Source organism: Aplidium turbinatum, chromosome 7 (assembly GCF_918807975.1).
Source record: "Aplidium turbinatum chromosome 7, kaAplTurb1.1, whole genome shotgun sequence".
Lineage (NCBI taxonomy): Eukaryota > Metazoa > Chordata > Ascidiacea > Aplousobranchia > Polyclinidae > Aplidium > Aplidium turbinatum.
The window spans coordinates 10,351,304-10,423,392 of record NC_137478.1 but is presented as its reverse complement, the minus strand read 5'-3'; the positions used below and the strand labels follow the sequence as shown (position 1 = coordinate 10,423,392).

General features: G+C 37.8%; 2 protein-coding genes across 3 annotated transcripts in view; one reads left to right on the top strand and one right to left on the bottom strand.

Annotated features, from left to right (window-relative positions):
• Positions 1-29,626: 29,626 nt before the first annotated feature.
• On the top strand, positions 29,627-62,092 carry LOC145774184 (hepatocyte growth factor receptor-like). Its single transcript, XM_082585355.1, has 10 exons — positions 29,627-29,954; positions 38,038-38,263; positions 44,251-44,457; positions 48,347-48,543; positions 55,081-55,190; positions 56,589-56,748; positions 57,386-57,522; positions 58,126-58,353; positions 58,528-58,650; positions 59,678-62,092. Exons 1-10 carry the CDS (start codon positions 29,766-29,768, stop codon positions 59,775-59,777), a joined length of 1,677 nt encoding a protein of 558 aa, XP_082441481.1. The 5' UTR covers positions 29,627-29,765; the 3' UTR covers positions 59,778-62,092.
• A 3,376-nt stretch (positions 62,093-65,468) lies between these two features.
• The window catches only part of LOC145774190 (tensin-3-like), a 10,711-nt gene continuing 4,090 nt past the window's right edge, over positions 65,469-72,089 (bottom strand). For both annotated transcript variants that reach the window (XM_082585362.1, XM_082585361.1), the window contains 5 exons: positions 72,044-72,089; positions 71,639-71,781; positions 71,090-71,205; positions 69,720-69,842; positions 65,469-68,390 (listed from right to left, as the gene is read on the bottom strand). The exon at positions 72,044-72,089 is cut by the window's right edge and continues 119 nt beyond it. In XM_082585362.1, coding sequence (XP_082441488.1) covers positions 68,255-68,390; positions 69,720-69,842; positions 71,090-71,205; positions 71,639-71,781; positions 72,044-72,089 — 564 coding nt within the window. In that variant the 3' untranslated portion in view covers positions 65,469-68,254. The remainder of the gene's footprint in view (positions 68,391-69,719; positions 69,843-71,089; positions 71,206-71,638; positions 71,782-72,043) is intronic.

Below are 72,089 nucleotides of genomic sequence, written 5' to 3'. Positions count from 1 at the left end.
CGTTTTCCATGTTTGGTACAATTTCTTTCGTAATAAACGTTCACAGCAATTGCCGAGGCAATTTCAACTTTTGCCGTTTGGTTTCAGCAACGTTTTTGTAGGGGTTTGCACTTTGCAGTTACGAGTTATCGAACAATATTGAAATAAATATCGATATTGAAAAGATATCGTATCGTAAATTCGATATATCGCCCAACACTAGGCTGTATGTATGTTTAACTGAACAATGCCTGTTACTACTATGTCGGCTGCGTAGCCGAGTGGTGAGAACGTCTGCGCGACGTTCGAAAGGGCGTGGGTTTGACACCGCTCCAGAGGACGCGGCTGACCGGCTGTGTCTGCATCAGATATAAGATGATGCATAAAGATGATGCAACTGAAACAATATCTGATGCATTATTTTGAAGTAATGCAAAAGTGGTTATAAATCAAGTTTGGTCTTAAAATTTTGGCCACAACTATATGTACCTTGTGACGTCACAGCAAACAGCATCACAGCTTGATGCGCGCGAGACCTCCCAAACGGGTATCAAACAAAAGCGGCCTTAGCGAGACAAGGGCAACAAAATTTGGATTTTTTTTATTGCTAAAACGCATGTTGCACACAATGACATCACGCTGAAACAAAAAACTCGCAAAAAGTTAATTTGGGTTTCCCCGCCCTTTAAGTGATCCAGGTTTTCATGAAAATGCAGTGGACATCAGTGCAGTTTGTTTTTATTTCTGACCATCACAACGAAACACAATACATGTCAAACATAGCAGGGGTCTAGAAAAGGGTCGAAGCGACAAAACATGGACGCTATAAAGTGCATGATGCCAAAGCAGGACAATCAGTTATGGCATGGTCGCAACACCTTAATAAAGTTTTTACAAATGTAGAAAGATGAAAAAAAAAGGCTAGTGAATTTTTTTAAACAATTTATATGAGTAAAAAACACAAGACAAAAAGATAGTTTCTACGTTGATCGATCTTGGTGGGTTATCAAAACTGTTGATGGTCTTGAGGGGAACACTCTTGATTCGTTAGCTCATCACGAAAAGCAATTAAACCAATTTTTGTGGTTAAGTACCGGTACTTGTTTGTAGTTATTGTAACAAACAGTTGAGTGAATGCATGCTGCCAATCTGTCTAAAAGATGTGAAGAACTGGAAAAACACTTATAATTTGGGACTGATGATCAAGCGCTCCGGAAGAATTTTGTATAATAGCCGATCGCTTTGCTTGGGCTTCATTTTAGAACCCCCAAAAAATGGGCTACTTTTTGCATAAGCTTGGGCTCTTTTTATATTAACCTCTGGCAACCCTATTGATCAATGCTAATTTAGAAATGCAAATGTTAGTTAACATTCTATCAGGAGTCACAGTTTTGCCATGACTGACTGTGATTACAAATGAAAAAATGATGAGATAATGAAAAATAATGATATACTAAAATGTCAAATAAAATCTTTGTTAGGGGTGAACATTAACAACCGTTTTGAGGGCACCAAAAGAGTCATTGAAAACAAAAAGGTTGAGGACCGCTGCTCAATCATCTTTTTTGTTGATGTCAAACTTGGTGTAAAGGGTCTAAGACTCTAAGTGAATCCAATAGTGGCACAAACAAAGCAAAAATATGAGAAGCACAAGACGTGGCAATTCAATCAAAAACTGTTAACATATATCTTTCTTTCAACCCAGGACTCAACAGGCAAATATTTGCTGGCGGAGCCTCCTATCATTTAACAGTTTTTGATTAAATTAGCCTGTTAGCTCAGTCGTTACGTGCCCGGCTCACAATCAAGTGGCGCTGGTTCGACTTTCGGGACTGCTCTCCATTCAGTGGCACCTAGTGAATGGAATAATTCCCCAGCAACAACACTTCAACAACTGGAAAACTTCACTTGGCTAATCTCGGTAATCGGCCCTGCGTCAAGAGCCTCTACAAGTATGCAAAACTACCAGGAATAACCTATCAAGGCTTTGTCAGGTCCAAGAATAAAGATTCAAAACCAGCCAACCATCTTGTGCTTCTCGTATTTTTGCTTTGACTATGCCACTATCTCGTGTTGTACTTCTGTCCATCTTGCAGAATCGGCTTGAGTCCTTGTCTGAACAATTAATTAATTTTACCTCTCAAATACTTGACCTGTTATGATGCGTAATTGTTCAGTTATCATTTTGTGTGAGCTACCGTATTTTACGGACCATAAGGCGCACCCGACTATAAGGCGCACTGTCAATAAATTGCTTTGATCAGTTTTTTGTTCATACATAAGGCGCACCGGACTATAAGGCGCACCGGACCATAAGGCGCACCGGACTATATATAATAGTATATTGGTACTGGTTTTGAGTGTAGGCAATAAAGCACTACCGCACTTGATCCATACATAAGGCGCATCGGACCATAAGGCGCACGATCAATTTATGAGGAAAAAAAAGAATTTAAAGTGCGCCTTATGGTCCGTAAAATACGGTAGTTAAACAGTTTCTCAAATGTTTAGATTTGACCATATTTTTGCTGTGATACTGTATGATTCCTTAGTATTTCTTTGTAAGACTATGAATAGTCGAAAACATTCGCTTATTGTCTTTATAAGGTTAAATAAAGTGATGTTGCTGAGTTACGTCTGTTTAATAATAGCATCTTTTTCCTATCTTGGACATTTAATAACTAAAGATGGGAGGTGAGAGCATTAAATTCTAACACGGATAGAAATTGCAAGAACTAGCCTACATTTGGATTTATGTTTTTATCAATCAAAGTCTAAATTTATCAATTCGTAAAAGGATAATAAAATGCTCTACCTGGTCAACCTTTTTATACAATTCTGAAACTTGGACAGTGTCACAAAAAAAGGAGAAATGGATCAATGCCTTTGAGCTCTGGACATACAGGCAAATGTTTAAAATTTCATGGAGACAAAAGATCACTAACGATGAAGTATTACCCAAATTCAATTCAAGCAAAATTCTCTTACAAAATCGTCAAAAGAAGAAAATTGAAGTATTTCGAACACACAATAAGGCAAAACTCGTTACAAAGATCATTAATAGAAGGGAAGATAAACGTTGAAAGAAACAAAGGCAGACCAAGAATGATTTGGACATTAAACATCACTAAATGGACAAAATTACCTTATGAAAGTGCAGTACGAACAACTCATGGCGAGAACAATAATGCATTGTATACAACCCTCAATACGAGGAAGAAACATAATGATGATGAATGGAAAATTATACACATTTTTTCTCAATAGAGTAATGATAGTTAGTTTGTTACAAGCTAGTTTAGACTAATAAGCCTTTGGCACAGAGAGTAGAGTGGCCAGTTTTTTCCCCTGGCCATCTACGCTTATGAGAAATGAAGTATGAGAAACTGCTAGGATTAAGCTCTCAAAGAAGCTTTCTCAGTACGAGGATAAAGATTCAATTAGGGATGGGCAATTCAGAATACTGAATCCACAAGGATTTAGATCTTAAACTATCCAAAATGGCAATAAAGCCAGGTAATAAGATGTGGTTTTAAAGATATGCATAAGTCTTGCAACTTTGCAAGCTGTCAGCTTGAGACAGTAAACTGAAAAAAAGTGTGGTTTACTCACTTTTTTCTTTGCACCAACACATCGGCAGTTTCAAAAACATTTTGCACGCGTTGTGCATGCATCCCTACGTCACTCGCTCGCATGAACAATCGAAGAAACTAAGCGCACAATTTTCTTCATGCTTTGTACACATGCACAATGCTTTTATTCAATCTACGTGTGAATGCGACTATGCGATAGTTTGACTGGTGGCGTAACAACATTGAGCAGATGCCCCTGCTAAAGGAGTTGGCTCTGATATATCTCGGCATATCTGCCACATCAGCATCTTCCGAATGATGCTTTTACAGTGCAGGCTTGACGGCAACTAAGCTGCGCTCCCGTTTGACTGGCAGTCATTTGGAATGGCTTAATATGTTGCACTGCAACAAACATCTACAGGCCTCGAAATTTGTACTTTTTTCCGGCGGTCAAGCATGTCCTACCGGACTGGCCCTTTCAGCGGACATTTAATATCTCAACCGGACATATTTTTGCATGTAGATTTTGCACAAAATCACACTAAAGTATTGTGTAGTCGTGTTTGTAGAAGATTTTCTACAACAGAATGACTCTGCAATGGTTGATGGCTTAATTAACTGACCCTGAAGTATACTGGAGCAGATTGCTTGCAAATAAATCAGTGCGTTAATGACAGTCGTGTAATGACGCAATAAACACAATTGAAAACAACAATCCAAATTTCCTTATTACAAAAGCAACTACGATCACTTATTCCGTGGCTTTCGCGTTATAGGATCGTTGTGCCAAGCGATTACTGCCGGCGCGGGGTCGTAAATCTCCAGCTCAGGACCGTCCAGACAAATGCGCATTAGTGACTCAATAGTGTTAGTCTAATACCCTCCCCTCCCTTCTGTGCAGAAATTCTATTTCTATCAGTATCAGCGTGAATAAGGTCGCCACATTCGCCCGGGCACGTGCGGAACCCAGCTGAGACTTGCTTCTCTGTGACGTTTCTTTTTAACAAACGATCAATGTAACGCAATAATCCTCGTTGTTAAAATTAGAATACATATCCTGCGGAAAAGTTCAGACAACTTTATTTCAAGGCAACATTGCAAGGCGTTGAAATGATGTAAAAATGGCTACTTTTGCCATCAGCTCGTTCACCACGCCACTCTAATGTGATCTTTAAAGCAATTGCCTGTACTATTTGTTTCAGCTCCGTATTTGTTCGCATTAAACAAACAATTGTAACAATTCAAATTTAAAATGTATTTTTGCTGCATTAGCTCTATTTTTGTCAAGAATTTTGCGGCGGTCATTTATGACCGACCAGTGAATCGGCTTTGGCAGACCTTCGAGGTCATGTCCGCCATGACCGCCGGAATTTCGAGGCCTGCATCTACTTTGATTATGTTGTTTTTGTGTCTAAAATTTCAAATAAACATTGGGCGAAATGTTTAACTTTTTGCGTTGCTGGAGCCTGGAAGTTAATATGATTCGGTATTCGATTTAATAGGATTCCAGAATAATTCTGGAATAGTGAATTATTCTGATTTGCCCATCCCTAGATTCATCGGACGCTGCTTGTTTGCGTAGCCTACCCAGTATCACCAAGCCTAAATAGGAGCAACTTTGTGTTGCTTAACGTTGGAACAGAGTTTATGGTCGCATACAATCAATCAATCATTTTATTCTTCGTCAATAACGCGTCTGGGACGAAAAAGATACTAACTACAAAAATCGATATAGACCTACTAGCACGTTCATGAATGGGAAAAGGTGGCAAAACCTTGAACGGTTTAAAACGTGCCTGAATGGAAAATCATGTAGTAGGCTATATATCACTATCAGGGACGTGCAGTCAGGGGAGGCAGGTGAGGCAGTGCCTCACCTGCCAACATCTGGCAAAGCAAAATTTATATCAAAGATATGGTTATCACAGAATAAATATTATTTGTTAAAAAGTAGTAAATATTGCACGTTTTTAAGTGCTTTTATTTGTGTGAATTGCTGTAGTCGTGCCCCCTTTCCCTTAAATTTTACGTTTCTGCACCCAAACTGTGCTTTAATTTTTTCTGTTTCTGTGGCGATATTCATATCGAGCGTTCACGTGGTCGAAATCGTTGAAATACGCGAGGAGAGGCAACGCCAAGCCTTGCCTCACTTCAGATCAGAAAACTTCCATACACTGCATTATGCGTGCCTTTTTCTTTCGCAATGTCGCTCAGCAATCATCATGAACGATTTAGCTACGATTTGAGGCTTGCCTCAAGTGTGACGTCACAGCTATGAAACTATTTTCGTCAAGCTGGAATGCCCGCATAGTACGTGGTATGTGACTTCTTGCTGTGTAAACTGTAAAGGATTGTTTCTTATAAAATTTAACTAAAAAATGGAGAAACATTTAGTATCAAATCTGAGAGATTTAAAAAAAATAAACTTTCAATCCAAAGTTGAAGTCTGAAGTTGAAGTAAAGGAAGACCGGTTCTAAATTTATAAGGTTTGCATCAGACGACTGAACAAAAAAAAAATAACTTGCAACTGTCAAAGAGATTGCTGCTCAAAAAAGAAGTGGCTGTGTGGCTATGCTTTAAAAATTGCCTTTTCTGCTTTCCCTGTTTCTTGTTTTCAATATCTAGTGATACTGTTACTGTTAGGACTAAAGAAGGGTCTAGCCTATACAACAAAGTCACAAACGTTTAAGTTCAAAAGGATAGGCGCATGGATTTTATTTTTAATAAATGTGAAAGCATGCTGCTAATTTTTTTGATTAGTAAGTTATGATACCATTTTTGTTGTTAAAAATTTTTATTGTAAAAGTGACTTGAAAAAATTAGTGCCTCACCATCTAGGAACCTCACCGCACGTCACTGATCACTATCAGTATTCAGTAGCAAGCACGGCCACAAAACCCAAAAAACAAATAGAAAAAAAAACAGCTTGTATTGCTTGAGTGATTTCCCTAAAGCTTCTATTATCTATAAGAAATAGTTTGGTTTCAATAAATCATCGTTATGGATTTATGGTACTGCTTTCTCAGCGAAAAGTATGTCTGTTTACAAGCAGTTTTGAGAAAAGTTTGTTCAAACAGACTGTTGGATGAGTCTTTTCACATTGATTCAAGGCCTGGACACGTTGATACCATGTAAAAGAAGCTGATTACGCAAGGCAGGCTGAATTACCGAACTGAATTCGTTTCACATGCCTTGAAGGAGTTTTACAACTAGTCTTTCAAAAAATTGTTTTACATTGATTGAAGGCCTGAATATGTTGAATCTATGAAAAGAGGCTGATTTACTGTTTGAAGTACAAGATCTGCTTAACTTTGGAGCTTAAAATTGCCGTATTTTTTTCTGTTTGATGATGAATACTTCTCATATATCATTCAACATTCACTGTTCTGCAATGCTCAAGTCAGTGTCCCTAGCCCTAGATGACACAACAGTGATTTTCCGCTTGACTAATTTATTTTCACAACTACTGTGTTGCCATTACAAAAATATACTTTTTTTTATTCAAAACATTCTTCAAGTCAATTCAATTTATTTTTTGCTGTTGGCGCAAACATGTACAAAACGGCAAAGTAAACATACGAATTTGACACCAACAAAAGGGAAAGATGGCAAAACCCAAAAGTTTAAAATATACATCGATAAAACAGTGTTACCACTATCTTAAAGTTGCACAACCACCAAACCTAAAAGCGAAATAGAAAAAAAAAAACTTTATTTTTCGGGAAAATAGTCCTACAATTACAATTAGCCTACCACTTACAAGTGCAAGGGCGATTAAACTTTAAACAGAAAGTTTGTTTTTTGCTGAAAAAAACATCAATGTAGACAAGAGTACAACAGACAAGCACACAAGCAATTACAGTAGAATTCGTCTATAACGGCTTCGTTTATAACGTCAATTCGCCTATTACGTCACATTTCGCTCGGTCCCGCAGAATTCCTATCTTTTACGTTGGCCTTACATTGTAGTTCGGCTACAACAGCATCGCTTATAACGTCAATTCGCATGTAACAGCACCCTTTATTGGTCCCCAGACGTGTTTTGTTCGTTTATAACGTCACTTTAAGCCACCACCTTCACCACGAACGGTCTTTTAATCCAGTTAGCGCTGCTGCTTGTAAAATGTCTTCCCTTTATTTTGCTACGTCGTTTGCAGCAGGGACTTTAAATAACTGAATTAACTTTTTTCCCGCGTGAAAAACTATCACGTGTAAAAAGCAGATAAAAACCGAAACAGCTAAAGATCAATGCCTTTTTTGCTAATAAACAATGAACTTCTCTGCTACTGTATGTAACGAGCTGTATTGCGCAAATTTCTTGTACCTTTTTGCTGTAGGTTATTTTTTTAAAACAATTTCTTTGTTTACTGTATTTTCTGCGTGACTTTTGTCAGTTTGGTGGTCCACAGTAAACCTGACTGGATTATACTGTACACCTCTTTCTTTAATCAAAAGACAGTTTTGGAATAGTTTGCGGTAGTTCGTCTATAACGTCAGTTTTTGCAGTCCCCTAGAGGTGCCGTTATAGGCAAATTCTACTGTATGATTATGAAAGAACTGACGCTATAGTTGCAACATTGACTCTTTTGCTAAAAGTAAGGACAGTTTTTAAAAATAAGGACAGTAATATTTTCTAAGACGTTCTTCAAATTTAAAACAAATCTTAAAAATAAAGACGGTATGGTAGGCTACTAAGCCCTAATTGATTATGCAGAAACCCAGAGATAATGCAGCATCTGCAATGACAATGCATCACCACCTCAATAATACCACAACTTTTCAAGCTGTTCGCGGCACTGTTGACAGCAGGCTAATCCGGCCATAGCGGTTAGTGCAGCAACATCCCGAGCACGATTGTGGCGGGGATGACCTGAGGACAATTTCTATCTTCTAGTCTTTCGTTAGTTAAACGAAACATTTTTGTCTACAGGGTGCAAACGTCTGACTTGATTACTCGCTTGGCGTTCCAATCAATTCAGCGCCTTTGTAGCCTACTCTTTACTTCAATTATATTCTTTCGTTCTTTTCTCAGTAAAAACTGCGTGGCGTTTAACGTCACTTTAGGTGAGTCTACTAGCCTACTGTAGAGCAATCGACTACAATATTTCACTTCGACATATCCCAAGTAGCAAAGATTGGCGTCTAGCCAGCTCCACGCTAGCGAAGTTTTTGGCGACGCGCCAGCGACATTCGCCATCCAGCCGCCACCGATCTGCTCATCGTATACCCGGCGTAACGCTGGCGAAATTCGACAATAAAGTCGGCTGTGCGTCAGCGCCTCGATCGCGAAAGTCGCTCAAGTTAGTTAACGGCGCGCTGTCTGTACGCCAACGAATTTCGCTAAACTTATGGCACGTTTTCGCGGCTGCGCGCGCTGTCGCTGGACTGACGAATGTCGCCCTGCTGAAGTCCTTTTTTTTTCGGCCACCAGCAGCAGGTGTTGTTTTGCGAAATTATCAAAACAAAACACTAAAACTTTTTGAAGCATTTTGTGTATTAATTGTCTTTTTGTGGTTAAAGCGAGACGCAATTCAAGAATGTAAAACAACGAAAACAATGAAGATTTTTAATACACTGTCTTACCACAGCTCCATTTTCGTAACACAATGCTAAAAAATGTTTCAGTAATTAATGAATGGCGGTTTTTCTGATCATTTGTAATACAAATAACAAAACAACTTACAAGTCCAAGCCATGTGAGAGCAAAGCTAAAGACTATAAACATGAGATTATTTGTAAAAGCCCAGCAGCTGTTAAGTGAATTTTGACAGTTTTCGCGAAACAATAATTTTTAAGCACAAAATTCTATTAAAAAAAACTTTCTTGATTTTCGAAACTATAATGAGTTTGATTAAAATTTTTGCTTGCAAGATTTACCCTAGGGTATAGAGGAAGGTAAAATTTACTCCCGGTTAGAAACCAATTGTGTACTACAGTATCACAACTATAAGCATATATGGTAGTTTGGTTAAAACCATAGTTTGGTTAAAACCATCCTAAACGACTAAATTCAAGCGTAAAAGTTGTTATTCTTTAGTGCTGGGGGGCCCGTAATGTAACAGAAGGGCCCGGAAAAGTAATTGAATGCATTGCGCGCAAATTAGGGGCCCAAAGTAGTGATTTAATGCTTTACGTGCAAAAATGTTCTGTTAAAAGCACTCTAAATTAAATCATAAAAGTTGGTTATTCTCCTGTCCGGGTGGGGGGAGGAGGCATAGTGTAGCAAAAGCAGGGTTGAGAAAAACCCGGGATTTTTTTAAAAAGCCCAACCCGCTAGGTTTTTTTTAAGCCCGGGTGTTTTTGGGATTTTTGTGTTTTTTAAAAACTATTTGAAAAACATAGTTTCACGCTTATTTCACTTCAAAATGAATTTCAGAATTGGAGCAGGAGTCAAGACTTTCGAAGCAGGAGTGGAGCCGGAATAAAAAAAAAGTGACTTCGTTTGATCACCTCTGCAGAAGAAAGGTTATTGGTCAGATGATTAATTTGATTATGTTTTAACAAGATGTTATGTTTGAGACTTGTTAGAGAACTTGACTTGTACCAGATGCATAATTACTGTATAAACACTCAGTAACGTTAATGGATTTAACATTTTTTGCAAAACACACAAAAAAAACTACTAAATGTAACGTTTCGATGCCACATATTGTCCTCATCAGGAATAATTATATGCTACATCTAAAAGAAATAAATCAATGAATTTAAAAATTTTACATTAAAGCTGCACAAGCGACACCTTTCAAGAGCACCATCAACAACTGACACACGAATTCAATGCAGGATACACAAATTGGCGAGGGACAGATCACATGATATGCATAACATATCATAGTTTTATTGCAGCCTGATACTATTATTGCGCACAGATGTCCAATTCTGCAGTAAAATGTTGTATGGTGTGCAATTTGCCTAAGCAAACATCACGCGTTTTGTTCAAGACAAAGGGGGCCCGGAGGGAAAGGAATGACTCTTCGTACCCTTAGTGAAAGTTTCTCTCAGAGGCCCTGAATAGGGATTAGAACTAGCGGCAAAACACCCCTCCGAAAACACGTTTGAATAACAACATTAAACATATTAATTAAATGATTATAATAACATTCGTAACATTAAACTCGACTTCACTACAAGAATTAGTATTAGTGAATAGACTGCACAACAGTGTTTTGCAATAGCTTGTCGAGATAAAATTGTCCCCAAATACAACTACTGTAGGCTACGAAGGAAGCAAACCGAATTAAGAGGCACGCAAAAATAATAATTCCCAGCAAAGATGTTAAAAGAGAACACTAAAAGGTCAACAAACAATCAAAAAACAGACAGCGTTCATGTATCGTCCGAATTTTTATCTGCGCCGGAAGTTTTGTTTGCCCGGTTTTTTTTTTTCATTTGTGTCACCAGCTGCCTTCAAATACCGCTTCACTGCAGATTCGATAACTTTGTCCGTCGCCTTGGCTTGCCTTCGAATCACATCTGTATGTAATAATACAATATGAGCTCTCTGTGAAAACAATTTCGCTCACAACAACAACAACTTAATTACACTACTAACTCATTATAAGGGATCGAACCGATGGCAAGTATCCTTAACCTGCATGAGGACATGAGCGGGGTTCATTACAATTAAATGTACTGTATAAACCCCCTATGACGTAGCAAGACGGGTAGTAATAAAAAAAAATTGTAATTAGGTAACGTTCAAATATTACGTAACACCTTCGACGGGGGACGAGGTAACGTTCGGCAAACACGGTCACATCCTCTTATGACGAACGGAAAATTATCCAGAGAAATTCTTAAACTCAAGAAAATTAAAAAACTCTAACTTTACTACTCTTATTTGAAAAGACATAAAAAATTGGGCTGTAGGCTACTCAAATTAAAAATTGACCACAAAAATGCAGAAGCCTAACCATAGCCGTACGAGACCAAACCATTTTGGGGGGGCAGAACGTAAATTTGCCCAAATATGCACGCTTTTATAGAAATTGCCCAAATAAGCCTATAGCCTAATAACGTATGCGGTGCATGATAACAGTGAAAAACTAACATAAGAAGATCACCAGCAGTGGCGTAGCCAGTAATTTTGAAAGGGGGGGGGGTTTGGACGGCGTGTTTCGCCTATGGCGACACCCAGCAGCGGGGGGTCTGGGGGGCCTCCCCCAGAAAACTTTGAAAATTTACTTTGAATTTGGTGCATTCTGAGAGCATTTTCAACAAAAATGTGGTTATGAATATTCCTGTAAAATGGTGCTGTGGCATAGCATAGCAAAAGGATAAGGTCATGTTTTCTTCAGCATTTTTCGGAAATAAAGCTACAATTCTCAATGTTTTCTTGCTGCTAATTCCTCGTTGAGATATTTGAATGTTTGGTACTGGCAAAACTCGCTCTTTGCAATTCCCAACCCCCACCCCCCCCTTGGCTACGCCACTGAACACCAGCTAGCTAGAATTTCTTACCAAAGTAATCAAGATAGAGCAACTGAATTCATCTTTGGAGATACTGTACCTTGCTTGTGCATTGCTCGATGCTTCTGCACTTTGGCATGGTAAGTAGGAGTAACAAATATTGTTTTACACCCCACAAATAATAAACAACGCCCTTTAAATATTCAGTTGTGATATCATAAAAAACTCAGAAAAATAAACATTGCAGGAAACCGGCTCAGGGTGACCATGCGGATTCAGAAAAAAGTTCATAACAATAGAGAAAGAAATGATAATTAAATATAATAAAACACAGACATTACTACTTCTGTTAAAATAAACTTTGTTCAATCAATTAAAGTAGTTTTAATGATACGAATTTTAGTACAAAAAATAACAAGGTCTGGCAGCACTACTTCTAAACATGTAGTTAGGCTAGGTAATTTGATGACAAAAATAACTAATATATTCTAAGTCAGTGTTGTCAGATTGGGCGATTTATCTGCAATTGGGCTACTTTTAGTTGGGCTTGGCGCCAAAAAATGTTGGTTTGCGACTTGCGCTTTTTTGGGCTACTTTCAGTCTCTGATTTGGCGCGAGACGGCGCTTAAATTTGGCAGAATTTTAAGTTGTTTGACAGTGAATTTTGAGTTGGCAGAACTGAATAATTGGTAGAATCCGACCAGCCTTTGAAAATGTTGGTAAAGTTTCGGTTTATTACAGAAAAAATGACGTTATTTTTTTGATTTGGCATGAGGATTAATTTTACTGCTGACCATTAGCAGCTTTGACTGTTGTTACAGCAATGCTGTATTCATTTTCATCCGGGAGAATGGAAGGGCTGACTGGCGAGTGGCGAAAGCGAAATTGCACTTGTATCGAATATCGGAAATTATAGGGTAGTTATGATTTTGGTTTAGTACCGTACCATAATTTTTGAAGCTTTTATTGGTGTCTAAGTTATAAATTAAAGTGGGAAAAATTGAATGTCAGTGGAGAAACTTACTGAATGTAAACTGGTCTTCCTTGTATGATTAAAAAGGGAAATGGTAGATTCTTGTATTTTTTGCACCAAGGTGTACGAGTTTAGAAATGCTGCAGGGGAGTATAAATTTAGAGAAGTTGCTCAATTGGCACTAACAATGTAGCCTATAGGGTCATTCCATTATATTTCAGGTCAAAATTAGAGGAAATGCCACCCATACTCTCCGATTTGGTTGATTTTGACATATGTGAGAGATGGCAACCCACTGAGCTCAACAAAAAAAAAATTTTCGAAATTGGTCGAGGGGTTTTAAAGTTACACCATTTTCAATTTTAACCGCACGGTGGCAGTATTTCAGCTCCAAAAAGTAAAAATGCCCCAATATCTGTTATACTGAAGCTAGGAAGTTGATGAAAATATGTAGAATACCGTTTTGGGGGATGAGGAATCCAAATTTGCAAACAGAATATAAGAAAAACATGTAGTTTTGGAGTAATTTGATTGTAAATATTTTTTGAGGTGTATATTTTGGGGAAAAATTTGCCCATGTAGCCGAAGAAAAAAAAAACATTTTTTTTGGGGGGGATGTTAAGTTGGGCTTATATTTTGATAAACACACTCCAATTTTGTTGTTCCATATTGTTCCTTGCCTGGACTGGCAGTCAAAATTCTTTCTAAAATTTTGCCAATTTTAAATGCTTTTTTAACATTGTACAGTGGGGCATTCCATTTATAATCATCAGATTTTTTCAAATTTTGTAACCACTAGTCACAGATTTTGCTTATTTTGACATATTTTGTACATACTAAAAAATGATGAAAGGAGCAAAAAAATTTTTTGAAGTATCTTCATTGGGGGCCGAGATAGAGCACTTTAAATTTTCGGCCACTAGTAGGATTTTGGAAGCTGAGCACAGCTATTTTTTCATTTTGCACCTTCATTTTTTGACAATAACTCTTTACCTTGAACGATTTTCGCACTGAAAACATGCATTTTACCAATTTAAGATCCAAGGAATTCATTTAAATCAGTGGCGGATTCAGAACGTAATTTATGGATAGGCCTAAGAAATATCTTGGTGGGCCTTCACCAATAATGCCACGGCGGCCCAGCACACAAAAACTTAGTGTTACCGAATATCTCTTACAAATGCTGTGAAATAGTGATGCCGCAGACAATTCAGTGCCACTTGGTTGTTCTAGTATTAAACATTAATATGTTTTTTTTCATAAATCTGATTTTGGGTGGACCCACTGTCAATCTGGGTGGGCCTGTACCAATCAGGCCCACCCGGTAGATCCGCCCCTAATTTAAATTGCAATTAAAAATATGCTAAGATGAACATTTCAAATGGTAATTTAGGTTTAAAGTTTTTCTTAATTTATTTTTGATACGCTACGTTTGGGGGAATATTTCGAAGCGCTGAGAAAAAGATCCCAAAAAAAAATTTTTTTTCAAACAAAGCAATTGAAGAATAATATTTTCACGAAATTTGATTGTCGTAAGTTTTGCATAAACCAAAATATTCAACTTAGAAAATATCAACCCATACATATCAAAAAAATGAAAATAATTGAAACATAACTGATGCTTTGTCACAATATTTGCAGGGTTCAGCCATATTGTGGTCTATTTCTCTAAGAATTGTTTTATGTGTCAAACTACCAATGTTTTATTATTCAGCTGATATCAAATAGCTAGTCTGATCAAGATTTTACTACCATTTCTTATCAAACCAGCACCTGCCTGCACCCTTATCATTTCTGAACTAACTTTTCATTGAAGTAGAAAACTGCCTGGCTATGATGTTTTTATTATTCAGCAGGAAAGGAGTTAAACAGTTTGGTTTGGAAAAGACAATATATGCTGGATGCCACCCACTTCTGCACTTTTGAAACTAACTCCACCTTCTACATCCAATGGTAGAAGTTACACTTTTAGCTCGCAAGAACTCAACAAACTTGAAAAACTTTTTAACTAGACTGATGTGCAATTTGGTGTATTTTTTATTACTTGATGCTCACTCAATAATTTCTAAGCTGTACCTATGGGAGTTAATTATACTTTTAACTTTTTTGATCATATGGATTGAAACAAATCACTATCAGATGACAGACATTACAATTTGCTGTTTCAAAAATGCCAAAACTTCATGTCAAAGAAATTGGAATTTTGCCAAACTGAGTATCAGTTTTAAACTGCAGTCCCTCTCAAAAAACACATGGAACAACTAAAATAACCTATCATGAAGACATAACATAAACAGGTAAATAATTTCAGAAAAAAATTTTTTGAATTTGGTCATGGCTACATGGCCAAAGCACCCTCCAAAGTTATCCCCCCCAAAATTTTTGAAACGTTGTTTTCATCTATAAATGATATCTTTTCACCAATTTTGACTGGAAATTCAGATTCTTTGCCCCCAAAAATGGTATTCTACATATTTTGGTTGTTTTTTTAGCTATAAATTACGAGATATTAGCAAAATTTGAATTTTGGGGGGGCACGATGCCCCGGTCAGGTGGTGAATTTCAAACCCCCACAACTTCTAAACCACTTGGTCAATTTCAAAAAAAAAATTTTTGGTGTGCTCAGTTAATGATTGTGAACTTACTGCCAAAGTATGAAACATTTCCAAGAGTATTGGTTTTTTCATGACCTGAAATATAATGGAATGACCCTATACCAATCAGCAATGCATTACGGTAGTTGAGCGAGCCTTTTCGAGAGTTTCTGCAATCAAAACCAAACTACGAAATCGTATCGGACTTCAACTTTTGTCAGCGATTGTGAGGATCAGAACTTTGCTGCAACAATTGGAAAAATGCTGTTTGATCCCCGGTCATCAATGCGGAAGCATGACAGCTCTATATATGAAAATGAAGCTTCAGCAGTTGATGATAGAATTTTGTTGGGTGTTGGTTCTTGGTAGTTCATCTGAGTTGACGGGCTTATGCTATGCATTAGCATCTACTATGAAACCATTTGTATCTTGAATTTGAAAATAGGAATTTGTATGAAGTCTGTATAGCATTGGCTCGTCTAAGTTTTTTTCTATTGAACAATGCTTGATTCAATATTGAACATTGTACTTATTGTATGTTGTATTAATGTATGTATTTTGTATCTACACAATCAGCATGATGGACAAAGATGTTGCTTTGTCCATGACTCTTGGGGGCATGCCCAAAAACCCCCCTAGAAAGCCTGTGCCTTCGTTGCTCAACCGTCGACGTCGCGACGGCAAATTGGGCTACTTTTAAGTTGCTTTGGCGCATTTTTGGGCTCTTTTTTTAAAAAAAATCTGGCAACACTGTTCTAAGTTTGCATACAGACGGTGACGTAGAATTCAAAGAATCCAATTAGCCTAACAGTATGTATTTACATTGATTCAATGTCTGAATATTGAATAATATTTAATCATCGGATTTGCAGAAGGCGTCATTGGATTTTCAAAAAATCGCCGAATAAGGAACTCGCCGAAAAGGCTCTAGCCGAATAGTAGCAGAACCTTTTATCAAAGTAACCAAACAAAGTTAAGCAACACCTTAACATTACCGTACTTTTAACAGGTAGGCTATAATATGCTTTTGTTAAATGTTGTGATGTTGCTTAGCTATGTCTGTTTATGGTTGAAAAAGTAACCCAAATTGTTTTATAAAAGTAGGCTATTCACCAGATTTATATAAATTCATATTTTGTAGTTGCCCAAATCAAGATGATGCATTTATGGATACTATGAAAAAAATTAAAGACTTTGTAAATTTTGATGCGAGGCAACTGCATCATGCTAATTTGGGCAGTTTTATAAATAGACTATGATCAGATAATTTCATATTTTTTTGTTGCCCAAATCTAAACGATACAGTTATGTAAATGGGAAAAATTAATGAATTTGTTCATTTTGGAGAAACCGCCTCACGCTAATTTGGGCAGTTGCATTCTGGGTTTTTTTTTCGGTTGTTTATTGGTCATTGACCGATTTTTTAGCAAAATGTCCGAAAAAAATATAGTCAATTCGGTCAAAATGTTCGAAAAAATATATAGTCAATTGACCAAATATGACCAAAAATGACTAAAAATGACCGAAATAAATAAAAACGGACCGAATTTTTTCAAGTCATTTCGGACAAATGACCGAAAAGTCTCAGCAAAAAAAAAACTCAGGTTGCATAAACAGACTAATCAGTTTCATCAAATAATTTCATGTTTTCAGCTTCCCAAATCAACACCATGCATTTGTGAAAATTAATAAAATTAGTTATTATAGCAAATTTTGCATTTTGATTTGGGCAGTTTCACAAAAGTATTAGAGACATATTTTGGTGGCTGCCCAAATTGGCATGATGCAGTTGGTTAAATGCATTTCGTACTAGTTTGATCACCATGCAATACAATACATCAGTACGGGTGTGCCAAATGAAAATTTTGCGGTACATTTCTTGTGCAAATAAGAGGCTATACTTAGTTTGATAGATAAAAGATATTAATTTATAGTTTTTCTTAATTCATGCAACTTTGTAACTTTTTATATAGCAATTTTTGCCCTAATAATTTCAAGATTTTGCCCGAATTCGCGACGTTTTGAAACAACTGGGGGGGCGGCTGCCCCCTTGGCTCGTACGGCTATGAGCCTAACGATTGAGTCACTTCAGGTCAAAATTTAGTTAAATAAGTTACTAAAAAAAAAGCTTCCGCGTAGTATCGAACTCATTCCCTCTGGAACACCAGCCGGATACATGTCCTACGCGCCACAGAATCAGTTGAACATAGCTGTTGAATTTAGAACTTATATAGGCACTTTCAGATTCAAAGACCGGCGCCGGTCAAATAGCCATTGCCTTTTTATTTTCAGATTAAGAAAGGCAGTTTTTTTCGTTTTTTCCACTCCAATTAAACTGAGCGGCCATATCGTCATTCATTAAAAGTCGCATAACTCTCCACACAGTTTCCGTACAATCATTTCCTCCAACCGTTGTTATTTTCCATCGCTGTTAAATGAACATCCACACGTTACTCAATAGTCAGTTTAAAACTGAACAAGGTAGCAAGCGAAGTCTAGATCGTGAACTCAAACCAAACAACTACATGTTCTATATATTGATTAATTGTTAGGATTCTTTAAAAATCATCATAAATTGGTTTAATAAACATGATTCTATTTTACAAACTAAATTATTTCTGCACACAAAATGTATGTGGAAGCGTTTAGAGCAGTGGTTCCCAACCTGGGGTCCGCGGACCCCTTGAGGGTCCGTGAGAAAGCATTTAAGGGTCCGTGATTACCTTGATGAATTTCGTATAAAAAAAACTAAAAGCGATCTTTTTACTTTCATTTCTCTCATTAAATTTGATTGATTGAATCTTTATCCTTGGACTGGAAAAGCTTCTTGCAGAGCTGAATCCTGGCAGTTTTGCATACTTGTATGTAGAGGCTTTGAATCACTGACGCAGGCCTGGTCACCGACATTGGCAGAGTGAAGTTTCCGATTGTTGAAGTCTTGTTTCCGGGGAATTATTCTATCCATTAGATGCCGCTGAATCAGTCGGAGGAATTATTCTATCCATTAGATGCCGCGGAGAGCAGTCCTTATTAACGTGCGTTGCTCAAGCGCACATCCTAAGAGTCGAACCAGCGCCGCTTGATCTTGAAGCTTCTTCGTTCCAGAAGTGACGCGCTAACCAATTGCGCTATCCGGGCGGACGCTTACGTTGAAAAAGTTTCGGCATGGCACTTTGGGTCACCTTAATATTCAAATACTGCTGACATTTCTTGAGCAATTTGTTCATTTTCTTATTTGAGCAACTGTAACTACCTCATATTTGCCGCAGGAGTCATAGCGGCAATGCAATATGACACAGTACAGTAGTTGAGTAGCATAATTATTACAGTTGTCAATTCAATAGTATGTTAATTGAGTTTCAGGCAAAATTTAGGTAGGGGTCCGCAGAATTAATAATTTGTCTAAAGGGGTCCGTGACAACAAAAAGGTTGGGGACCACTGTCTACTTGCCTAACTATATTTTTAGAAGTAGTGCTGCCAGACCTTTTTATTTTTGTACTAAAATTTGTATCATCAAAACTACTTTAATTGATTGAACAAAGTTTATTTGAACAGATGTAATGTCTGTCTGTGTTTTATTACAGTTAATGATAATTTCTCTATTGTTATGTACTTTTTTCTGAATCCGCATGGTCACCACTCACCCTGAGCCGGTTTCCTGCAATGCTTATTTTTCTGAGTCTTTTATGACATCACAACTAAATATTCAAGCGGCGTTATTTATTATTTCAATCAATCAATCATTTTATTTTTCGTCTTTAACGCGTCCGGGACGAAAAAGATACTAACTACAAAAATCGATATAAACCTACCAGCACGTTAACGAACGGGAACAGGGCTGTGTCCTGGCACCTACCTTATTTAGCATGATGTTTTCAGCAATGCTAACAGATGCTTTCAGAGATAAAGACTACAATGGTATTCCAATTCGCTATCGTTGTGACGGAAAACTTTTTAACCTGAGACGCTTCAAAGCACTCACCAAAGTTACCGAAACTGTCATCAAAGAACTTCTGTACGCGGATGACTGTGCCCTGAACGCCTGCTCCAAAAGCGAAATCCAACAACAAATGAATAAGTTCTCCTCTGCTTGCGATAATTTTGGACTAACAATCAGCACTAAGAAAACAGAGGCAATGTATCAACCAGCCCCTGGAAAATCCTATAGCAAACCACTCATCACTGTAAACGACCAGATAATACATGCATGTCAAAGTTTCAAGTATCTCGGTAGTACTCTTTCTAACACAGCCACCATTGACCTGGAAATCAACAACAGAATCGCCAAAGCATCTATCGCCTTCGGTAGATTGAGGTCTAACGTATGGGAGAGGCGGGGAATCAAGCTGCCCACAAAGCTAAAAGTTTACAAAGCAGTTATTCTGACGACCCTTCTGTATGCATGTGAGGCCTCGACTCTTTATAGGAGACACGAAAGGCAGGTGAACCACTTCCACCTCTCCTGCCTCCAAAAGCTCCTCAAGATTCGATGGCAGGACAAAGTCCCAGACACCGAAGTTCTCAGTAAAGCAAACATGCCCAGCACTCTTACCCTCGTAAAAAAGGCACAAATAAGATGGGCTGGCCATGTCCACCGGATGCCGAACCACCGCATTCCTAAACAACTGCTCTACGGAGAACTGACTAACGGCAAACGTCATGTAGGTGGTCAAAGAAAACGCTTTAAGGACACTTTAAAAGCTTCCATGAAAGAATTCGCCATCGACGTAGATTCGTGGGAAGATTTAGCCGCAGAACGACCAACATGGCGCAGTCTTATTTATGGTACCCGGTCATTTGGTCGACAGGACGTTTGGTCGACAGACATTTGGTCGACAGGACGTTTGGTCGACAAGACGTTAGGTCGACAGAACGATTTATTTTAGGGTTAGGGTTAGTTAACTAACCATAACCCTAATCTAACCCTGACTCTAACCCTAACCCTAACCCTAAAATAAATCGTTCTGTCGACCTAACGTCCTGTCGACCAAACGTCCTGTCGACCAAACGTCCTGTCGACCAAATGTCTGTCGACCAAACGACCGTGCACCCTTATTTATAAAGGCGCAGAATCAGCTGAGAAACACCGTACGCTATCTGCTGTCAGAAAACGAGAACATCGCAAGGCCCGAGCCTCAAACAACCCTGGCCCTAGCCAACCATCCTTCCAATGTCCATCCTGCAGCAGAAGTTTCACCGCACAGATAGGCCTCATCAGCCATCTCCGCACTCATGTAGCCTACACTGACCAAAGTCAACACTAAAAAAAGAAACTTGATCTCAGTCTCATTGGCCATCTTCGGAAACGAAGGGCGAACATCATCATCAAAACGTGCCTGAATGAAAAATTATGTAGTAGGCTATATATCAGTAGTTAGCACGGCCACAAAACCCAAAATACAAATAGCAAAAAAATAAAACAAAAACAGAGAGAAGCACACATGTAGTAATGAATGACAGCCTAATGAAAATTGTTGTGGATTAAATTTGCCAGTTCCAATATTGATGTGGATGAGCAGTCATAATAATAATAGGATGGAGAAAGAAAACTGGACATAAAAGAAACCCATCCTCAGGCAAAAGCCCGTTTCGATGAGGCCCAGGAGAGCAGGTGTTGAGCTCTTTCTATGGTTAGACTGCACATCACACAGTAGCCTAAGACGATTGAGATTTGATATCCAGTTTAAGTTATTGTTTCTTGTCCTGGTGGGTGATGGAATGGATGAGCTGGTAGATGATGATGTCCTGATGGTGTTGATGAAGCTCTCATCCCCTTTTGCGACGAGTCGTGTTAATTATGAAGTGTTGCGTTTGCTGTTACCGTAATATCTATAAACATAAAAGTACAGCACAAGCAATCGACATTATTGTTAGGTAAGCCTAATCTTTTGTAGATAATTTCGGATTTCCACTAAAATCTTCACAAGAATGCAAGAAAGCCTTTCTACGTTGTATTTCTATTGCGTGTCCGTTTTGCTTAAATGTTGTTTTAGTTTGTGAATAAAAAGTGACTTTGTATCAGCCTTTCTAATTGAAGAAGGAATTTGTGGTGTGTAAAACAATTTTGTTAATCCTAGTAGGCTACTTACCATGCCAAAGTGCAGAAGCATCGAGCAATGCATTATGCACAAGCAAGGTATCTTCAAAGATGAATTCAGTTGTTCTATCTTGATTAGCCTACTTTAGTAAAAAATTCTAGCTAGCTGGTGATCAGTGGCGTAGCCAGGGGTGGTAGGAATTGCAAAGAGCGAGTTTTGCCCTTACCAAACGTTCAAATATCTCAGCCAGGAATTAGCAACAAGAAAACATAGAGACTTGTAGCTTTATGTCCGAAAAATGCCGAAGAAAACATGATCTTATCCTTCTGCTATGCCACCGGACAGCACCATTTTACAGGAATATTCATAACCACATTTTTGTTGAAAATGCTCTCAGAATGCACCAAATTCAAAGTAATTTTCAAAATTTTCTGGGGGAGGCCCCCCAGACCCCCACTGCTGGGTGTCACCATAAGTGAAACAGCCGTGGTAAAATGACTGTTGGATACTTGCTATGAAAGTTTTTTACATGTAGAAACACAGGGATACCTAAACTATTCAGGAATGCGAAACTACAAATGCGAGGCGCCAACTGAAGGTACGACGTTGTCGCGATAAAAGCCATTGCTTTTCTAAGCTATTTTCAAAGCTTTACAAAGCCTGCAGTTACCATATAAGCACAATGATGATTAACGTTTTGCAATATACAAGTGACTGACATCTTCTCTGTTTTTATTTCCAACGTTTTGCATGTGTAAACAACTTGCATCTTCAGTTACGTTGTTAAAAAAACAATTGCAAAATCAAGAAATATGTAAAGTTCTACGATAAAATAACGCCAGCACGCACATTAAATACAACGCATATCGACCAAATAAATTAGTTATTTCTAAGGTTATGCAAATGCAAACGACTTGCATCTTCACTGCTACTATTTCCAACGTTGTGCAAATGTAAACGACTTCTATCTTTTCAATTACTTTGTCAAAATTAATTGCAAACAACAAGGAATAAGTAGGAGCTTTGTAATGTTACACAGACTTCGACAACTACAACATGACTCCGACACTAAGTCGATTGAACTTATAATTGTAATAACGTAAAAAGTGTCAGAATGTAATAAGAATGGCGCAACACTGTCAAGGAAGCCTATTTAAAGGCGACCAATTATGACGTCATGAAAAGCGCGTAAAGCAAAGTGCGAGACACTGGCAAGGGCGAATTCCCACACAAAATTAAGAGTGCAACGGTGCGGTTCCAATACATTACAACTAGAACCGGAGCACAACGATATTATTTCATCACAAATCAATCATTTTATTTTTCGTCTTTAACGCGTCCAGGACAAAAAGATACTAACTACAAAAATCAATATAAACCTACCAGCACGTTAACGAACGGGAAAAGGTGGCAAAACCTTGAAAGGTTTAAAACGTGCCTGAATGAAAAATTATGTAGTAGGCTATATGATGATGATGATGTTCGCCCTTCGTTTCCGAAGATGGCCAATGAGACTGAGATCAAGCTTCTTTTTTTAGTGTTGACTTTGGTCGGTGTAGGCTACATGAGTGCGGAGATGGCTGATGAGGCCTATCTGTGCGGTGAAACCTCTGCTGCCGGATGGACATTGGAAGGATGGTTGGCTAGGGCCAGGGTTGTTTGAGGCTCGGGCCTTGCGATGTTCTCGTTTTCTGACAACAGATAGCGTATGGTGTTTCTCAGCTGATTCTGCGCCTTTATAAATAAGACTGTGCCATGTTGGTCGTTTTGCGGCTAAGTCTTCCCACGAATCTACGTCGATGGCGAATTCTTTCATGGAAGCTTTTAAAGTGTCCTTAAAGTGTTTTCTTTGACCACTTACATGACATTTGCCGTTAGTCAGTTCTCCGTAGAGCAGTTGTTTAGGAATGCGATGGTTCAGCATCCGGTGGACATGGCCTGCCCATCTTATTTGTGCTTTTTTTACGAGGGTAAGAGTGCTAGGCATGTTTGCTTTACTGAAAACTTCGGTGTCAGGGACTTTGTCCTGCCATCGAATCTTGAGGAGCTTTCGGAGGCAGAAGAGGTGGAAGTGGTTCACCTGCCTTTCGAGTCTCCTATAAATAGTCGAAGCCTCACATGCATACAGAAGGGTCGTCAGAATAACTGCTTTGTAAACTTTTAGCTTTGTGGGCAGCTTGATTTCCTGCCTCTCCCATACGTTAGACCTCAATCCACCGAAGGCGATAGATGCTTTGGCGATTCTGTTGTTGGTTTCCAGGTCAATGGTGGCTGTGTTAGAAAGAGTACTACCGAGATACTTGAAGCTTTGACATGCATGTAGTTTCTGGTCGTTTACAGTGATGAGTGGTTTGCTATAGGATTTTCCAGGGGCTGGTTGATACATTGCCTTTGTTTTTTTCGTGCTGATTGTTAGTCCAAAATTATCGCAAGCAGAGGAGAACTTATTCATTTGTTGTTGGATTTTGCTTTTGGAACAGGCGTTCAGGGCACAGTCATCCGCGTACAGAAGTTCTTTAATGACAGTTTCGGTAACTTTGGTGACTGCTTTGAAGGTCTAAAATTATCGCTTTATCAACGCAACTTTTATCAAAGCACGCTTGATATCTTTAAGACATAACTTCCCTGGGTATAATTGAATTTCCGCAAGATGATGATGTTGTTTTTTGCTAGTTTGTTTTTTTGTCATTGTTTCATGTCGTCAAGTTATAGCCTATCTATTTTGTGAGTCGTGCAAGGCCTGGTGCGTTGCGCTTGAAATGGCTTTGCCCGTGGTAGGATTTCTTTGTGGGGTTTTCTTTGCCTGCCTTGCTCTTTGCTATGAGCTAAACGCATCAAGACGTGTTCCCCTTACGACCATCAGCACTTTTGATAACGCACCATGGCCGATCTTCATAGCAACTGTCCATACAAATCTTCAATATATCAGCTAAAGTTATGTAGGCTAATAAAGTTATAGCCTATATAATATATGTTTATTTGTTTTGTAACATTTTTTATTTTTTTTATTTTCCCCTTATATCTTAAATTTTTCTGAAGGTGTTGCGACCGTGCCAAATTTTTTTCAACTCAATAACTTACTTCGATCACAAGCACGTTTTAACGTTCGCGTTTTGTCGCTTCTACCTTTTTCTTGACCTTTGCTATGTTGATGTGTATTGTTTTGATATGATGGTCAGAAATAAAAAAACAACTGAACTGAAGCGTCTCAGGTTAAAAAGTTTTCCGTCACAACGATAGCGAATTGGAATACCATTGCAGTCTTCATCTTTGAAAGCATCTGTTAGCATTGCTGAAAACATCATGCTAAATAAGGTAGATGCCAGGACACAGCCCTGTTTAACGCAGTTTGTAACTGGGAAGGCTTCAGAGAATTCATTGTCATCAGCAACGTAGGCCATCATTCCATCATGAAATTGTCTTACAATAGAGATGTATGTGTTTGGGCATCCGTATTTGTGCATGATCTTCCACAACCCTTCCCTGCTCACTGTATCAAAAGCTTTTGTCAAATCGACAAAGACAGTGTAAAGGTCTTGGTGTTGCTCCATGCACTTTTCTTGAAGCTGTCTGGCCGCAAAGATCATCACAGTTCCTCGGCCCTGGCAGGGGCGGATCCAGGGGGGGCGATTGGGGCGATCGCCCCCCGTAAAACCTAAGAAAGTAGCTTTATTCTTCATTTATATGTACACGATTTGGAAAATAACATATCGAAAGCAATGCTGAATAAGTCTTTCGCCATGTTCAAAGATTAGGTTAGGCTATAAGGTACGTTATAATAATAACATAGTAGCCTATAAGGCTATTACTTCCTCACAGAGTCTAATTACCGAACGAAATTACTAAAATTTAAAAAGTTTCTAAACTTTTTGCTGGCACTGTTCATCATTACACTCTTTTGTCATATATCTGTGTTTATGTTGTGTCTACCACTTAGCAGTTGTTTCAGAAGAAGAGTCTGGATTTATCTGCAGCTACAACACTTGTCAGAGATTTAGAAAGCATTCTCAAAGCCCGGCGTGAAAATTGTGATGATGAATACTGTAGTTTATTTCAAAAAGCATCCCAAGTTTTGTCAAATTTGGACATTACCGTTACCTTCCCTCGAATTAATCAACGACAAGTTCACAGAACAAATGTTCCATCTTCGTTACCAGAGCAATACTACAAAAGGTCGATCTATATTCCAATGTTGGAATCCTTCATACTTGACTTGGAAACAAAATTTCCAGCTGAGACTTTAGTATCTTGTCACCTAACATCATTGCTACCACGAAATTGCTCAAGTATCGACCCGATAGCATTGACAAAAGTCATTTACAATGCCTACAACGGCTTGATACATCATAGTGTGGAATCTGCTCTGTGTTCAGAGATCCAACTATGGAAGGAGAAGTGGCAAACCTAACTGTTTCGGCGACTGCTGCAGTCTTACCGATGACTGTGGAAGAAGCTTTACAGCAGTGTGATGAAGATGTGTACACAATTGTAGCCTACACTCTCAGTCTCTTCTAAAAATGCTATTAACCTTGCCAGTCAGCGTAGCATCAGCCGAAAGAAGCTTTTCATCTCTTCGGTCGTTGAAAACCTGGCTGAGGAACAACATCGGCGAGGAAAGACTGAATGGATTGGTCTTACTATACCAGCATCGGGACATTTTAATTGACACAGACTCTAACAATAGAAACCGCAAACTTGACTTTGTGTTGTAGGCCTAGTCAAAGTTACGACACCTGTTAGTAATAATATTACTCGTAGCCTACCGGCAAAGCAGCCTTTTTATTTTCGTTTTATTTGTGAAGTCCACAGAAATAGTTGTGTCTGTTATTGTTAGTTTCTTTCTTTGTTTGGAGCAGCGACCGTGCATGACACGTTAGGAAGATTATATCCCTTGGTTGTCATTTCACTATGTTTAAATGCCATTCTATAGTTGTGTTTGGAAAAACTTCACTTGTTTTGTACAAATTGTAGTGTTTCGCTGGTCCAAAATAAAAATTTACAATTGATACATAGCCTATAGTGGCGATTCTATGGGGGTGGAGCATGACCCAGTGTTTTGACCTGGCCCCTCTTTTGTTGCTCATTATGTTGAATGCATGCATAACCTTTCCTCATTGCTTTTTATAACAATTTAAAACTTGTCAGAGGAATAAAACCTCGAAGTTATGCAGTAGGTCTATAACAACCTCAATGTCTGTATCAATAATATACTGTGACATTGCGAAGACGGAATTAGGCTACCTGTTACTATCTTTCCGCGGTCAATTTTTAAATTGCTGTGAAACAATCAAGAGTGAAACCTTCAGTCTCAACTATAAATGCGGCTAGGTTGTTCAGGCTTCAACTTGACATGGCAAGAGCACATCAGCTTTTCATCCCTCCCTTTTGTAAACAACAGCATTGTTAAGGGTTTTTTAAGTTATAGAATTTCTCATATTTTGTGTTCGAAATGCTCTCAGAAAAGAACGCACCAAATTCAACCTAAATTTTCTAGGGGAGACCCCGTCGTTGTTTGTGCCTGGCTGATCGCTTTCCTGAATGTCAATGACATCGCCCCCCCTAACGTTAATACCTGGATCCGCCCCTGGGCCCTGGCGAAATCCACACTGGCTTTCAGGGAGGAGGAGGCTATATACTATCAGTAGTTAGCATGGCCACAAAACCCAAGTTAGACTTAGAGTTTTTAATTTTCTGGAATTTGAGAATTTTTCTGAGTAATTTTCCGTTCGTCATAAGAGGATGTGATCGTGTTTGCCAAACGACGCATTACATTTTTGCGTTGTTCAGCAAACACGGTCACATTCTCTTATGACAAACGGAAACCTATCCAGAGAAATTCTCAAATTAAAGAAAATTAAACAACTCTGACTTTATTACTCATAGTTGAAAAGACATAAAAAATCGGGCTGTAGGCTTCTGAAATTAAAATTTGACCACAAAATGCAGCAGCCTAACGATTGAGTCGGGTCAAAATTTAGTTAAAAATTAAAAAAAACGCTTCTGCGTAGTATCGAACTCATTCCCTCTGGAACACCAACCAGACACGTATCCTACACGCCACCTAATCAGTTGAACATAATTGTCGAATTCAGACCTTATATAGGCACTCTTCTGGTCTTTTGCTTTGAAAGAGAAAAAGAAAGAAGTGCCTATGATAGTGACGTCATGACCGGTCAAATAGTGTTTCAGATTCAAAGACCGGCGCCGGTCAAATAGCCACTGCCATAAAAGAACACAATAAAGCCTACTTATTACGCAAGTTTTTTACATCCAGAAAATAGCCTAGTTTCCGACCAAATGTTCAGAATTCGCGACCAAACGCTTATAATCTGACTCTTGTGACGTCATACCTCTATTTGACAAACAAGCGCAGAATTTTTGGTCGTTCGACAAGAAAGAAAAAATCGCAGCCCTGGCTATATTATTGCTTTTTCTTACATGTGTACTTTTGTTTAGGCACAGTTGATTATTATTTTTGGGCAAGAATTCTTTCGCACCCCCAAAAAATATGCTTCCCTTACACCTATTTACTTGCACTTAGCTATTACTGTTTTGTGATTGAATTTATGGTAGAAACTATACATTCTTTTAAGTGTGAATGGATGGTATTCTTTAATAAGTATGTATACCAGACGACCTTACAACTACATGTCTGGTACCCAAAAACGCAAAGAAAAAAGCTGAATCATTGCCCCAGTTCAAAGGATCAATTGACAAATTTTTATCCCATGCATCTGAGGCAAGCTCTAACACTATACCGGTACAAGGAAGTGTAGTAGTTTGCGGTAGTATCGCAGTAGTTCCAGAGGCCATTCCATGACTTCTTGGTGGCCATTATTGTGATGGCTGCCGGGAGCTTAGCGGCCTGCTGTGTGCACGCGATTGCAAAATGACATTGGTATGGATTCTAAATCACATTGACATGCATTTAGAATTAATTTTTTCAAAGGATTAAGGACTGTGTAATAGGGTTGGTTGCCAGGAAGCAGATATTTACAAAATTATTGAAAATTGGCAGGATCACAAAAGGATCTTTCAAATTTCCAAGACCGGATCAGGACAGGATCAAGATTGGACCAGCATCTTGTAAAAGGTAGATCTGAACATCGCTGGCAGAAGCACAGAGTGTCTGCTGCTAGAGGAAGATGACAAGTGCCTGCTTGATACCGTATGTGCAAACTGTTTCACAACTTCAATTTTACAAGGAATGAAGAGTTGCATTTAATGAAGCGACATTTTAAATCGGCAGTGGGAAAGCTCAGCAGCTTGTTTCTGTCTGATAAAAGGCCTCCACAGTAAACAATTGACTTGTCTTTCCGTATCAACATTGAGTGTGATGGCACGAATACACCAAAAATTTATTTTCAGAATCAGGACTGGTGTTAGACTAGGTATGGGCAATTTAGAGTAGTGGGTTCAAATCGATTCCAATCTTAATGATGAATTATTCCATCCACTAGCTGCTGCTGAAGAGATAACAATCCTGAAATGCGTTGTTCTTGTTCTTAGAATTGTTCTTAGAATGGAGCATGGCGAACCATTTGTCAACTAAATCCACACTTGTTTAATTTAATTCCAAATCTACTTATTACTTTTTGCTATTTCTATTGGAAATGACTATTTTTAAACATTTGTTGCCGTGGTTACAATCAGGTGTTGCAGAGTTAGGATTAAAGTTAGGAAGGGTTAAGGTTAGGGTTTTGAACTTTGCCCAGGACTAAAAAAAATTTCCAAAATACAAGGTTTTTGTTCTCAACAGCTGTAAACGTTTCTGAAATTAGGGCAGAATTCCTTATCTGCCAACACTATTGAGGCTATAGTTACACTATATAGTGTAAATATAGCCATTTCTATTTGTCTCACAATTTCATGATCACACCTTTTGCCATCAGTTATTAAAATTGAAGTTGAACTGGGAAAAGCAGACTTCTTATGTAATCTTATGCAAAAAATTAGCATATTCTATGAAGTCAATTTATTAGCCCATTTTGCTGTAAGCAAGTTAAGATATATACATATATACAGTTTTTATGTTGTAGCACATGTATAATATATGACCTGGATTACTTGATACTAATGAATTTGCATCAAACTGCTGGAATAATCATAATTTGTTGAGAAAGTTTAGTGAAAATGCTAACCTCAAAGCTTATACTGTAATTTTCATTGGATAGCCTACATCTACCAAAATATAAAATATGCCGTACATTGATGGCATCTCTGTGACTAAAGATGAAGCAAATGTTTTTTTGTCTCGAAAATTGTTAAAGAATTCTTGGCATCACTTTGAAGAAACCCAGCAGGGAAATCTTGACCGAGAATGTATACAAGAGATATGCGTTTGGGAAGAAGCAAGAGAAGTATTTGAAACTGATGTTGATAGTTTGGTGAGTATGCCTAGTCTTTTGCACATTTTAGTGTAATCTCTATAATTGCATATGCCTACCGAATAGTTTCATGTTATCGCATTAAGATTGTAAATACCAAACTACAACCAATCATGCACAGCATTAACAAGCCTCGAAACAAATTTTCCGGCGGCCAAACGTGTCTGACCGAAGCAAGCTGTTCAGCGGCCAATCACAAGCACATGGTGGCAATCGGAACTTCGACAAGCATCAATAAAGTGTATTGTGATGTCACTTGCATCCTGCTTATCGTCAGACATCATCTGCTTGGTCAATCAATAATATTAACAATTCAATCATAGACAGTGTGTATTGTGATTCATCAGGTGCTTTGACTACTTTTTAATCCTTTGTGATTATACGGAATGGCCCGTTTCGGTGAGTCAGATTCGGAGAGTTCCTTATTCGGAGACAGCCTTTTTCGGAGAGTTCCCTATTCGGAGATTTTTTGAATTTTTTTTGAAAATTATCTGGTACCGTAGCCTAATTATCATTGCCGCTTTTACATCGTTTCAACATCGCTAAACGTTCAAATCGTGCTGAAAAAAAATAGAAATAAAATGTTTGAACAATTAAATGAAAATTTGTCGGTACCGTAGCCTAATTATCATTGCCGCTTTTACATCGTTTCAACGTCGCTAAACGTTCAAATCGTGCATAAAAAATAGATATAAAATGTTTGAACAATTAAATGAAAATTCGTCGGTACCGTAGTCTAATTATCATTTCCGCTTTTACATCGTTTCAACGTCGCTAAACGTTCAAATCGTGCAGAAAAAAATAGAAATAAAATGTTTGAACAATTAAATGAAAATTCGTCGGTACCATAGCCTAATTATCATTGCCGCTTTTACATCGTTTCAACGTCGCTAAACGTTTAAATTGTGCAGAAAAAAAATAGAAATAAAATATTTGAACAATTAAATGAAAATTCGTGGGTACCATAGCCTAATTATCATTGCCGCTTTTACATCGTTTTAACGTCGCTAAATGTTGAAATCGTGCAGAAAAAAATAGTCGAAGCTTTAGATGAGTGGGGTTTAGACCTAACCATTGAGATCTTAAGACTAAAAAGCGAATTAAATTTATTTTTGAACTATTACGGTAATGTTTGCTCAGATAAAATTGACATGTATCCTGCGTCGCCTTCTGCATGCAAACTTAGAATATATTAGAATCCTCAACTATTACAAAATTCTAAATCCAACGACGCCTTCTGTTTATTTACAGTAGAGAATTTTGTATTTTATTCCACAATATCGTTTCTTTTATAGTTGAAATTCTTGAAGCTTTAGATGAGTGGGGATTAGACCTAACCACTGAGATCTTAAATCATATTTATGACACCGGAAAGACCCTAGTGATATGGTACGTTCCATATTCATAACTTTACCAAAGAAAACCGGAGCAACAAAATGCTCACTTCATAATATCTTAAATGTCTTTGCTATTTAAGTTATTTTGGCAGCCGATTGTAGCATCGAATAGACAGCGATAGACACGTGTTTCGCCCATGAGGCTGGGCTCATCAGTATCGCACCGTATTCTTGCCACTTGAGTAATCGACCGCCGCTTTACCAGTCAGTTTAACTCTTATCTTTGTGGGAAGAAAGAGCCAACAAAACCAGCATGTGCCTGGGGTGGGTCAATGTGAAGAAAGGCGTTCTTCCCGGCTATCAGCACAAGGCTGATTACTCACTAGCACAGCGAGCAGCAGTAACGCTTCGCTAACCAGAACGGTGTAGCTTCCACGCTAGCCATTAAGACCTCCAATTAAACGTTTAAGTTATTTTGGCAGCCGATTGTAGCTTCGAATAGACAGCGATAGACACGTGTTTCGCCCATGAGGCTGGGCTCATCAGTATCGCACCGTATTCTTGCCACTTGAGTAATCGACCGCCGCTTTACCAGTCAGTTTAACTCTTATCTTTGTGGGAAGAAAGAGCCAACAAAACCAGCATGTGCATGGGGTGGGTCAATGTGAAGAAAGGCGTTCTTCCCGGCTATCAGCACAATGCTGATTACTCACTAGCACAGCGAGCAGCAGTAACGCTTCGCTAACCAGAACGGTGTAGCTTTCACGCTAGCCATTAAGACCTCCAATTAAACGTTTAAGTTATTTATCAAGGGGCAAGAATACGGTGCGATACTGATGAGCCCAGCCTCATGAGCGAAACACGTGTCTATCGCTGTCTATTCGATGCTACAATCGGCTGCCAAAATAACTTAAACGTTTAATTGGAGGTCTTAAGGGGGTAATGTGCCTTAATTTTGACATATTTCAATGGCATAATTTTGAGACTATAACAAAATGGACATTCGTTTGCTATGCATATTATTATAACACAAGGTAAGTACATTTGAAAAATATCGTTCATAATCATTTGGTTGCCATGGTAACCAACGGGGGGGCCATAGTAACAAAAAACAATAACAAGCATAACTCAAAAAACAATTAAGCAAAATGCATCAAACTTGCAGAATATGTTCTGTTGTAGATTACAACTAACCATTCGTATTTTGCCTCGTGCCTAATCATTTCTATTGCTTCTCCTTGCGGTACTATGACGTAGGTAATTGCCCGTTTAAACAATCAAATACCTGCCACGACATTTTACTTGTGTTCAGTGTTCTAGAAGCGTAGCTTGCTTCATACAGCAGATTGTTTAGTAGTGAAGACATTTCAGTTGCATGTAATCTTTAGTTTGTAAGCTGTAGTGTATAATCTCTTTATTTAAGTTAATACCTGCTACCTTATTATGTTGATGTTAACCGCTATGTTTATGTTCAGCTATATCGTGTGTTTTGTTTATTAAACCTTAATTTGAGGATTTGTGATGAATGAGTATGGATTCATAACAATTTAATAAACAAAACACACGATATAGCTTGATTGCAAATAGAATGAATATATGAGCAAAGGCCGAACAAAGAAAACAATTGCGATAAACATGAAATAACAGTTCCGGCATTCATATTTGCACAAGGAAACGCAAATGGAAACCTCGAATACTCGTCGATTACAGTTAATATATATTTGTTTCTTGTGGCTGAAGGCAATGGGCCTTTGAAATCAATATTTAGGCGTTCCATAGCTTGAGTAGCTTTTATTAGCGGAGTTTGAATCGGCTTGTGGAAACGAGGTTTAATTTCAGCACAAACATTACAATCTGAGATCATTTTACGTATCTCGCCGAGCGAATAAGGTAGATTCTTTGTTTTGATATAATGGTGCATTCTTGTTACCCCAGGGTGGCAAAGACTCGCATGAATCTCGTACAAATAATTGCTAGACAAACTTGCACAATACGCTCTTGATAAGGTATCAGGTGCCACGTTAAGTTTTCCTGGTCGATAAACTATGTCATACTGATATTGTGAAAGTTCAACACGCCATCTCAAAATTTTACTGTTTTTCAACTTACTATGACTTTTGCAATCATACATAAACGCGATTGATCGCTGATCAGTTACAAGTTTGAAACGCCGCGCGGCCAGCAAATGGCTCCATTTCCGCACTGCTTCAACAATAGCAGCGGCCTCTTTTTCTATCGAAGAGTGATGCTTTTCGGTTTTTGTCAACGATCAGGAAAAAAATGCAACTGGTCTATCTCGTTGATTTAAGGTTGCTGACAAGGCAACATCTGAAGCATCAGTTTCGACTACAAACATGGCTTCTTCATCGATTACTCCAAGTGTCACAGTGGCCAATTCTGATTTAAGCTCTTCAAACGCTTTTAAACTATCACCATTTAAAGGAAAGTCGCTGTTTTCTATTAACGGTTTAATTTTGTCAGAATAATGAGACACCCATTTGGCATAATATGCGAAAAGTCCGATAACACGCTGCTGCTCTTTGTTATTTGTTGGAGAAGGGAGCTCTAAAAGAGTTTTCACTCGGTCAGGATCTGGTTTTAAACAACCTTTAGAAATTTGATAACCTAACAACTGTATGCAGTCAGTCGAATATTCACATTTCGACTCATTAAATGTCAAATTACACTCTTTAGCTACTTGCAAAAACTTCGACAAATTTTCATCATGTTCTTGCTGCGTTTTACCACCGATTGTAATATCATCAAGATAAGCGAACGTACCTTTGCAATCATTAGACTTGATAATATCGTCCACAATTCGCTGGAAACATGGCACTGCATTTGTCAGCCCAAATGGTATTCTTTTCCACTGCCAAAGTGAACCGTCAGCTTGAAACGCAGTAAATATCCTGTCGCATTTGGGTAGTTCTACTTGATGGTATGCACTTGTCATATCGATTGTCGAATACACATTAAACTTTTCAACATTTTGCACCACGTCCTGCATCCGTGGCAGCGGATAAGCATCAATTCTAGTGAATTTATTTATAGTCTGGCTATAGTCAATGACCATTCGCTTTTTATGGTTATCTTGGGTAACCACAAGAGGCTGCGCACGCCATGGAGAATTACTTGGCTCGATGAGTCCTTCCTTCAGCAGTCGTTTTACTTCTGATCCTATGAACTCTTTATCTTGCATTGAATAACGCCGTTCTTTGGTTGCCACTGGATGGAAATCCTCCGTTAGATGCTGGAATAGATTGACAGGAGTTGACGTCTTTACAGCTTGCAACAATCCGAGGTGTAACGTGGGCTTCGAACCTCCGAAGTAAATGCTGACTCTTTTATGCTGTTCCATAAAGTCTTGACCGAGTATGACATCAGTTAGCAAATTTTCCAGCACCATTACATCCACTTTTTGGTATAGTTGACCACCAAGGTTCACGTCAACTTTACATATGCCTACACCTTTAGAGCTGCATCCTTTTACTGCTAAACCAATCCGCTGATCAGTCTCTTTAAGGTTTAGTTGCAATTGTTGACTAAACAACTTGCTTATGTGCGATAACGACGATCCTGTGTCCATTAAAGCATTGGCCGAAATACCGTTAATCGTGACAGGAATGATAACTTTCGTATCAATAGGTTTTGAAGTCTTTTGAGGGGTTATGTGCATCAAAGAGGTTGAAGAACAATGACTTTTATTCATAGAAGGTTTAGGTGATCGACACATTTTGGAGAAATGTCCTTTCTTAGCACAACGATAGCACTCAACTTCCTTAGCTGGGCAAAATTGTCGAGAATGCCGTTTATTTCCACAATATGGACATCTTACTGAAACGGTAGCTGCAACAGTATCTTGCTTTCTTTCAAGATCATCTTTAGGTTCGGATATAACAGCAACTTGATGCGAATGCAGTGCTGAGGGTTCTGCAACTATTCGTCCAGCGTTTTTTTGAGCATCTTCCAACGACCGAGCTTTCTCGAAAGCAGCTTGTAAAACAAGGTTTGGTTCTTCCAATAAACGTTGCTTAATTTCTTGTGATGTCAATCCGCCGATAAAGGCATCGAGAATAGATTCCTCTCTGTGCTGAACGGCGGACACAGCTTCGAAATTGCAGTCAGTACTCAAGCGCTTGAGCTTTTGATAATATTCATCAAGTGTCTGGTTGACCTCTTGCTTGCAAGATTTAAGCAAATAACGCGCATAAATTCGATGAGGAGCTTTGTCATATGCACTTTGAAGTTGAGTAATTGCAGCTTCATATGTGCCAGCTTCTGAAATGACCTCATAAGCTGCACTATCAAGATGATTGACAAGAAGACCGAGTTTATCTGCATCCGAAATACCTTCGTACTTCTGAATATAATAGGTAAATGACCTATACCAGTGCGACCAAAGCTTCCTGGCTTCGCTACTGTGAGGATCGGCAGTAAACAGTTTTGGTCTTAAGTCTTTAAGATCCATTCTGTGTCTGTTTATTAAATTTTGTCATTCTGACAGATTTTATTAAATTTTGTCATTCTGACAGAGGGCCTGCATTTATGTCAAACGAATTTATATCATTTGCGCACAGCAAAGGAATAGCTCTCAGCAAAACTTCAATATACAACCCTCGATGTAATGGTCAATGTGAAAAATATAATAATATTATTTGGACCGCAGTGCAACTTGCATTAAGAACACGCAATTTGCCCATTTCAAAATGGGAAAGTGTTTTGCCTGACGTATTACATTCCGTACGTTCACTGCTCTGTACTGCGATCAATGTATCTCCCCACGAACGCTTTATGAAGTTTAGTCGGCGTTCCAAGTTGGGATCATCAAGTCCCACTTGGCTCAGTACTCCTGGTCCTGTTCTATTGAAGCGCCACGTTCGCACGAGCAAATATGAACCTGCTGTAGATGAAGTAGAATTAATTCATGCTACTCCAACGTATGCTTTTGTGAGATTACCGAATGGTCGCCAGACTACTGTATCATTGCGTGATGTTGCTCCTGTGGGAGAAAGAAATGCTTTCGAAAATAGCGCAACTGATTCTGACACTTCTGTTTTCATTAATGATCAATCGTACAATGATGAAACCGTTGCAAGCGATTCACCCGTTGATAAAATGCATCACAGCAACGTGAAAGGTGCTGAACCAAACACCGAAGTTGATCATCATTCTGAAGTCAATGAAGAGCCTAACACAAGAGAAGATCCAATGCTGAGGCGTTCTTCCCGCATAAGGCGCCCTCCTGATCGCTTGATGTATGAATGATACAAATACCCATTTGAACTCGATTTCTTGGCAGGGGAGAATGTTGTAGATTACAACTAACCATTCGTATTTTGCCTCGTGCCTAATCATTTCTATTGCTTCTCCTTGCGGTACTATGACGTAGGTAATTGCCCGTTTAAACAATCAAATACCTGCCACGACATTTTACTTGTGTTCAGTGTTCTAGAAGCGTAGCTTGCTTCATACAGCAGATTGTTTAGTAGTGAAGACATTTCAGTTGCATGTAATCTTTAGTTTGTAAGCTGTAGTGTATAATCTCTTTATTTAAGTTAATACCTGCTACCTTATTATGTTGATGTTAACCGCTATGTTTATGTTCAGCTATATCGTGTGTTTTGTTTATTAAACCTTAATTTGAGGATTTGTGATGAATGAGTATGGATTCATAACATGTTCTAATGTTAATTGGGCACAAAACTATGTTTTTGTATTTAATTTTAATTGCCATGGCAACTTAGCAACAGCCAATCAAATTATTTTTATCAATATCTCCATTTTGCATAAATAATATAAAAAACGCTCTCATGATTTTGTAGATATAGTTGTTCTTAATATATATTCCCAATTTCACACCAATGTGATGTTTGGTCATGAAGTTATGCTTGTTCCCGTGGGGCCACATGCACCAAAACACTAATTGGAGATATTGGCCTCCAAAGTTTACAATTCAAAATAGCCAAAAGGTTAACACTTTTGAGAAACTATGTGAAGTATATACGACTGGAAATACATAACAAGTGAACATGCACAGTCAGCTTTTCTGTATAAACACATTCAGTGCATTATGGGAAATTTTATTAAACTTTATTCTTTTTGAAAGGGGACAAATAACGATAAAACAACATGCAAAGTTAGCAACAAAATGCTAACCAAACACAATAATTCGGTTGTCAAAGTAAGAGTGGCCTTTGTAAAAATTGAATTTCAATGTCTTATAGGCCACATATTCCAAGTTTTATGGGTTCATTTTATAGAAGAAGACTTAACCTATCCAAAACCAACAAAAACAGAAAATTGAAAAAAAAATATTTTTTTAAAAATATTTGAGCACATTACCCCCTTAATGGCTAGCGTGGAAGCTACACCGTTCTGGTTAGCGAAGCGTTATTGCTGCTCGCTGTGCTAGTGAGTAATCAGCCTTGTGCTGATAGCCGGGAAGAACGCCTTTCTTCACAATGTCTTTGCTATGTTGACGTGTATTGTTTTTGATATGATGGTCACAAATAAAAACAATTCAACTGAACTGACATGACGAATTTTCATTTAATTGTTCAAACATTTCAAGGTTTGTTTACAAAAACAAATCCCTTGTAGTTTGCAAAATATTTTAAATCAATTAGGTTGTATACAATGAAAACCTTTTAACGGTAAAAACTAAAACTTTTAGAATAACTTCGACAATTTCTATGTAATAAATCCTAATGAAAATCTGTTGTTGTTTTATTGTGTCTATTTTCTAGAATGCATTTTGGGCTCAATATACTGGACAAACAAGTGCTTCAAGTCAGGACAATGCTGTTGGATTAATTCTTGGAATTTTATTTGGGGTTGTTGGTTTAATAATTATCATTATTTTAATATATGTTCTGTGGAAAAGGACCAAAGGTGACTTGGATAAAAAAATGATGCAAAACGCCCAACCTTATACTCCCTATCCTTTCCTAAGTTTTTACGCAAGTAAGAAAGGTATGTGCAAATTCAGAATGCCAAATTTGAATACTATAACTATATATATACCATGAACAATTAAATCCAATTGAACCAGTTAGTGTTACTTGCTTTATATCTTTTATGCACATTGTATACTGTATAGGCTATATATACTTTAACTTAATTATTTTGTAGTCTTGTCCACTTGTTGAGAAACTTCTTATTATTTGCAAAGCTGGGGTGCTTCAGGCTGGTATTGATATTATCATAGGCGTCGAATTTTTTCTTAGAAGAGAGGAATTCTGGGTGGGCGAGAGTTTTCAAACAGATTTCATTTAATGTGTATGTTTGCAAATTCGCAATGGTTCAGTCTTCGAAATGAGCATATTTTTACTTCGGCAAAAACGTTGCCGAGGCCAAACGGCAAAAGTTGAAATTGCCTCGGCAATTACTGTGAATATTTATTAGGAAAAGATTGTATAATACTAAAACATGTAAAACGAGAAGCGAAAAATATACTAGAGTAGTCTATTTCGAACGCATTGTTTGATTTGTTGTGATGTAATAATACCAAAAGTAGTGATAAAGCGAGCAACGCGATACGCACGCTGTTACGGTAATTCACGTTAAAAAACTCACCGGGAGGGGAAAGTAAGTTAATTTTGGGTTGATTCAACGTTCGAGTCAGCACAAATCGATTTAATTTTTCCGCTCGGTTATATTGCGTAACAACAATGCTCAATAAGAAAGTTACGTTTGTTTTACATTAATTCGACATCTAGCAACGTTGAATTATCATAAAATAACGTCAATTGCTCAACCAGGTACAGGTAACAAATTAATAGCTCCGTGCGAGAAGATTGCCTCGATTTACGTATACACTAACATAATTTCGGCACAATTGGGATACTGCGAACAACACAAAGTCTGTTTGATAAAGAACTAGCTGTCAGAATCGGAATCATCAGATGCTGTATCGGAGCACGAGGTTGTCGCGTCATCACTGGAATCAGACACATCAAGAGGCTCATCGCTTGGCTGTAAATCTATACCATCTTTGCCGTTCGCAATGAAGCGTCCACGTTTTGCGGCTTTCGGGCTTTGTTACCACTCCACAGGCCTCTTTCTTTTTCATAAAGATCCATCAGGGTGTTGACTAGGAAACAAATCTATGCTGTGCCATAACGACTGGGAGGAATGTTTAACCCTAACGTTACAAGCGCTCGTGTGGCCTCGGCATTTTTATTGCCGACGCTAATGCGCCATTTGCCGACGCTAATTTCGAAGACTGAATTTATCGCATTAATAAGGTGTATTGTGGTGTCACTTGCATCCAGCTTATCGTGAGACATCAGCTGCTTGATCACTCAATAAGGTTAACAATTCAAGCATATACAGGGTGTATTGTGATTTATCGAGTGCTTTAACTCTTTTCTAGTCCTTTGTGATTATAAGTGGCAAAGTACTACTACTTTAATTTACAAGGCCGCTTGTGTAAAATTTTCTCGGAACTTCATGGCGGACAAATGCGGCCGACGGAAGGGCGAGACCCAGCGGACAAAATGTCGGTTTTTGTAGGTTAATCGCAGCGATGGCCGCCTTCAGTTTCGAGGCCTGAATTATAGGGTGATATTTTTATAAAAGATTCTCCCAGCTGGGCACATGTCTAAGTGCCGGCGAAGTAGGAAGTAACCCAAATAAAACATCCAGCAATAGTAAGATTGAATCAACATTCTAGTCTGGTGTAGTCTAAGAAAACTAGTTTTTTCTTGTAATCTTGTTGTCCTTACAATCACCTCGGCAATTGCCGACGCTAATTTCGAAAAGTGTGGTTAGTCTTTCTCGCAAAGACTGCGTTTAGCGTCGCTGCAGCAATTAAGCTTTAATAGGTTGGATGTTTTCTTTCTTGCATCTTGCGATCTTATGAGCGCTGCTAAACTAAACAAACTTCTTTTTCCTTTGCGACCTAAAAAGCGCGTGACTCGGGACCTGTTATCTTTAAAGTGGCGTCTTCGGATTTGCCGCATTTGTAAAAGCGATTGTTTTTAGTACGTCTTTAGTTTGTGTCGGTTATTTTATTGTCATGTTCATTATGATGTCATATTCACATTCCCTTACGCTGACCGGGAACTGAAGTTTGATTGTGACGTAACGAAAGTGAGACCATTCGGAGAAAAGATCAAATTGCCGACGCAAATTTGGAGAAAAGATCAAACGTGGCTTTCTCTCACCAGGAATTGCCAACTGTGGCAGTTGCCGTAGCAACAACAATGCAGTGCGTACCGCCGTTTTTCCACGCAGCGTTGTTACGGAATTGCTTTGTTCTGTCGGATACTTAGCGAGAGACATAGCGAAAAACAAGAAGTTGCGCTGCAGTTGGTTGGATAGTCCAGCGTTTAAGAAAAACGAAAATAGTTGTAACGAATACTTCATAAGTGGCATGAAAACAGGGTGGGCGAAACATATTTTGCCCACCCTCGTTTCACGGCAGGGTGGGCGACGCCCACCCTGCCCACCCTATTTCGACGCCTATGGATATTATATTAATATCAGCAAAATAAAACAATATATATAGATTTCTGCCCAACATTTTGTGCGAAAAGCATTGCTCTACCTGCCAAGCTGATGTAATCTGCAGTATTACCATCAAACATCTAATGAAATGGAGTTTACTGGAAATAGCACCAAAATGACCGGGCGCCACAGTGCGTCGCACCTAAATATTCTGAACCCACAGTGTGCGCGGTGCCTATTTAACCAGGAACTAATTGTCTGCACTTAAAAGACATGCTCCCCAAAATATTATTCAGAATCTTCAGATACTCCGTTATGTTAATTCTAAGTCCAGCTTTGATGAAATGAGGAGGCATCACTTGTCACGGCTGCAAAAACCATCACAAAAGGAGTATTATATGGTACAGTATTATTGCTTTGCATCAGATGAGAAACTTCTGAATCATCACGGCCAATAACTCGTGTGTTCTAACGATTTACAACCTCGTCCACAATGAACTTTTTCTCATCGACAAAAATACGAACATGTCCTCCTTTGTTCTGATTGAGAAGCTTTGGACATCTTTCCCTTGATTGATCTTGAGCGGGCAATAAGGAGGTTGCAACGTGTTTTCACATAAGACTTCATCCCAAGGTTTTCATTGCCTGCTGTACTGATGGTTCAGTGACTGACATGTCGTCTTTTGGCTAGTTTTGTCATGAACTGTGTTGGTTCTGCCTTTATTAACCTTATCAGCCTTGCCAGAAAAGTTTTTGTTTGCTTTCGATTAGAGATGTACCGATATATCGGTATCGGTGATATCGGCCATTTTTTGAGTATCGGTATCGGCAAAATTTGGCCGATATTGTGGCTGATACTGAGCATGCAAAAAAAGGCGTTTGCTGCGGATTTTCTGAAGAAGCAAAGATATAGATTTTTTAAAGTAGTAACTAACGTTACATTGATGTAGAAAAATAACAACCTGTTCACATTTTTGATACCTTACACTCCCATGACTTCATGCGCGCACCTTTTGGCATTGTTTGCTTGCATAGATTCTTTCACTCAAACAAAACGTTTTGTTTCAGCAGTGTTGCGTTGTTCGATTCTTAAGTTGTGAAGGAGACTCAATTTCTCCAATATTTATCACTTGTGTTTCTTTTTTACTCTCAGCAGAGGATAAACCCAGGCCAAGACTAACCAGGTAGCAAAAATGTATAATTTTGCATCGTTTTTACGTTGCTAAACGTTTAAAAAACCCATGTAACTTGGTTGTTCTTAGTAAGCTGGTTCTATCAGTTTGTGATTTAATTTCCATCTTTCGTTGTAATAAACTCACCAAGCTTAAACAATGTCATGGCAGAATAAGTAGGCTCAAAATGAAAGCAATGGGACTACGAATCCTCACTAAACTAATCAATAAATGGTCTTGTTGCGCCTAAGATGACAACCTCATTGTGAAGAAAGGAGCGTTCTTCCGGGCTATCAGCACAAAGCTGAGCACTCACTAGTACAGCGAGCTGTTGCGATTCGCTAACCACAACGGTGTAGCTTCCACGCTAACCATTTAGACCATCCAATCAACTATGTTTCTCGGCAGCCGTTTTGTAGCAAGAATTGACATCGACAAGAATTGAAATGGCTGGTGTGTAAGCTACACCGTTGTGGTTAGCGAATCGCAACAGCTCGCTGTACTAGTGAGTGCTTAACCTTGTGCTGATAACCCGGAAGAACGCTCCTTTCTTCACAATGAGGTTGTCATCTTAGGCGCAACAAGACCATTTTGATTAGTGTAGTGAGGATTTGTAGTCCCATTGCTTTCATTTTGAGCCTACTTATTCTGCCATGACATTGTTTAAGCTTGGTGAGTTTATTACAATGAAAGGTGGAAATTAAATCACAAACTGATAGAACCAGCTTACTAAAAACAATCGAGTTACATGGGTTTTTTAAACGTTTAGCAACGTAAAAACAATGCAAAATTATACATTTTTGCTACCTGTGTAGTCTTGGCCTGGCAAAAGCTTTTCAACCAAACGACAAGCGCCCTTAGGTTGCACATTACTTGTCGAATAGTTTTTGTACGACCACACAAATCACTTGGTTTACATTTTACATCTTATTATCAATTATGATAGCTTATTTGGAGAGTTTGTGCGAACACTTTATTAATTTTTCAGAAACACCAATTATGATGTAATGTTTCTTCCCTTATACCCCAGTCCTCAATTACGGTGGACTTTCATTACTGAAACCTACTATTATGACACAACAATGCGGTTGAAATTGGATTCTTAAATCTTTAATAAATTATGCCAATTGAAAGTTTTTTTTAATAGTTTTATGCAAATAAGGTAAAACTTCGCATTCTATATAATTCCTTGCAAATATCAAAATTGCTTCTTTTTGTAACACCAAAGTATCGGCCAAAATATCGGTATCAGTATCGGTATCGGCCTAAAAAAGTGATATCGGTATCGGGATCGGTATCGGCCAAAATATTGGTATCGGTACATCTCTACTTTCGATCTTTTTGAGGGCTGTGGAGGTTTCTTTCAACTTTCTCCTCGGCATCAAACTTGGCCACAACTCGATAAACTGTCGTCTTTGTGTAGCCAATGTTCTTAATAATATTCGAGGGAGTGTTCCCAGCACAGCTCAATTCGCGTATGATTATCGTCTTGTCAATTCTACCATGCTTAAAGAAGTTTGTCTAAATATTGCTATATATATATACTATTACGTCTTTAATAAAACGTTTATAAAATTATCTGCAGAAAGTTTCATTTTGATTAGAGAAATAAAAAAGAAAATTATGAGAAAATGAAAAAGTCCCAATTTATCTGCAGGACCCTGTATACAGCACGAAGTTTTTATTGAAGTAAATAACTTTTATTCTGAGAAACTAGTCTACCGCATAACAAGATCCCCTTCATTCCAAATCTACCTGTGATGTACAAAAAATTGTTGTCTTCGTTTTTTGACTGCATCTCTCGTATTGTCACTAAATATTAGATCTCGGTCAGTTAACCACTGCCGTGTGTCTTTGTTGATGGAGTTTAAGCCCTCAACACCATGGAGTGGCCTGTACAGAGGGCAATTCTTGGTTACATGACCTATGGTCTGCAAAGTATGCAATGTGCTTGAGCATTTTTGCAGTGATAGTTGTAGTGTGTTTGGTTTTCCAAGTTTATCGGGGACGGCCATAATTAGCTGTACAACCTGAGCCCGTTTCTTCATTTACTGTCATATAGTGAGTAAGATGTGGTAGGTTACCACTTTAATGTCTTTGGTTATGACCTCACAGGGTATCAAACCCATGCCTACCGATCTACTACAAACTGAAGCAATTGTGATGTAAATAAAATAGTGAGATTACCTTTTTTATGGAAGATTTTACCTTCACAGGCTCTCCTGTAACCTACAAGCTCATTTTTGATGTGGTTTTAATCTGCCAGACTAGAACATAGCTCTTTGAAATACATTTCTTTTTACTGAAAGAAGAAAAATGTTATGATATATTTTTCAGAGCCACGCGAAAGTAACAATTATGAATCTCCGTTACTCGATACATTTGATAATGAATTAGCAATGGGATTAAGTCAATGTTACATTGAAAGAGAAAGACTGCAGCTTGGTGAAGTGATGACCAGTGGAAATTTTGGTGATGTTTGGGAAGGAAGGCTGAAACAGAGAGACAATACAATTGTCAATGTTGCTGTTAAAAGCCTTAAAAGTAAGTATGAACATCGTACAGCTCTGTTTTACGATTTGTGCTAGGGCTAATTTCTTCCAAGATGATTTGTGCATCAAAACGAATTCTATTCAGAAATCTAATTCTTACATGCAAAAACGCGCTGAAGTTCACTTTTAAGTAAACGTGTACTGTTACGGTGTCGGTACACGACAACTGGGCGAGACAAAGTGGGCGATACCCACTTGGGCGAGACCAGGTGGGCGAAGAGACAAGTGGGCGACGGACCAAGTGGGCGACGAGTCAAGTGGGCGACGGACCAAGTGGGCGACGGACCAAGTGGGCGACGAGTCAAGTGGGTGACGAGCCAAGTGGGCTACGGCCAAAGTGGGCGACGGAAGCGAAAGTTTAGCCGTTTGGAAAAAAATATGATTTTTAATTTTTACTTTAAAATACAATGATTGATTTGTGGAAGGGAGGCAATGAGAGTTCTCGCGCTGAGTTTCACGAAGCATTGGAAGCAACATTTTCATTATTTTTTGTAGTCTAGTAATAGCGCTTGCTGTTAGATGTTAATTTGCATTGTGACATCATCTTGACACATTATTTTGCAATTTGCGGCGTCAGGGTTTATCGTGAAGCTTAAGAGAAACCTCTCAGAAAAGAGACAAACGAATGGTCATAGAGTGGTTTAAGTCAGTTATGAACGCTCCCTAACCGTTATCGAAGCTTGTCAGTATAAAATATGACTTCTAATTTTTACTTTAAAATACAATGATTGATTTGTGGAAGGGAGGCAATGAGAGTTCTCACGCTGAGTTTCACGAAGCATTGGAAGCAACATTTTTATTATTTTTTTGTAGTCTAGTAATAGCGCTTGCTGTTTGATGTTAATTTGCATTGTGACATCATCTTGACACATGATTTTGCAACACACAATCCAGTCTCTGAATATTATAAACACTTGTGGTAGGTCACTAGGTCAGCCAGTGCTGAGAACTTAACTACTAAGTAGCTGGTTTGGTAGGTACATGCGTTAGACATTGGAATGTTTCTAGTGATTTTCAAGCGAAACAGAAGTTTTTGTTAGTTGTTCGAGTATGTTATTGTTTAAAATACGTGTAAAAACTTACATACGAATCATTAACTACAGAGATTAGCATAACTTTGATGCTCTAAAAATAAAGTCATATTTTTCAATTTTTAGGTCATAAACAAAATGGCCCTAGTCATACTTTATACTGACAAGCTTTGATAACGGTTAGGGAACGTTCATAACTGACTTAAACTACTCTTTGGCCATTTGTTTGTCTCTTTTCTGAGAGGTTTCTCTTAAGCTTCACGATAAACCCTGACGCCGCAAATTGCAAAATAATGTGTCAAGATGATGTCACAATGCAAATTAACATCAAACAGCAAGCGCTATTACTAGACTACAAAAAATAATGAAAATGTTGCTTCCAATGCTTCGTGAAACTCAGCGTGAGAACTCTCATTGCCTCCCTTCCACAAATCAACCATTGTATTTTAAAGTAAAAATTAGAAGTCATATTTTATACTGACAAGCTTTGATAACGGTTAGGGAACATTCATAACTGACTTAAACCACTCTTTGGCCATTCGTTTGTCGCTTTTCTGAGAGGTTTCTCTTAAGCCACCAGATCAACCCTGACGCCGCAAATTGCAAAATAATGTGTCAAGATGATGTCACAATGCAAATTAACATCAAACAGCAAGCGCTATTACTAGACTACAAAAAGAATGAAAATGTTGCTTCCAATGCTTCGTGAAACTCAGCGTGAGAGCTCTCATTGCCTCCCTTCCACAAATCAACCATTGTACTTTAAAGTAAAAATTAAGTCATATTTTATACTGACAAGCTTCGATAATGGTTAGGGAGCGTTCATAACTGACTTAAACCACTCTATGACCATTCGTTTGTCTCTTTTCTGAGAGGTTTCTCTTAAGCTTCACGATAAACCCTGACGCCGCAAATTGCAAAATAATGTGTCAAGATGATGTCACAATGCAAATTAACATCAAACAGCAAGCGCTATTACTAGACTACAAAAAGAATGAAAATGTTGCTTCCAATGCTTCGTGAAACTCAGCGTGAGAGCTCTCATTGCCTCCCTTCCACAAATCAACCATTGTACTTTAAAGTAAAAATTAAAAATCGTATTTTTTCCCAAACGGCTAAACTTTCGCTTCCGTCGCCCACTTTGGCCGTCGCCCACTTGGCTCGTCGCCCACTTGGTCTGTCGCCCACTTGGCTCGTCGCCCACTTGACTCGTCGCCCACCTGGTCTCGCCCAAGTGGGTATCGCCCACTTTGTCTCGCCCAGTTGTCGTGTACCGATATTTCTTTGTAAAACTTTACCACTATCGTTCTTGCACTAGCAAACACTGGAAATCTCAACGTCCTGCATCGCAAGAAGCAAGAGTATGCAATGGCGTATTGTGCCTAGTAGACGGGCGTAGTGACTAGTGACTTTCAGTAATCAGCATCACACTGAGAGACATAGCACAATTAGCACATCTTGCCTCAGATTGTCCTCAGTAGAGGGAAAGCAGCTGCTTCTCCCATCAGTTGCATACGTACGAAATCCTCATTGGGCTATAACAAGAAAAATATTGATGATGGCGACTAAAACTTACCCATTATGGCTGACGCCATTTCAGACTCAAACGAGAACCTTTTGAAATAACAGAACAAGTATCAGACTAAAGACAATGTTTGGTGTCTAAAACTCTACACTAACTCTAAGTGTTAAAAATAAAGTTCATGACCCTGAAAATGGTGGTGGCCGGTCGATTGGTCGACAGTCATTTGGTCGACAAGACATTTGGTCGACAGGACATTTGGTCGACAGGATATTTGGTCGACAGGACATTTGGTCGACAGGACATTTGGTCGACAGACATTTGGTCGACGTTGAACAAAATTAAGGTCAATGTACACACTGTAGGCAGCAGCATAGATTTATTTTAATGCATAGCCTACCGGTAGAGTTTATTCTCGCGGGCTTGAGGTTGACACATTTGCAATTAAAGAGAGAAATGAAAGTAAAAAGATTGCTTTTTGTTTTTTTTCCATAATTCATCAAGGTAATCACGGACCCCCAAATGCTTTCTCACGGACCCCTAAGGGGCCGCGGACCCCAGGGAAACCACTGGTCTAGAGGCTCTCTCTGCCTTTTCTTTCGATTAAAATCGTGATGCGTATTATGTACAAGAACTTCTTTTTTCCAAATATTTTCGGGCTAAAATAGGCGTGCGTATTATACACGAGTGCGGCTTATACTTGGTAAATTACGGAGTTCTTTCCTTTTAGAAATATTTTTTATAGTGTTTATTGCGCACAAAACCAAGCAAATGCCAGCCGATTACAATGGTTGTTTTTTGTCCAGAAAATGCCAGAAAAAGCGTTTTAGACCATCTAAAAATCAAACGACCAATTGTCCACTCTACCAAATGTCTTGTCGACCTAACGTCCTGTCGACCAAATGTCCTGTCGACCAAATGTCTGTCGACCAAACGTCCTGTCGACCAAATGTCTGTCGACCAAATGACTGTCGACCAAATGTCCTGTCGACCAAATGTCCTGTCGACCAAATGTCTTGTCGACCAAATGTCCTGTCGACCAAATGTCTGTCGACCAAATGTCTGTCAACCAAATGTCCTGTCGACCAAATGTCCTGTCGACCAAATGTCCTGTCGACCAAATGTCCTGTCGACCAAATGTCTGTCGACCAAATGACCGTCGACCAAATGTCTGTCGACCAATTGACCGGGTACCGAAAATGGTAGACATGTTTTCATGTATTTTGTTGCTCTAGAATAGATTCTAGAATGAAAAATGAAGTATTTTAGCAAAATCGTGTAGCCTGCTAATACGTATTTCTGAAGCCTTACTGTGCTTTGTTGTATAGATTTAAGTGATCCTGATGATATTGAAAAGTTTCTACGTGAAGGAGTTATGATGCACGGGTTGGATCATAAGCATGTCCTTGGCTTGTTCGGAGTTTGCGTTGATACAGATGTACAGCAGTGCCGTAGTTCTCCACTCATTGTTCTGCCTTTTATGAAAAATGGTGATCTTCGATCATTTTTGCGAGATGGCAATAATGTATGTCTTTGTATCAACTGTTTCTGGTTGCTCAAATGCTCAATAAAGTATTTTTACTGTTTTATTACAATTTAGACATGGCACTTTGTGAGTAAGTTTCCACAGTTTAAATTTCAGTATCAACTTATTTACTGTAACTGCATTGCCATATTGCAAACTCTTTTCAAAATTCTTTAAATAGTGGCATAATGACTCTCGTCTCTCATTCCACAGTACCATGAAATAGCAAAAAGCATTTTGTATGCAAATCTAATTTCTCACGTAAGGTAGTCATGACCGAAATATTTTACTTCACGTTGGCATTGTTGTCTAAACGAAATATGAATTTCTGGAGTATTCAACTGGGAGTTGAACTAAAGCAAAAGTAGCTTCTAAACTTCTTAAATTTTTTTTTGACATCCTCATTACAATAACTGGTCATCACAATTTTGCTTTATGAACTTTTAAATTTACTTTGTGATAATTTTGGCTTCTAAATCCGAATCTAAGCTCCGATTTCTATTAAGTCAGGCTTTTTAAATACATAATATTAAAAGTTCTTGATTTTTCCGAAAATAGCTTAATTTATGCTGCATTCATTATTTATACAAGCTGTGATATTTCAAGTGATTTGTGCCCAAAGAGACAAAAGTAACTGTGCACGTGCACGGACTACAAATATGATGCAAACTTGTGTTCGAGGCGAAATTAGCAAAGAAGATAGGCGAGGTATAGGGAAAGCTAAAATGGATAGCTTGGCACTCTCTCTGCTGATGTTTGCTACACAATTGCAAAAATCTAAGCAACTCCTGTAAGGTGATCCCAGCTATTTTTGCACCCCTGGAACAAACCTTTTTTGCTTATGTAGGTGATAAATGCAACGTCACTCAGTTATGTAACTTTTGGCAATTTTTTTTGCTGTTACAACTCATTATCTCAAACACTTGATGCAGGCCTCGAAATTTGTATTTTTTTCCGGCGGTCAAGCATGTCCTACCAGACTGGCCCTTTTAGCGGACATTTAATATCTCAACCGGACATATTTTTTGCATGTAGATTTTGCACAAAATCACACTACAGTCTTCGAAATTAGCATATTTTTACTTCGGCAAAAACGTTGCCGAGGCCAAACGGCAAAAGTTGAAATTGCCTCGGCAATTGCTGTGAACGTTTATTACAAAAAAAACTGTACCAAAACATGTAAAACGAGAAGCGAAAAATATACTAGAGTTGTCTATCACGACCGCACTGTTTAATTTGTTGTGATGTAATAATACCAAAAGTAGCGATAAAGCGAGCAACGCGATTACGCACGCTGTTACAGTAATTCACGTTAAACAACTAACGGGGGGGGGGGGGAGAAAGTTAATTTTGGGTTGATTCAACGTTCAAGTCAGCACAAATCGATTTAATTTTCCAGGCTGGTTATATTGTGTAACAACAATGCCCAACAAGAAATTTACGTTTGTTTTACATTAATTCGACATCTAGTGACGTTGAATTATTATAAAATAACGTTAATTGCACAACCAGGTACCGGTAACAAATTAATGGTGGCCGTGCTTAACTATATTTATCGATGCATATACCGCAATATTAAATCTTTTCGTGCACGTCTTTTAAACCATTAAGGTTTTGCCACCTTTTCCTTTTGTTGGTTTTGTAGCTGTATTTTTTTCTTCACAATATCATTTCTTTTGCATTCTGACGAAGAAAAATAAATTGAATTGTATTGAATAACAGCTCCCTGCGAGAAGATTGCCTCGATTTACGTATACAGTACACTAACATAATTTTGGCACAACTGCGAGCAACACAAAGTCAGTTTGATAAAGAACTAGCTGTCAGAATTGAAATCATCAGCTGCTGTATCGGAGGATGAGGTTGTCGCGTCATCAGACACATCAACAGGCTCATCGCTTGGCTGTAAATTTACAGTCTTCGCCGTTCGCAAGCGTCCACGTTTTGCGGCTTTCGTGCTTTGATACCCATTCACACGCCTCTTTCGCAGAGCTCCATCAGAGTGTTGACTAAGGAAAAAATCTATGGCTGTGGCATAATGACTGGGAGGAATGTCCAACCCTAACCTTACAACCGCTCGTGTGGCCTCGGCATTTTTATTGCCGACGCTAATGCGCCATTCATGCATCTGCCTCGGCAATTGCTGATTGCCGAGGCTAATTTCGAAGACTGACTACAGTATTGTGTGTAGTCGTGTTTGTAGAAGAAGACTTTCTACAACAGAATAACTCTGCAATGGTTGATGGCTGAATTAACCGACCCTGAAGTATACTGGAGCAGATTGCTTGCAAATAAGTCAGTGCGTTAATGACAGTCGTGTAAGGACGCAATAAACACAATTGAAAACAACAATCCAAATTTCCTTACTACAAAAGCAACTACGATCACTTATTTCGTGGTTTTCGCGTTATAGAATCGTTGTGCCAAGCGATCACTGCCGGCTCGGGGTCGTAAATTTCCAGCTCTATTTCTATCAGTATCAGCGTGAATAAGATCGCCACATTCGCCTAAGCACATGCGAAACCCAGCTGAGACTTGCTTCTCTGTGACGTTTCTTTTTAACAATCAAGAAAATGAAGTATCTTCTGACAGGTGTCAAACCCACAACAATGCTTGATATGAACGACTCGGTTACATGTCTTGTAATGCAAAGAAATTTATTCTCACACGAGTCAGTTCAATCATATATTGCTAAAATCGATTTCGATCAGCTAGAAGCTAGATCATCTTCAGTTAAGCTAAGCTGGAAGCAAACAGCACAAAATTCAAATGATGAAAGTGCAAAGAAATGAAAAAACGTTTTACTCTAGCTACATTAAAGAATTAATGTAAAGACCTAACAATCAAAGACGAAATAAAAGGAAAATTGCACGAAAGAGTATGGTATACAATTGTAAGGCCTACCATCATAAGCCTAACCAGAAACACATTGTTCAACAATACGAAAAATATTGATTAAAATGACAAATTGTATAAAAACTGGGCTTAAACCGATAATGACGAAAAGAATTAACTACCGTACATCAAATTACCTAGAACTGTATCTACAGAATTAACTACATCAAGCGATATCGAAGTAGTAACCTGACAGCTCTCTGCACAAAATTTTTTTTACTGACTAAATTTACTGATTGACTAAAATTCGTTAAAATTAGAGTACATATCCTGCGGAAAAGTTCAGACAACTTTATTTCAAGGCAACATTGCAAGGCGTTGAAATGATGTAAAAATGGCTACTTTTGCCATCAGCTCGTTCACCACGCCACTCTAATGTGATCTTTAAAGCAATTGCTTGTACTATTATTGTTTCAGCTCCGTATTTGTTCGCGTTAAACAAACAATTGTAACAATTCAAATCTAAAATATATTTTTGCTGCATTAGCTCTATTTTTGTCAAGAATTTTGCGGCGGTCATTTATGACCGACCAATGAGTCGGCTTCGGCAGACATTCGAGATCATTCCGGAGGTCATGTCCGCCATGACCGCCGGATATTTCGAGGCCTGCTTGATGTGATAGAAGTAATCCGAGCTCAGATTCAGTGCCGGTATTCCGAAACCTTGATGGGTTCTTAGTGCAAAGAAGCATGAAAGCAATTTTTTGATCTAGGTGTTACGTTACGGTATATATTAGGGTGTTTCATTTTTTCACCATTTTTGAAATTCAAAATGCCTGGGGTCCCATCTGGTGGTATTTGGGGAAAAAAGTTTACACCCCAAATTTTTTTCAATTATGACGTCATATTGAGGTGGTCCACGAGGTTTAAAATTTTTGGGCCTCAAAATCTCGAAATTTGGCCGTATCTCCGGAACCACTCATCATAGATCGACAAAATTAGTATTAAAATGCGCAGAAGGGTCGGTTTCCTATACCTGATGTAGAGAATATTAAGATCTATCTGCTTCAGAAAAAAAGTTATTTCAAAAAATCTGATTTTCGGTGTATTTTCTCCTGATGAACAGAGATCAGGTGATCAAGATCAAAAGTTTTTCTGTATTTTTTCACTCTTGAAAGCTGTTATTGCGTAATAATAGTTGGTGTTAAGGTTTCAGCACTGGGCTTGTCTAGTCTTGCTATCTGGTTAAGCAAAGCCCCATCTTGCATTGCTCCGGGACTCTTCTTGGCGCCGTCCACAAAAGAAATGACATGGAAAAGATATATTTCGTTTATGTTGAACATGTATTTAATTTAAGGGTATGAATATCATGACCAACTTCATCATTAAAATAATTGACCAGTCGAGTATTGACTCCGGACTTTTTTCCTGTATTGAGAGCAGTCGTATCAGCCATGACTGAATAGTGAATATACTTGGGGTAGGTGAACTTTGCAAGCCTCCTGGATGATGTTGTCAAAAGTCAGTGCTGCAGTGACTGACACACTTTTGGGAAAATTTTTAACAGCAAGCACACTTTCGTGCTTCATGCCATTATCATCAACAAGTTGACCTAAGAAAACGTATCGATCTATTTTATCGACAACGCGCCCATCATAACATAACTGCATGGTAGAAGCTGAGTTGAGAAGGTTCTCACTTTCCATCAGAGATTTTTCTCTTGTTTTTTGTCGTTGGTGGTATACTGTCGAAGGTGATGCAGCTATTTGATCTTTTCCAAAAACCGACCTCATAAGATCTGACTGTTGGCGTACCGAAGTCATCCTACGATCAGCAAGTAAACAACTTCTATCATTTATTGAAAAAGAATGTACTTTCTTGTAGCCTACACTTTTCCCCCAACAGCTGATTTCAGAGGCTCGTATTCCCTATCATCTTCCCAATTTATATCCCCATCAGAGTCGCTTTCGCTACTGTGTAGACATCTAACTGCTTCATTTCTTTTTCTCTGTTTCGAACATAGTAGTGCCGATGCTTTGGCAGATTGTATGCCAGAAGTGCTCGGTTGTTCAACTTCACTGCTCGTTTCCCACCTCCTTTTATGATTTTCCCGTTCCAAAGCCTTTTCTACATGGTTGACATCTACGCCACCGATAAACATTTTTCGATCTTTTCGCTGATCTTTCAAGAACGCGATTTCTTTCTTCTGGACTCGGTTTTCGAGTTCACAGCTGCAAGAGAGTTTCTTTTGAAAAACAACCTGATTTTCGGAGATCGAACACTTCACTTACATGCACATATATCGAACAAGTTCTGCAACCATTCTTGATTAACCTCATTACCTCTGCGTTTCATTTCTTTCTTTCTTGCTGTATTGTAGTCTACTTCTCTATCACGTCTTTTAACTTGGCTTCAATTCTCTGTTTGCTAAGCACTGGAAGACCAGCTTTGTTCCATATGCCAGCTACATCTTTCAGCAGTTCATCTCTCAAATCTTTGAAATGGGGTATTTTCTTCAAAAACTTTGGGATTAGTTTCGGCTACCGTACTTTCTTCCTCAAGTAAAAATAGTGATGACTATATCTGAATTAAGGGGAAGCACATTTTTCTCCGATTCCTTGAAGTTTTGCATCGACTTACTAATACTTGACCTTAATGCCATAATGACACTTAATCAAAATCTAAAGCAGGTGAACAGCATAGCTCTTCCTCAACGGTCACATTATAATATCCTCGACGAGGGGTAGCCGTAGCCATCATCATTATAATAGTAATACCTTCAATAATTAGTTAATTACCCTTTCGTCTCTTGCAAAACAAACAAGGACTATTATTATGCAATAGCAGCTTTCAAGAGTGAAAAATACAGAAAAACTTATTATCTTGATCACCTGATCTCTGTTCATCAGGAGAAAATACACCAAAAATCAGATTTTTTGAAATAACTTTTTTTCTGAAGCAGATAGATCTTAATATTCTCTACATCAGGTATAGGAAACCGACCCTTCTGTGCATTTTGATACTAATTTTGTCGATCTATGATGAGTGGTTCCGGAGATACGGCCAAATTTCGAAATTTTGAGGCCCAAAAATTTCAAACTTTGTGGACCACCTCAATATGACGTCATAATTGAAAAAAATTTGGGGTGTAAACTTTTTTCCCCAAATACCACCAGATGGGACCCCAGGCATTTTGAATTTCAAAAATGGTGAAAAAATGAAACACCCTAGTATATATATCATATTATATACAAATAATGTGTACCGGTTTATGCCATGTAGAAAACTTAATTTTGTGATGCTGGTTATGGTTAAGCAGTTGTATTATAACCTTTATAATATACTGTAGTATAATGATAACAGCAGATGTTGAGCAATGTTTGGATTACCAAGTTCCTGATGTGTATTTAGAATGTGACTTGTCTTGTGTATTCATATTCGACCTTTACTTAACGATTTATCGTCATAAAGGCTTAACTACGCACACACTTTGTTACCACAGCTAATTTTCACAAATGCCAGATGTAAAAATTACTAGTTCATTAACTTTGTTTGTAGGCTATATGCATCATGTTTTTAGTTTCATCGCCCTAGAATCCCACACCAGTTTGACGTGATTGGTTGGCTATTTGTGATATCATAGCAATAGAGGAACTTGCAGTATTATTCTATCTTAACACAAAACCTTCGGATTATTTTCAGATACTCACTGTCTTGCATTTGCTGAAGTTTTGCCACCAAGTTGCTTTGGGAATGGAATATCTCGCTGAGAAGAAATTTGTTCATAGAGACTTAGCTGCCAGAAACTGCATGTAAGTCACCAACTATGCTTGCAACATTAGGAGAGTATTTTTTTACATTTATGAGCAAAACATGGTTAGCTGTGGAAAAGATAAGAACCCGCTTGAATGAGATAACAAACCAAGAAACCTTTAAAATACTCAATACAACTCAAAAGGATTAAACAATTTTCCCTCCAGTTTCAGTTTACTTTGTACCGTAATCAGTAAATAATTTCCGCTTTAATCCTTTTTCACTGAAACTCCCGTTCAAATGGTTACTTGAAATTCAAGGCTTGCTGGGTAGCAAAATCACATTACTCACTGTTGCCAGTTTGTCTATTTTGGGGCCACATTATAATTTTTGCCTTCCTTAAGTTCGTTTTCTTTTTTTGGTTTTTAAAAAAGTACTTGATTAGCACTATTTGAAATAATAATATTTCAAATTAGACTATTTAAAGGTTTGAAGTATTTAGTGTCCGCTCAACGTCATCTGTCTTTTAATTCAAAGATAATTTTCTTTTCTTGTGAACTTGATACAGTCCCAAACACAAACAAAAATTGCAAAGTGTTTAGTCTTTATTTAGTAGGCAGCGGTCCCCAACCTTTATCTATCACGGACCGGTTGTGAAGTGAAAATAGCCTCGCGGACCGCCATAGGATAAACGAAGTTTGATATCTACTTATCGGTTTAATTTTTTAAAGTGGTTTAAACACACTTTGAGCAAGACACGCAAAATAAAATAGACAATGTAAAAGTCGAGGTGGGAAAAGGAAAATAGTTTAGCGTGGGGTCTGAGAGGCTTGCCCTTTTTGACTATATTATTATTAACCTTGTATTTGAGCAATATGAGGATGCTAATTGATCACTTTTTGGCGCCAAAGTAAGTTTTAAGGGGTTTAACATGTTTTGGAACCGGATTTCTTTAGAAGTTTAAGTGACAAGTTTTGATTGAAAATTAAAGTTACATTTTAATATTTTTCTGTTTCCCGAAGTTGATTATTTCATGCTTTTTCATGTTGGTAATGTTTTTCAGCTTTTAATAGAAATTTGTTAATTATATCCCCGTCCCCCACAGTTATGCAAATGTAATATACAGGACGGCAATATTTCTTATTGGCTGCACAACAAGGTTTGCGCTAGCTTTTGCAGTACACCTAATAATTAAAGAAATATGCTGTTATCTTTCAACCTCTGATCGGGTTCCTCGATGTTATTGAGGGTGAAACGTTGTACAAGAATCCTTCATTTAGCCTGCAGCCGAGCAATTGAATATAATAACTTGACTGTTTTTTGTTTACTTATTTATTATAAGCAAGTTATCAAAGTTTATAGTTCCGGGAGAAAGTTTGCTTTCCTCTACCAAAGACAGGCAAAGTTTTTATTTCAAAATTTCGAGAAGATTCATGTTGTTGTGAAACTTGATTCAGGGTGAACGAACATTGGCTGGTGAAAGTGGCAGACTTCGGTTTATCGCGGGACATTTATGACAGAGATTACTATCGCAGCAGTGTGAAAACACAACTTCCTCTCAAATGGATGTCACCAGAAAGCATCCAGTATGGACGCTACGACGAAAAAACTGACGTTGTAAGTTGACTTCTTTGCACTGTGTATGGTTTTGCAACTTATTGTTTTAATTTAATTTGCCAATGTTTGCATGTGTAATGCTCCTTTTGTGTTTGATTTCGATCACTAATGCGTATTGCGCAGCGTGAATTTATTTGCTGTCAGTCAATTTATTCAAGTGTGTAAACTGCTCGAAACTACAGAAATAACATCGCTTATAAACTTGGTTGTTTTTTGCAAAATGCTAACTGACTAAGTTTGTGATAGTTCAACGTCGATCTTACTACAGTATTTGTGCTTGACCACTGACCAGAGCTTTGCTAGTTTGGTTAACTATTTAGATTTGACAACCTGTTTAGCGTTTACTACATGTCACACCACAATGTTTGGTTTTTCTTCCACATTTGTGGTTTTCTGTATGTAACAGACTGTGCAGCAGTAAAATTTTTTAACTGTAATCTGATCCATTGAAAACCATTGCATGGCACGGTTAAATAAACGTCGTGTATGAGGTTTGTCTTCTAGTATTCGATAATAACCTTACGAGGGCACGTGCTCTACCCAGTTTGTTGTTTTCTCACTGAAAGTTTTATTAGGTAATTGATATTTACGTGTATCTCGTCTAACTGTAGATGTAGATCTTGGCTTGTATTTACAGTGGTCCTATGGAATTGTGTGTTGGGAGATACTAACCAGAGGTGCCATTCCGTACCCGACAATACAAACGGTCGCCATTTTGGAATACATCACTGAAGGAAAACGAATGGGCAGGCCAGAGTGTTGCCCGCACAAACTGTAAGATTACATGTTAAATTTTATCAAGTTTAACCTTAATTAATGCGAAGAGATGATTTTAAAGAATGTTTGATCTCAACAATCATAGCATAGAATTTCACTTATTTCCACAGACCAATCTGATCTTTCGAACGGTCCTACTTTTCTTGCAGCGGAACCGGAAACTAGTTTTTGTGGCAGCATTAAGTTTGGCTTATTGTCAATGGTTTGCATTTTTGGTCTGTATTATATAACCTGAAATTGACTTATGCCTGAAACTAAGAGATTAACATCACTCCGTGTTTGAAGGTCAGAGAAGGAGAATGCCTCTTTTTAAAAATTACAATTTTATTGGAAAAGGTCACGCGTAAACGAATTGTGACGATTTATAACGGAAACTACTTCTCAGTCTCTATTCAGTAGTCAGTGAAAAATGAAGACTGCAATTATGAAAGTGCACATTTCTGCGATGACAACATACATAGGCGCACAAAGACTTCCTTAAATTGGATAACTGATTCCTGCTTTTTTATGTTTGCGCCTGACTGGCGGAATATGATGTAGTGTAGGCTGCAAGTGCAGATGCATAGTGTTTCCAAATCAAATCCAAGCTATTCTTTCTAGCCACAAAATAATGGAAAAATGCTGGGACGAAGATCCCGAGCATCGTCCCACCTTCCAAGAGTTGGTGGTGTCTACGAACAGCATCCTCCGTGATGCCAAGCGATCCATCAAGCGCAAAAAGCAGTCATCCGATGCCGCCGCAACAGCTTCCGGAAAAATAAAACAAGCCCATCCTTATCAAAATAGCATGAAGGATGCTCAAGGAGAGGAACAATCAGTTCAAATCAGGTAGATTGTTGGCCGTGTTATCGGTCTATTTAATGTCGCGGTCGAAAACGCTGATACTTTTAATTTTGAAAAGTTATAACTCATTCCGGGTTATAATCGACATACGTCATAGTTTATTGAAAACAGGGGTGTTGAAGTCTCCATTATATAATTGTGTTGTGTACTGTGCAACAGGCCAAAACCCAAGCCAAGGACATCCTTAAAGAGAAGCGCCGATCAACGAACTGATAAATACAAACCGAAAGATGCAAACACAGAACAGTATGTGGACAAGTCTGCGGACTCGACTGAACCGAGGTGGCTTGCGTTGTTGTTTCTCTTTATCCGCACGTGATAGATGAGGTTAATTACTAAAAATTGAATGAAGCTTTTGCTCGATAACCTGATGCCCGGACTATATTTATGACCGGTAGCTTAATACACAAACAGTGATTTTGCACGCATAGAATGCAACACAGAATAACAAATTCCTAATAAACAATATTCATGAGTTATTGAAATTTTGTTGTCATAAACATAAAAGCTTAAAGCAATTTATTCGCTGAAAGGAATGGAAAGGCAACAATGAGGAAGAAATGTCATTATGCAAGGTGTTTAAAAAAATTTGACATCATTGTACACTGTACAGTCAATTGTAACTTTGCCAGTTATCGTTTATACGATCTCACATTTTAACAGTATCCTACATTTTAACAGTAGATACAACATAAAATTTTATCCTTAAATTTTCAGGCGCTTTTCTTTTTAGATGTAGAAATGCCATACGATGGCGTAGAACAAGCATTTTATTAACTGGAGTATGCTAGAACACAGTCGAATAAGACCGCACTTGTGTAGCGTGCGTTTGCGCAACGATTTGGAAGAAAAGGGCCAGATGGAAAGCTGATTTGGACAAGGCATAAAAAGTTTGAATAAGAAGGTTGCTTGTGCAGTGCACTCGATTACCGACTTGACTTGTGCCGTGTTGCTGGCGGAGCACACATTGAAAATTTGTGAACATATAACGGGCAAATGACAATTTGATTTGATAATAATCTGATAATACCTGATTTGATAATTCCTGTCAAGTTTCATTGGTATGGAGTACATACTTTTTGAGATATCGAAGTCTCAAATGATGTCAAATTTTTTGAAAAACCCTGTACTTTTTTGATAAAAAAAAAATCTCAGAAAGGGCAAGTTTTTGCTTAATGAAGTTGAAGTTTTTGTCAATAAACTTACCTGTTTTAGTGTAATCAGAAAATGGTTTTGATTTGTTCTTTAATTGTAACGACATTGAACTACTTAAGTTGAGCAAGTCTTAAAGCTCAACTTGCTTTTGCAGCTGCCTTGATTCGACTCAACCTCTCAGTATCACGGTAACCGATCTAGAAGTCGGAGAATATAACGACACGGATCATCATGGGCGAACAACTTCCGTATGATCCTCGATAGCCTCCTGAATAGCGTGTTTCCTGTACGCTATTAATGAATTGCTAACTCAAATGTTTGCGATATCATATTTTTTACGTTTTAATAGAGGAAAACAATTTGGTGCTTGTTCAATTTTAGCGTATTGTGGAGCGTTGAAGCATCAGATTTCCTCATCTAAGCTGTCCAGTTTTGAGCAGCTTGTGATATTATCTTGTACTAGATTGCACGTATACAAACTTTGTTTTTATGAACATTTATTATTAGCATTGCACTATAACGGCACAGATGTGATGAAACCACCAACATATGCGGCATGCGCTATGATGAGGTGATGTGCTCTCTCCATTCTCTTTCATACGAGTTGTCGTCACCAGCATATTTCTCTCTTTATTATCGTTCGATTGTTCTGAAAACTTATTTTGTGCCACTGGGTTTGTTTTCACTGAGGTGGTTTTCTTAAAACTTTTCCTCTGTCGGGGTGCGTGACTGATCTGCTTTATTTTTGTAATTACTAGAATATTACTTGTTCGATTGCCTTAACAACTGTGTACATTTTAACGCATTTAGTCCTCGCGTCTAGAATACGTCATGTCTGCTTGTGCTTCATTCCAATTTTCAACAAACCAAAAGCGTTACTTTGTTGGCGTATATAGTCAAATTCTTGTTATTTCCACCACACATTAATTTGAAGAATTCACTTATTCGTTTCAACTCATGCACCCTTTGCCGAACTTGCAGATGTGAACGTTTTACCCCAAGGACAGTAACATATTATGGTTTGACTTACCTAGTCGGTCCATCAATGTAGATTTTGTGCTTTGTTGATACTATTTCGTTGAAACATAAGCAGACGAAACCAAATAACAACTCGGTATTTATCATGATACAAAAGGAAACTCACGACGGTCTTCGATTACAACAGGTTGCGGCAACACAGCGGATGAAAGCACAACGCGAATTGTGGGTTAACTGAAGACGTTTAAAACATAAGAAGCCCTTCTGACTGCTTATTGGATTGCCGTTGGTTTTAGCAAGTTGGGTTTTGTGATTTGTCTGTGTCAAGCTCGGAAGTGGATTGATGAACAATCTCGAAGGACTTTGTAGAGGCTTTCCGACACAAAAACCTTGCACCCCATCTTACTTATTGTCACTTGCAATCTAGGGCTAAATACAAGCAGTTGTACGCTCGTGTAACCTCTCAAATTTATCTTTCAAACGTAACCATCACGCATATTGTGTCTTCATCCGTGCTGTTGCGTAATCTATCATACCGTTGTTATTCCAGTGCAATGCAAATAATTCTTTTAATGTTTGACTACGTTTAGTTGTAGGCGTAGACATAAAGTCAAAAAACGTTCTCATTTTTATGGTTGGTATCACAAAGCCATGTCGTTGGTTGGTTTCGTCTGTTCGTGCTCGAACGAGTCAAGATCTCCGTGAATTTGTCTTTGATGAAATTGTTACACAACTATCAATATTGCTTCATATATGAGATTTTTTAGAGAATTTTGGTGCTTTATGTTCAATTTTTGTTTGTGTAAAGCTTACTCTAGGGTCGTCCAAATCGCTGGTCACATTCCAGCCAGCACATAAGTCTTATTTTACATTGTAGTGGTTGTCAATAGACGTTGAATCAGTAAAAAAGGAAATTTAGTGGCTGTGGTGCAGCAAGCAGCTTCAACGGCAACGAATGTTAACAGAATTCTTTTCACAATACGTGTGCTTGAAAACAATATTTTAAATGAATGAGGCTATGAAGTTGTAGGCCTGTGAATTTGCATAAAAAGTCGTTTCAAACAAAAATCAGCTTTAAACAGCTTTATCTGCACCACGCGAGTTCGCACTTAAACACTACTCTAGAGTCTGGCTCCATGAATATACAACCATATAGAGTATAGCATAGACGCTCTCAAGAACGACCGGACCCACAGTGACTTATAGTTGGTAGATTTTGCAACCACGCCAATTGACTGGGAAAGTGAAGAACTCTTCTGAGTCTCAATGTCGTCCCAAAGTTGAGACTCTGCAGACAATGCTTGTAGACCTGTGCCTTTTGACAAGTATTTCCGATGAAGTGCCTTTGTAATCATGTATAGGCCTACTGTTGGCATTGCTGCATATTTTACTTTGCTTCCTTTCCAGTCACACTTCTTGGGTTGTGTAACTTGTGTCAATGTAATTGTGTTGAATTTTAGAACTGTTATTTCATTGTGTACATATCTTTGAGTGTAATATTATATTTTTTGACTTCACGTTTATCATGTTCATGTCTTTTTGTTTGAATCTAGTATATTTGTGCTTAACGTTAATGTACCGCGCAACAACTGCGCACATTTATACTGTTGTCAACAGTTTGCTTCACAGAAAAACTTGCAGCGTGAGTTCACATCATTATACAGGGACTGTAGCTTATACCGGTATATTCCATTGAAGCGTAAGAGCTTAAAATTTCCCTTTTCCATACAACACTCAGTGTTTACAATTCAAGGCAAAATTTTAAATCCAAGTTTCGGGCATTCGAGATAGGCAAATCTGCATTTTTTCGGGTTTTGACAAAAATGCCAATTGCGGTACTTTAAAATTGTTGGTATTATTTAGTGGGGACTTTATTACTAAATTATTATATAAATTATTACTTTTGTATAACGTGAAACTTAACGCAAGGAGGGAGGGATAGGGTGATGATAGTATTTCAAAATAAAACCACTTTTAAACTATTTCCTAAAGTCAGCAATTGTTTTTGTTCATGTTAATATTTCCACTGTCGTTTTCTAAACGTCTTGGCGTTGCTGTGAAGGGGCGTAACTATCTCAGTGGCCCGAAGTTCTATGAGAATGTTTGTGGCACAACACATGGCACATGGAAGACTTGCGAACATGTAAGACTTAGAAGCAAAAGCAGGAAGTTGAATTTACTACATACTGAAAAAGTTTAAATAATGTTAAATGTTCTTGCGTACCCCTTGTGAAATGGTTGATGCCTCCTAGTTAAAAACCACTGGTTTATTACGATTTTCATCCTTGTCAGGCTGTAGACGTTTTCACACCAACATAAATTTCGTGGGCTCAAATAGAGTAGGCTACGTAGGCCAATAAGTTACAAAAATAAAGCAGTTCGGCCAACACTACCGCAAATTTAACAATAATGGAGGTACTATTCGTCCTCTTTTCAGAGAACGTCCTTCCATTGAAAACATATTTTGTTCTCACAGGACGTTCAAAAGTGGCCAAATGTCCTGCAGTTGCATTTTAACCAATTAATATAAAATGCACCGCACGCATGCAGCTTAGAAATATAGGCCTACCTATCAGTTGTAAAAGTACCTGTTCAATGACAATTTGAAAATGAGTGTAATGTAGCCTACCATACGGTACTCATTCACATGCAAAATGCCGTGCTTGCGATATCCAAGCAATCAAACTCCACCTTTTCTTTCTATTGCTTTACACAGTCGCCTTCTCCTGTCATTTTCATTACCATTGTTTGAGCGGTGGATAGCCTTTTTTGCTGACATAGGCCTAATAGCAGAAATTGGAATATGCTTCACCATTCTTGGAGACAAGTCACCACACGTTTCCATTCATAGAGATGAAATTTGCCATTACTTTCACAACCTACAGGATCTTCAAAGCAAATGTCACCTGTCAATTACTCGTTACCAGTTGTCAAGCAGATAGTTCACTCTTTTTAAGTTGAAACTATTAATACAATCGAAACTGTTCAGGGATACAGAAATCACTTTAGCTTCAAAATTTTCGTCTTGAAGCTGTTCAACATAGTCTACCTTAACACGAAAATGCTTTGTTCTAAGAAGCCAGGGATATCTAGAACAACGGGATTGCTGACTTTGCAAATTTCGATAAAGCGATGGACACTAGAAGGGTCAGCGCTGTCAACGCCCGAAAATGAAAAAGGCGAAAGCGCGTGTCAATTACGCTGTTGAGAAGTCGCCTTTTCTAGATATCCCTTCTGTGAAGCTAAAATAAGGTCTTGAAAGTGGGCACTCCTAGGCATGTTCTCTAGCAACGCCCATAGCAACAACTAATGACTGGCCTTGTCTATAACTTAAGATCATCATTTTAAAGCAAACTTTTGCTGTTAGTCATCCAAGACTATTGAGTATTGAACACAGCTTTAGTTTTCTTATTTAATTGATTATTGCATCACTTTTGGGCAAGTTTTAGTCATCAAAAATAGGAAATAAAAAAAAACATGAAAAGAAGTAAGAAAATTCAATTTCGTGGTTTTGCTAAACAAAGAAAGTTGGATAAGGTTGGTTGTAAGTCTAACAATGGTGGTAGACTTGATGAACTGTTACTGTAACACAAGTGTAACCTTTCCTGTAACACCAGCTTAATGGCAGAAAAGTTTTTCAAAAGTGGCTTTTGTTTGTGACGTAGTCTAGCCTATCTTTCTGATATATTTTTGCAGCTGAACATCTTGAATAAATCTTTGCAAGGACCAAGCATAATGCTGGTCAATGTAGCCTATCTGAAAAATTGATTGCTTTTACGGAAATGCTGAAGCTGTGGAAGAGGAAGATCGCGTCCCAGAAAACTCATCATTTACTGTTTGAATCAGTTAGGCTACTTGAAGATACCTACGGAGTTAGGCTTTGGCGATGTCTAGCTTGTCATAGAAAGGCATTTGGGTTCATTGATACGAGAATTTGATTTGATTATCCCTAAAAATGCAAAGAATTTGGAACAGGTGCGCAATCCATTTGCTATTGATGTTGATACCTTGCCTGAAAACTGCCAAAGCATTTTTGGGTGTCAAGAGGAGTTTATTGGCATTCAGTGCGACAGTGTATTGATGAACTGCTTTAAGAAAGAAACCCTTGGTCAATTTTGGACAAACGTCAAGAATAAAAAGACTTGTTGGCACGCACGCAGTAGCCTAAAATCTCTCCTGCCATTTGTTACTACACCTGCCTGAGTGAGAATGGGTTTTATGTGCTTACACCAAAAGAAAAGAGAAAAATTGTCTTCAAACTGATGACAGGACATTAGCACTGAGCAAGATAGCTCCAAATTTTGACAAAGCTGTTGAAACAATAGCCTACAAAGTCAAGGCTCACATTAATTGAATTCGACGTTTTGTTGTTATGTTTAATCGTGTTACCGGTATATATGAGTGTGGCTCATTTTTTCATGCTTACAAAACATTGTGCGAAACGTAGTTTTGGAAATAGGGCTGCCAAATTTTCGCTTTTAATTTAACCTTAATGTTTGGGTCACCACAATAAAGGTTGAGAAGCACTGACTTAAGGGAATGTTATGCATCAAGTATTGACAGCAATTAAACGAAAATATTTCATAAGTTGACTCGTTTATGGAATGTGGAGTCATTCAGAACCTTAGATGAACTCATTTGAGTACTCGAGAGGTTGAAAAACATTTGTTTGAAGTTTCCTTTGTTAATCACGAGACAACAAGTAGGCTATACGTCAATATTTGCTATCCATGACATAACTCAAACGAAATTCTCACATCCGCCTATTCGTTCACTTTTTGCTTCATGACCATTGTGTGAGTGCTAATCGCCTTTAGCCTACATAAACTAAAAGTTAGGCATCAAACAACTTGTTATTAAAAGTATGGTCTTTAATCAAATGCAACTTCTCAATGTGATCCCGATGTTTCTACTAATTTGCTCTCGGACTTACACCACGGTATGATGTAGAATCATGACACGAAGTGTGAGAGTTTACACTTTATTACTTACAGTCCAAACGAAAGAAAACAACAATATTGGACACATTACTATCAACGACAAGTTGGCATCATTGCAAATTCAAGGAGAGAACAATAATGTTGAATAAAGCTAAGAAATAATGCATTAGTGCAAGTGTGGACGAGTTTCAGGAAAAGCTGCTATATTCAAAGCTGCAGAAGCAATAGATGAAAATTTAACTATCATTGATAAACAAACTCATCTTACAATACAAACGAATTCATTTTCACACGAGTCAGTTCAATGTCGTTGTATCCAGGCTTACGCCCGGTGGTTGAAGATTTAGATTAAGTGGACGGGAAGGCAAGGAAGCCAATCTTCGTGACCACCTTTAGACATGCCTTTAAGCGTCTTGCCAAAGACACAGCCGCATAGGGTACTCTTGAGCGGTGTCGAACCGGCGCCCTTTCGAACGTCGCTCCAGACCTTAGATATAAGATCTATTTGAATAAGCTTAATTGAAGATGATCTAGCTGCTAGCTGATCGAAATCGATTTTTAGCTGTTTATGATTGAACTGACTCGTGTGAAAATAAATTCGTTTGTATTACAAGACATGTAACCGAGTCGTTTATATCAAGCATTGTTGTGGGTTTGACCAATCACCCGTCAGAAGATATACTTCATTTTCTTGACAAACTCATCTTCAGTGATTTGTTAATGATGTAACTTACTGAACTCACACAGTATTAATATCAAACGTTGGTGCCTCATGTTTCATAGGTAGGCTATTTTCGATTAATAATTTCAATAAATCGATGTCTGCCAACGGTCATAGGCTACCATAAATTCTTTAAAGAAATCATCGCTGTAATTCTACAGTAAAACAACGGCATAAATTTAGATTTTATATTATAAGAGCTGTTAATACACATCCAAACACTATAAATAAGTTTTTGCGTTTAAAATTATTTATTTTCAGTCGAAATACTGTAGATTACATTAAGGCTGCACCATATTCATAAGATGGTCTATCATTAAGCAAAAGCTCAGTTTGATATAAATTTGGTTCGCTTGTAAGTGCGGACGTTGTTTGAATGTTAACTATCTTCTCACAGGGAAGCAGGTAGGCTACCGTAACTGAGTACGATATATTTTGCACAATGTTTGAGGGATAACGGTTTTTCAATCGAGGACTCTATCTTTTGGCAAAATAAATGTTATAGGTTTTAAATACAAACCAAAAAATCGCAGTATATGGGCTATATTTAACTTACATCTAGGTCAGCTTCAAAATAGCACGAATTCAGTTTTAACTGCATTGCTATTTAACATCGATTTAACGGCCAATTCCATTAAAATACCATAAAAAGTGTGACTTCTCAACCTTTACAATTGCATCTCAAATTACAATATAAGCTCAGCGCAAAGGCAAAAGATGACTTAAAACTGTTTTTAATAGTAGTTTACAGCAACATTAAAATATGCAAATATACTGCATATTACACTAAAACAAAAGCTGTTGCGCTGGCATGCAGAGCTATGATGAGCTCAATCTGACAAGAAGCTTCTTATTGCCTTTAGGAGGCTAATAATTTATTTAAAAAGAAATTCAACTTCATAATAAAAAGATGATGCTGACATTATAGTAAGTTACATATTTTTTTTTATATTGTAGGCCTATGTGTTATTGCTATTAACATTATTTCTGCAATTTGATTTGATGTTTATTGCTCACTGTATACTGTACATAAAATGAACCGTATTTTCTGCAAATAGATATTTTTTGTTTTGTAAACACGTGAAATCTTCATTCTTTTGCTTTTCGTTGTTTTTCTGCACAATTGAAACGATTGTGGCGATACATTTACAACAAATTCAACTGATCTCAGATGACATTTATATGTAAAAATAGTTAACAAGTTGACGGAAAGCATGCGACTCAAAATGTAGTTTATAGCAGAAAATTGTGATTCAGATTTTACAAACCCAAAAAATTCAAACAGCGTCCTAATAGCAATGTTCTGCGGACTTCAATCAACATAAATATTGCAAATATAGAACCTGGCAAATAAAAAGCGTAACGACGAATTGAATGTAGGCTACACTTTTTACATAGAACCAGTGACTATTCAACCTTGGTCAAAATTAATACTTTTGGTCCTAAGGTACAGAAAATGCAGCTTCAACAAACAAAATATTGATTCAAAGTCTTTAACTGCAAACCAACAAAAAACCATGAAAGCAAAAGCGACGATGGCCAATTAGGCCAAGTGCTACTCTCTTAAACGTTTGAAGAAATTAATGTAGGCCTACATTAAAAAATATAAATTTTACTTCGAAAACCTCACTACAATCAAAATAACGTATTATTTACAAACAAAAACGTCATCAAAAGCCACACCTTGGGCAGTGAATCAAAACGACTATTTTTCACCAACAGCAAGCTAATTTTTCTCATCTTGATGGTTTTCTGACGACTGAAAAGTCAATATCACAAGTCTTGGCCCATCTTTCAAGATGCTTTGGTATCAAATTGTTGTCGTTAGACGGCCTGTTGTAATATCTTACTATTTTTCCACACAAGTTTGAAGCTTACAAGACATAAACATTAGCTTCAATTATTGTTAATTTATTGCGCTAAAACTTTCCTCTTACACCTTAAGTGAACTGAATGACGATGAACTTGTATTTCCGCTTCTTTAGCCGATTGTCTTGACACAAGTCGCGCCAAGGAATTTCGAATTAAGAAAATTCTTTCGGATTAAAAAATTTTTTTATCACTATCCCAATTCTTTTTCTTGCCAACCAATTCACTTTGAGGCGATAAGAACCTTCGAGACGAAATTAACAATGGCTGGAGCCGGTTGGTCTAGATCTAGTTCAGCAAAGAGGTGACATTTATTGTCAATTGAGCCTCCATACTTTTTGGCAACAAATCCAAATACTCTACAAAACAAAAAGTAAGTAAAATGAAATTGAAAATTAAATAAAACACAAAAAGTAGATTGAATGTAAATCTGATTCAAAAAAATGAAGTTGTTTGCAAACTGAAGTCCAAGAAGCATATTTGATTTGTGCAACTGTTATATGCATTCACATTAGTTAAGTCACCCTTAAACGTGACAAAATTAAAATCAGTTTGATTTTCGAAACATTTTGACTAAACATAAAGATTTAGAAAAGAGAAATGAAAAGTTGAACTGTTAAAATCATGCAACATCAACCAAACCTTAATAAAAAAAAGAGAACTGCATCAATACAGTTTTAAATGCGACGGAGAATTGGACTAAGATCATTTCAGTTTGGCATTATCGTCTCAAAGACAAAAGTGAATTATTTGCTAAAATAATGCGATACAGCCTATCAGCAAGCTAAAGAAAAGGAAATGGAGAAAAACCTTCGAAGGGTTGAAATCAGGCATGATTGATTATTATTATTAGAGCTGTATCAAAGGGTATTGTTTGCTATGGGAAACTTTTGCAGGATAAATTTTTACCTGTATTCTCAAATGAGCCATTTTCAACGTATTTACATATTTCACTGTACTAAATAGTGAAAAAGGTGTTGAAGTTGCAAAAGACACAAACGTTAGGGTTGAAAAATAATTTTCGAATTAGGAAGGGAGATATACAAATTTAACAAGAAATATGCCCCTTCTTTTTTATTAAAATTTGAACTAAGTTACGTTTGTTTTATGTTGTTACGTGGTTTTCCTTGGTTTCCTTAATGTTATTACCGCTCGCTATCTTGTCTTGTGATCACACCCCAGCATAGTTTATAACAGATCGTTAACACTTTTTGTGCTTGTTTTTCAGTTGTATTTGTACGTAGCTCAGTGCAGATTGTAATTAATTTCAGTCATTTATTGTACATTTTGCCAATATCTGTTGTTTTGTTTAGACGAAGTAAGTTATTTTCTAGACCAGGGTAGAAAGTTTTGCAGAAACCTTCCAATTTATGTAGTGATCTTTTTACTTTATGTATTGCTATTGAAATATGCAATTCAGTCCTATCAAGTTGCTGTCAATTATTATCTGTCTATGATGTGCAAGAATTATCTCTCTACCAAAGCTATACTACAGTGGATGTCAATATGTCAAATAAGGTAGGTTTCACGAGAGGCTGTATGAAAACTTGTTGCATTAGAAACTCAAAACTGAAATTCAGTTTGTTAAATTCTCGCAATCATGTTCAAGCACACAAATACTTATTATCAACAGATGGTCCACAATATCAAAAACGGCTTATAATTAAATGTCTTCTGTTACTCGTTACCTAGCATCTGGGGGTCCATGATGGCTTGAGGCATCCCATCTTCTATTTTTAGGTTTGCTGGCACTTGGGTCCATCCCACAATATGTTATTGTAAGGGTGGGATAATGTCTTCGGAAAAAAATTCTGAAAAACACAAGATGAAATGTATTAGTAACTCGGGTTATTCACCGCAACAAGCACACAAGCGACGTAGCGTTGTATTAGACTGATGTAACTTTGAATTCATTAGTAATAGAAAATTCACTGTTAACCACTGGCAACATTACCTCAGAACGTCTTAATTAACGTAACTGCAGATCAACACTTTCTATATTAACAATATCCAAGTACGAAAGAATCCAAGTAGGCTACCGGTATGTGCAAAAAGTACAAACGTTGTAATATTTTGTTCACGTAAATAACTCCAAATCAGAAGCAATCAATGAAAGAAGAGACTATCAGTGGAAACGATGTGTGCGTCATAAGTAAAATAGGATTGGCTAAATTTGTTATAGGCCAACACCAGTAGGCTAATTTCTGGAAGTGAGAAGTGATCAAGTGGGCCAAAACGTTTTTTCAATACTAAATTTTTATCGTAGACGACATAAATTGCCTGCCAATCAATGTGTGATATCACAAACGGTTTTATACTGAAGACATATCGAGGACATTAGCATTGCTGTGTATAAGTTATCATATTTCTTTTTACTGCTTTATACTTGTTGCCGCCACCTGATAGTTTTTCCGAAGACAGCTGATTAAATAGCCATTGGGATAGTTGATCAAACGAAAGTTGACTGAAGTGATTGGTCGAAAATCACTCTGTCAAGGGGCCATTCTTGGAACCACATCACAATTCGGTAGATTAGTGGATTGGAAAGTGTAAGATTGGTGGAATGAGATGTTAGGAAATTTAGAGACTGGATTTTAGAAGATTGGCAAATTTGATTAGAATTTTGCAGATTTATGATTTGGTGAATTGTAGTTTGATGAACATTCCCAAAACCCCAACCTCAATCCCTGAAAAATCCAGCTTCTCAAATCCTTCAATCCTCCAAAATCCAAATCACCAAATGTATCCTCTCCTCCAAATTTCTTGTTGTTGCACGAGTTTTATCGATTGATGAACTATCGTTTATTCAATTATCGTTTCGATCAACTGTCGTTCAACCCACGATCGAAGTACCATTTATGTTGCTAGAGTATTGCACAGGTTTTTAGGTTTATGGATAAATCGTTAGCCTACTATATTTTTTGAGGCGTCTTATTTAAATCGCAATTTTGTTTTTGTCGTCTCACAAGCGTCTCGTGATAGAAAATGCCGTCATATTAAAATACTAAAGTCAAAGTAATAATTTTACAAATGTTAGAAATTCCCACTCAGCTTTAACCTTCTAGCCTGGTCAGTGAGAGTAATCCCTTGAGGCGACACTTTAAAGTGAACCACCGATGTCTTTTTGGGATCACTTTGGTTTTGTTTGCACTCCCTCATTGCTCGCTCAATTGCCTGGAAGAGTGGTTGGTTAGCGTTTGAAAAAAACAATCTCCTCCCTAAAAAGTTCTAAGAATTGCATAGATTTTATAACAAAAGCAATAAACAGTCCAGATTACATTAAATTTTGAACATTTTTAGTTTTAAAAATTGGTGTAACAAATGACCTTACTTTAAAGAAGCACTTGACTACTGTATGATTGATTGTGATTGTAAAAATCTTTGTCCTCAGGATAATAACCATATTTACAAATTAATAAACAACTAAGAAGTAAGTCTACTTTTAATTATTTAATAAACACAGTGAAGCCCTCATCTACGGTACCCTATGTAAAAGTAGATTAAAACCAACGTGGTAACATTGATATTGTTATCATTCCTATCATTACATTGTCATCATTAATCAGTGTGTCAATAAGCGACCGCCTTTGTTACACAAACGGGCTACCTCGGGTCCTGTCAGAGATTCAGTATCTGCGCTGCCAAGGTATAACACATTACAAGCTGCCCCCAACCGCAGAAGTTCGGCAGTTGAATTGGAGACTTCAACACAGTTTCGATCTTCACCAGCTGGTGAAGGTATTTCTTGATCTGCAAACAGATAAATATACTGCACTTGAAAACACAAACATACTTAAAAAATAAAACACAAATGTTACAGTATTTGGATCGTGATAATAGAATATTTCCAGATTGAAAGAAACCAGATATACAGAAGCAGAGTGTCTGTGCAGTAGCGTGAAATGAAAACAAAAAGACAAAACGTAAACATTGAATAACTTAACAAATTTGACTATTTCTTCTCAATAACAACGCAAAAATGACAAAATCGACAAAAATACACAATCCTTACTTTCAGTAGGAATAATCAATTTACAAGGAAGAGCCATTGGCGTGAT

What these genes read in the sequence shown, in the direction of transcription:
- LOC145774184 (XM_082585355.1), top strand. Translation starts at nt 29,766, where the DNA reads ATGCCGTACATTGATGGCATCTCTGTGACTAAAGATGAAGCAAATGTT. An exon ending in TGCTGTTAAAAGCCTTAAAA is followed by an intron (nt 44,458 to 48,346) that starts GTAAGTATGAAC and finishes TTTGTTGTATAG; the next exon opens with ATTTAAGTGATCCTGATGAT. An exon ending in GAACAATCAGTTCAAATCAG is followed by an intron (nt 58,354 to 58,527) that starts GTAGATTGTTGG and finishes ACTGTGCAACAG; the next exon opens with GCCAAAACCCAAGCCAAGGA.